The sequence below is a fragment of the Musca vetustissima genome, unplaced genomic scaffold, assembly GCF_032173495.1.
Source record: "Musca vetustissima isolate MV318-11 ecotype Yass unplaced genomic scaffold, APGP_CSIRO_Mvet_v1 utg19638, whole genome shotgun sequence".
Taxonomy (NCBI): domain Eukaryota; kingdom Metazoa; phylum Arthropoda; class Insecta; order Diptera; family Muscidae; genus Musca; species Musca vetustissima.
The window spans coordinates 8,693-74,359 of NW_026881834.1; the positions used below are offsets into that span (position 1 = coordinate 8,693).

Below are 65,667 nucleotides of genomic sequence, written 5' to 3' on the forward strand. Positions count from 1 at the left end.
TTGATTTTTTAATTATGTATCCAGAACCAAATTTCAAATAAAAATTAGATCGATGTGCACAACATATACAACGTTGTGGCTCGGGGTGTTTTTCAACGCCTTGATAAATCATAAAGCAAAATGCATATATTTGTGTGTTTTCATAAGAGAATCTTACTAAAGTATTATTATTTATTTTATGATAAATATCAAAACATATACGTGTGTATATAGATTGCATGTTAAAAATATGTGTATGTAGCACCGAACTAAATGTTAAAACTGTGAAATGTTTTTTTTTATCTGACGTATGAATTTACACTTCTTGTGCGTTGCGAACATAGAATACTTTCAGAGTTTTTGCTACGTTAATATAGTGTAAGGCATTCAAAAAAAATTTAATCGTCTGTGGTAACAGATGAAATATACAAATAAAAGATCAGCTAAAATTGTAAAAATTAGCACATACAATTTTTAATTTTAAAGACCGTGGCCTAGAACCTTTAAATAAGTTTTCTTTTTTGTTTTTTGCATATTCCTATTCTATGTAGTCTCTCATTTGACAAAAAATGAAAAAAGAAAGTACCAACTAAAGGCTTTAAAGAAGTTCGCATTTGAATTTGCGATTTATATGTTTGTTCGTCTTGCGGCCCTTTTTGCCCCTATGCTCTTTGTCTTTACGAATTTCACGGACCAGGGTATAAAATGCATCGTCAACGCCCATACGTGTTTTAGCCGATGTTTCTACAAATGGAATACCGTATTGTTTGGCGACCTTCAATAAAGAAATTGTTCATATATATACTGTTTGCTGAAATTAAGTCCTTACCTCTCGAGCTTGGTTCATATTTACGGCCCAGGCCTGTAGATCGCATTTATTGCCGACCAAAACCATTGGAACTTCCTCTGCATCTTTCACCCGTTTGATTTGTTCTCGATATGTGCCGATGTCCTCAAAGGATTTCGCGCTATTTACAGCAAATACAAGTAGAAAACCTTCTCCTGTGCGCATATACTGATCCCGCATCGCAGAATACTCCTCTTGACCGGCAGTGTCCAATATATCTAGAAGGCATGTCTCACCATCTATTGAAAACACCATCAAAACATTAGGTGTCGCAATTGCATTTTGAAATGTGAACTTACCTATCACTACCTGCTTTCGGTAAGAGTCCTCAATTGTTGGATCGTACTCGTCGACAAAGTGATTTTGTATCAACTGGATGGTTAGGGCTGATTTACCAACACCTCCGGCACCCACCACAACTAGCTTATATTCCGTCATTTCTTTTTATGCTCTTTTTCTTTCAACGACGCTTTGCGACCCAAACAGATGATGCTCCCCTTTGCGATGAAATGACCACTTTTGATCTTTCTTGGTTGTTTGCTGCCTTCCTCTTATTTGTACGTCGTACGCTCGCTCCTCTCGACGTATAGGTGTGTGCGTGTGAGAAATTCTATCTGAAGAGCGATGAGCACAAAGAAAGCCCAAGCAAAAACACAAAATTAAGTAAAATCATAAATATGCAGACTTTAATTAAGAAATATACACATATTTGATCACATTTAATCTAAGTAAGAGCAATAGCTCAAATCAGCTACATGCATATGTACATTCAAACATGTATACATATGTATGGACGACTTTTTCAAAACACTCTGTGTTTAATAAGAAATAACTTGTTTTCGCTTTGTCGAAAACTAATTCAACTTGCTTCGGTTCTTAATGCCTGCAGCGCGGGGCGACAAGCAACACTACATTAAATGTTGCAATCTCCTGAAATCAGACTCTACCAATGGAGTCAAAATTCTAGGGAGCGGTAGGCTCTCAAGTTGCTGTTACATTAGACATTTTGAGGATAACATGAGTCACTTTTTACACAATCGCCCTAAAGAAGTTTCATATTAAACTAAATATTATTTAACCTCTGCCGAAGGAGAGAAAAAAATTGTCACATTCGTTTGTTTTCATTTCCTCTAGGTACCTTTGTTGTGCAGAATTCAATGCTTAATCACTGTGCTAGTTTAAATGCTTTTCAAAACATGATGTGTCGAAGCAAACGCAGCTAACGAAGATACCAAGATCACTAATTTTTTTCTTCTTTTTAAACAATAAAAAAAGAATGTCAAATTTGTCTATCTTCAGTCCCTGTAGTTTTTATTGATACGCATCAGGGATGCAAAAAATTAGTATCTGTGTTGGGACATGGTTGTCTGTAGTCGTACTTGTAACATTTGACGGCGATGGACTAAGGCGGTATTCTTATGGCTGATCACAGGCAATGATTCGTCGACCAACATTAGGTGCATTCAGGATACGTAAAGGGTGTTTAGACCGTGCAGTCTAAATCGACTAGATTTGTAAATAGAGGAAATAAATACTAATTTTTCATACTATAACTTATAACGCGATAATATGAATCATCTCATTTGATAAATACTGAAGATTTCGTCAAGCTGTCCTACATTGTATTAAAAACGGTTGCCACTATCAATTTCACAAATGAGACTATCCATCATGACATGATACGATAATAAGGTGATGTATAACAACAATCTTTGTTTTTATCTCGACCATCTGTCAAATTTTTCCTTATAATATTTCACATGGTTGGCAACATTGCACATCGAATTCAAGTAGAAATTACGCACTTTGACAGTTAATCGAGACATCAGCTGCTCTAAATGGACTACCTATTTATTGTTCCATGTTACAGAGTAGTCCATTATGTAAGTTTTTTTGTATTTTTGTGGAAATAAATATTAAACAAAACAACAACAATGATCGGAGGATCCAATCCGCTATAGAAATTTTTTCCTTGAGAATGCAATTCTCTTACGTGATTGGGCCGACTTTTCCTAAAGCTATCCATCTTTAAGTATTCGCTAATTGAAGACAGTATTATATGTGAAAAGCTAGAGTAACTTCGGGTAATGTGGACAATAATTTCATATTTTTGATATTGTGGGCGTAATAAAGGTAGAAAATAAAAACAAATGGTTTCCACAACACAGTAGATTTGTTGGCTAAATATATTCCAGGTCAAACATTATATATATTTGTCTATAAAAATTTTATTGCATTATATTAAAAAAAAAAAACAAATTACTCGATATTGGATATTTTCATTTAAAAATAATTATCATTATATTTAAAAAAACCAAATTACTCGATATTGGATATTTTCATTTAGAAATAATTATCGGCTTAAAACTTAATAAAAATCACCGGTTGTAATTACAGCTAAATGTATATTTTTGCTAAAAGAAACAAGAAAACCACATAACTTCTTTATATTCGAGAAAAAACAAAGTGTTCGACTATTTTGCCAAAACGTTCGACTATTGTGCTAAAAAATGTTAAAATCACACTTTTACAATCAGAGCTTAACTACATTTTCAACATTGCAATTATTTATTTAAAACCCAGTTGGATGTTTTCACTAATTAGGAAAACATTTATCAAGACGGCATTGACATATTTCAAACATTTTCTGAGATATGGGGGTGGTCCACATTACCCGACGTTACTCTATTACGACGATTATGCAATCCGGACAATATATTTTTAGTTGATTTTGAAAGATAACGGTAGTTTTTCTTTTTGTTGTCCCATTTTCGCGTGGAGAGTAATTTTTCGGATAATGCTGTTATGTTTGGATATTGAGATGGCAAATTCAAATAAAACAAAGCTTGTTTTCTATCTCCACCGAAAATTTTATATCCGTCACGTACATGTTACATTTTTCTTCAATAAGTTTGTTTAGAGCCGGACTTACAGGCAAAAATTTCGTGACGATTGGTCCATAACTGCATAATGATATACTAAAGGTCTTGGGGCCACTCAAAGATATATATAATATAAAAAGATATATATAATATAAAAATTATTATATTTAAAACATTCTGTTTTGAATTTAATTTTTTTAGTACATATTTGTAATGGTGCGTTACGAGTGTAACAAGTGCGTGACGGGGCTCAAAATTAAAAAAAGTATATTTTAAAAGTTTTTTTCTCAAAAAATTAAATGTCAATATAATCCCCTTATATCTGTAAAAAATCCACAATTTTATCTCCCGACAATTCGCAGAAATTTCATATCGAAACTGATATTTAATTTTCAAATGGAAATTTTTGTAGCGCGTGCGTATGCTACATTTTGCTTAATATCTCTGAAGTTTACAAACATATTCATAAAAAATTACAGGTAGTGCAAAGAGCATAAGACAATTTAATAAAAATTGCAAAAGAAATTCTGGAAAATTTTCTTGACTAAACAAACTATTATATTTCGCACGCTGTAACAGTGCGTGACATGGAATTCATGACATATTAATTTCATTGCTGTAATACACGGTATAAATATAAATATAAACACGTACAGTCGAAATTGTTTATAGTGATATATCGGTTATAACGACTGTATGAAATGTCACGAGTTATGTCCCTTGATCATAGTAGTTATAAACGATTTCGACTGTAAATACATATGCATGTATGTTAAACTAAATTCTATGAAAAAATTACGTTAGCATTTTGAAGATTAGTCAGATTGGATTTTTCTCCTGGAACTTTTATTTTATCTAGAGCTTGTTTGTGCATAATTGAGCGGAAGTGAGCATCAAGATTCGTTCTTCTGCCAAACGCTTTTCCACATACTTCGCACCTATAATATTAAAAGCAGTAAATGATGAAATGGGTCAATTCATTGTACTCGAATTTTAATTTAGATACCTGAAATGTCTTTCACCTGTATGAGTGAGCATGTGATTCTTAAGAATGTACGTACTAGTAAAGGATTTTCCACACTGTGAACATGTAAACGGTCTCTCATTTGTATGGCTCCTTTGGTGTTTGATTCTTGTACTGTAGTCGGTAAATCTTCTATCACAGAATTGACAAGCAAAGGGCCTTTCACCAGTGTGCTTTCTCATGTGTCTTCTTAACTCCGAGTTGGTAAAAAATTTGTCAGGACACAATCTGCAAAATTGTTCTTAGTATTAATTGTAAAAAATAAATAGAAAAACGAAAATATTACTCGCAGGCGCATTGTCTGTCACCAGCATGCCTTCGCAAATGTAGCTTAAAATAGTAGCTACAGGTGAAATGGTTCCCACATTGGTCACAAATAAAACGATTATTAGTGTCAGATTTTTCTCTTTTACGTCGTGTATTTACTTTGGGATCGTCCTCCTTTTCTTTCTCTTGCGAAGATTTAGCACTTACAGTTCTATTTCGTTTTCGGTACTTTTTATTCTGTTTCGGAGAAATGGGTTCTGGAGACTCCGCGATATTACTATCCTTCTCATTGTGTTGTAAAGTGTCAGAGAGATGCTTTTCATCTTCATACTGTATGTTGGATGTTTTGAAATCTGCAGTGATTTCACTCTCTGACCACAGGTCATCTAGACTGCCAATTTCTTTTCCATCTAAATTTTCTTTTTCATTTGGTTTTAATTCCAAAGCGTCTCGTTGGTTCAAATTACAGAAGTCACCTGCTTTCTTATACTCAAGTTCGTCTTGACTTTCAATATTTATTTCATTTTCACCTGCGATTTCTGTTTCGGATTTTACAAAATATTCCTCTTCTTTGATACAAACTTGAAAGAACTCTGTCGTTTCATCGAATTGGTTTGGTTCTTTTAGGTCCTTATATTTGTCAGCAAGTAAGGATTGCACCTTTATGATATTTTCCCGAAATTGATGGGCTTGTCGTAATGATTGATGACATGTTGAACACATTACCTTTGGTAAGCCACTGTTTTTCAACTACACAAACAAGGACAAATAACTATGTTTCCACAGACACTTTTGAATTTATTTGCACCTACCCAAATTCCCGTTATATCCTCTATTTGAGTCAAAAGTTCTCTGTGTCGACGATCAAAGAGTTTTAAAGCGTTGCCATTACTTTGTTCCCTTGCACATGTTCGGCAAATATAACCCATTGTCTAAAAAGTAATAAAGACTTTATTTTTTCCAAATTCAGATTTTTGTGTTTACAAACACAAGCGAGATACATATTTACAAGATGGTTATTGATTATCGGATTACTTCATTCATATCATGGTACAATATATACAAGGTAGATAAATACAACAAACATCGGTTGTTATATATTTATATGTCAAAAATATTTTGCCAAAACAAACAGATTGGCAAGATTTTTTTACACAAATTCTTGTAGAAACTGTTAATAAAAGTATTGTCAAAAAAGCTATTAGAAATTCGGAGATTTTCATTTATAATTTTGTTTTTTAATTTTTTCGTTCAACATTACAACAACATTTTTGACATTTATTTGTCCAACAGCTGGCCCGATGCGGCTACCTTATTAAATATACCTTGTGCAGATACTTCATCAAGAACTGTTATCACCAAGATCTATTAATAAGGTCACCAACATGGCCTATACATAAGGTCACCAAGATAGCAATCGAAATCGGAAAACATCTGTTTTTTTTCTCAAGTTTAATGTCAAAAATTTCGACTTTGTTTACGTTATCATAATGGAAGTCAATTCACAATAATGCATTTTGACAGCAAACTTAAGAGGTATCGATAATCAGCTGGTCTCCCTTGGTGACCTTATTTATAGGCAATGGTTATCAGATTATCTGTCAAAATACATATGGGTAATTTTAAGGCCTATTTATAAGGTCATCCATGGAGACCAGCTGCATATCAGCTGCTTCTCAAGTTTTCCGATTTCGATTACTTCGATTACCTTTGTATGCTCAGTAAGGCAGCCGTATAGGCGAATTTCTACAACAGATAACTGTTGTAATACAATGATATTTAAAAGTATTTTGAAAAAAAACAAACAAATTCATAAGATATTTTTACACATACTCGTTCAGAAAATCTTAATAATTGCATTGCTGAACATGCTCTTAAAAATTGAGAGATTTTATACATAATTCTGTTTTAAATAACAAAAAAATTTTTTTTAAAGCTGGTATAATGCGGCAAACTTATTAAAATAAATTGAATTTAGTATTGAGTGATATCAAATTTGAAATTGGTATGTGTAGAAACCACAGGTTTTTATAAAGACCATTTGGTCTGTCTAGAGACCACAGGTCTTTACCAATTTGTCCGTATAGAGGCCACAGATCTTTATGAGGACCAATTTGTCCGTAGAGAGGCCACAGATCTTTATAGAGATCAATTGGTTCATGTAAAAACTACAGGCCTTTATATGTGGGGACCATTATAAAACAAATAACGTTTTTTGCAGCTTTTGAATATGTTATTAAGTAACAAATCACATTTGTATATGAGCGATGGCTCCGATACCGCATGATTCGGTATTAGGTCCGCTTCTTTTCATCTTATTTCTTAACGATATTTTTCCGGAACTGCAGTTTTTGTGTGAACCGTATGCATTTGCTGATCCAGCCCAGTTGCTTTTAAAATGGGAATCTTGTTTTGGAACAGTGGTTCAATCTAAGGTTGGCTTTTGGACACATGGATGTCAATTCTCTCAGCATTACCCATCCCAGACGTTTGTTTGTTAAAGACCAATGCCTATATAAGGTCGGACAAAAAGCACAGGTAAGTATAAAGTTTGCTGTCGAATCATATTTACAAAATTATGTTAGACGTCAAAACGAAAATATTAATATTTTTTTAACATTCAATTTAATTTTAATTTAGAGTTTAAATAAGATTTCAAGTAAATTATCCTACAAATTATAGATTGTGTTGCGTTTTTTATTTAAAGGCGAAACAATTAGTTTTCTCCTCCACAAAAAAATGACGTTAAAGTTAAGTTTTCTCTATGAATTCGCTTACTGGCCGACCTTATATAGGCCTTGATTAACGACTTTTTTCCATTATAATAATACGAGTATTGTTTCCTAGGTTCTTTGATAAGAAACGTCATGTGTCATGTTTTTAGTTAATGAGTCGGTTTCTTATTCTTCTACTACATACTTTGAATTAAATTGTCTAAACATTTTTAAATAACAACTTTCTGCAACAGTCTATTTGTTATAGATTCTTTATGCATCTACATAATTAGAGGTACTATGTCAACAATACTATTAAAGCAAAAATTACCGCGTTTTCTTTTTCAATCTTTTTAAAATGAATTAAAAAATACTATGGATACATTGGAATTTATAATAATCTCTTCAGATGCATAAATAACGTTTTTCCCTAGACTTTCTTTTAAAAATATCGTCTTTATAATTTCCTTTATTCGATGAGATTTGCTCGGAGGCATACACAAATTATGATTTGTAACTGGGAGATTCTTTATTAATTATATTTATTGTTTTATAGCAATTTCGCCACAGTTCACTATTTTGATCGAATGTGATGAAATTGTTGGTAGTTCATAACTTAATTTGTCTAAACATAGCATTTTTATGCGATATAACCAGTTTGAATACGTCCAAAGCTGTTTTTTGTGTTATATATTCAACTCCTCTCCTTGCTGGAATTCTTGTTCGTTTTTTATTTTCAACACCTACTTCAGCAACGAGCAGACTGTCGATAGTTTTTAACGGACCTTTTGACGAAAGGTATTCTATATGGAATGCGGTCATTTCCATTGAATAACATCGATCGAAACAACTCGATATCGACTGTCATAATTTGCAAGGCGAACAAACAAAACGAAAAATTTCTCACAAAGGCTGATTATGTAAGAGCCATAAATAAAGATAGTTTTAATGAATAATTTTAAATATAACTTTATTTGTTAATAAATAAAACTAGAAATTCTTACAGATGTATTTTTATAGCCAAGGGGAATATTTGATATCATCTGTAACCACTCTATAATATAAGATTAAAATACGAGTGCACAAGTAAATTAGAACGCTACAACTCCATTTGTTTATTTATTGATTGCGGTGTTATAAATACTGTTTTACAGTAATAAAATATATTGATTTAATAAAAATACAAATGTAAGCTTTAGCATGACCTACTGATTTAGTGTCTACGCGAAGAGGAATAATAAGATTTAGAACGAGATCGTGAAGAGTCTCGGTCACTTCGAGAAGAATTGTGACTGCGGGAGTGGGAAGAAGAGTAATTTCGGGAGCTTGTCTTGCGTCTGTTGCTGTATTCGTCTTCATCATTGGAGTCGGACTCGTGACGACGCCGACTAGAAGATTTGCGATTTTTTTCATATAATGAATAATATGACTTCTCCCTATGGTTATGGCGATATCTCCGTTTTTTAGAAGTTGAATACCTTGAATGCGAATGTCGGCTGTTTTTCGAATCATCAGAAGAAGTCGTCGTTGATGCTTCTGAACTTGAAGAGGACGATGTAGAAGAACGTGACGATGATCGAGACCGGGACCGAGAAACTGAACGAGAACATTTTTTATCGGAATATTTATACTTTCGTTTTGCATATTTCTCGCTCTGGTCGCTTTCTTGGTCTTGACTGGCTGCCCTACTTTGCCTACAACTACCTTCCAATACCGTTGTATTTACATTGTTCGCAACACTACTTAGGCAAGTCTGTTTTGACACTGATGTATTAATGTTGTACAGAGCTAAGTTCTGGTTGACAGTAGCATAGGAGGTTGCACTGTTGCATATACTCGGTTTTGATTGTGCCTCTGAGACACATGTGACCGTGGCCGACATCGTTAAATATTTGTTATCTCTGTTGTCGCTAAATCGTGATGTACGTTCTTTTAGTGCTCCTCTATCCCTGTGTCGTTTACCTAGGAATAAAAGTTTTAAGTAGGTATTAACATTTTCATGGACTACACAATTGCTATTAGTATTGTGATTATTTTTATATCCATTCATATCATATACTTTTCGAAAACATTTGCGGATTTGCAACGAATCGAGTGTTTCAAAGTATAAGTGTGAACATTATGTGTTTCATAAAATAGAAATATATGTACTCATATTAGTAACAGACGCACCGTTTATGTTTTGTAACTTTGTTTCTGTTGCCTCACCAGATTCATCAATAATATTACCAATACTTTTACTGCTACTACCGGCTACAGATTCGCATGTTACCATTTCATTTTTTTCCAAAACGACATTTTTGTCAATTTTCTTAGGAATCTCTTCGGCTTCAATAGTACGAGTTGTATATTGTTTTAGTTTTTCAGCCTCTCTAGCAGCGGCAGCAGATACACGATCCTCTATTTCGTTTGCCACTTTTTGAAAAGCCCGTTTCTTTTGACGAAGTGATGCCTAAATAATGAAGCAAAGTTTAAGAATGTATTATAAATATTTTTCAAGTAAAGTATTACCTTGATGTCTTCTTCTGAATCATTGTCATCCGAAGTAAGGGTTCTCTTGGAGTCGGACGCGTTGTCATCATCGTCACTACTATCTTCACTCGAGCTATGACCGTACACTGCTAATCCTATAAGTTGTTTTTTTATTTTGAAGTAATTAGCTTTTACTCAAGTAGTGTAGATGTTTTGGCATATATACATCTATAGGCCACTTATTAACATAACTTGTATTTAAAAGTCTGACCAATAGGATTTGGAAATGATAATTAGGTAATCATAAATTAGTCTAATTTTTTGGACTAGAATTAATGATGAATATTAATAGAATTGCATACTTGAATTATGTTGGGTGTGAAAGTATAAATTATATACTATTAGGTCTTTATATAAAATATTGTTGTTTGAGAGCAAACAGTATATAACTAGCCTAACGTTGTAATTTGCACTTACAACATATACGGAAAAATTTTCGTATCTTTAAACTCCCACACTCATTTTTCTGAAATATATTCTAAGGAACTAATTACACTAATTACTTAATTATATCATTTGAAGTGTTTATTTTAGATACAATTCAGTGATTCGACTTACCTAATTTGCCAGTTATAGTAGATAAAGCGCTATTGTGGACCACTAGTGCCGACGATGCTTTTGGATATGTGTAAAATGTATATATAATTTTAAACAATATATTTTAACACATTTAGAAACAAGATATTTGACATGCTACAACGACTTATTGCGATATAACTTACACACTTTGTAAAACATTTTCTATGCTGTGGGACAAAATTATATGTGATCATAAATTGAAATAATATAAAATACCTTTCAACTTGGAGCTTTTCAAGGTTTCGTTCGCTAACTTTGAAATTTCTTCGTTTGTAACTTCTAACAATAGCTCAGTAAGTGTGTGACGTACGAGGACCATCTATTAAAGAGCAGTTTCAGAAGTATTGATGTGATTATATAAAATTAACGTTCATAAATGGACAACAACTAGAAACGACTCCGAAGTCCATAACTTACCATTCTTTCTAATTTTTGTTCGTAACTTTCTGCACTTACTTCTATTACGTCCGCGCTTTCCTTTGAACTTTCTTTGTGAGGCCCTTTTTCTAGAATATTTCCATCTAAAGCTCTATCGTCTTGCCCATCATATTCACCTTCCTGTGTACATATATATTAAGATAATTACTGGCTAATTACTTATTACAGGCTACAACACACCGATTGTTTTCTCACTACAAAATCTGTCTCTAATTCCCTTAACGTTGCCGGTTTTGCCAAAGCAACCGCTCCACTAAGAACTTGTTCAGTTTCTGTCGTTTGATGTTTCCCCTGTTGTTTCTGTTTTTCTCTTTCCATTTTCTCCAGACCTTCCCTAAGATATTTATGGAAATCAGTTAATTATATGATACACTTACATTTTATAAAAAACGTCGAACTAGAACCTTATCCACGCTGGTAGTCCTTTTCTTTTCGCCGCTTCCATTACATTGGATGTGCTGGCCGAATCACTTGGTACATCTGGTATTGCCCGCACTTCATTCGTATGAGGAACATTAATTTTCAACAACGAAGGTACCTGCACCGATGGGTTAATTGGTCGTCTAGAGGTTGCATTTCTAGGAGTAAGTGGATTATTCCACTTGCCCCACTGGTTTTGAGATATGACTCCATAGTCAATTCCAACTAAAAAATATTAAATTTTTGAGTGCTTGCAGCATCTTGATCAACTATAAGTCCCCTCTAGCAGGAGAAGAATGTACACCCATGGACATTTACCTGATTCTGTTGCATTCGTTTTATCCGCGTACCATTGTGAGGAAGAAGGATCAGCTATTGTCCCTTGTTGCATAATTGTATCGCCAACAGTCCTGCATTGTGGATCCTTTTCTAAATGTTCCTCGTCGTCCATATCCATATCAGCCTCCCCCTTCTCTTCCTCATATCGTGCTGTAGCTATGGAAAAGTCATTTGCTTCAACGCCTGCCGATGGTGCACTATCTCGCATTTTTATCCATTGCTGTGCCAAGCTAGCCCAGTCGATATTCTGGCCAGAAGCCATGGCGTTCGTTACGGCAGTCTGGTTTATGAATTGATAGGGACCGTTCATTATGCCCCGATTACTTCTTTTACGGAACGGATATTAGCTTAGAATTCCCTATTAAAAATCTCAATCTCTCTCGCATGTACATTGAAAACATGACGTTTGTCATTTGTTTACAAGCCATCGAGACGTTGCCACATCGTTGTACGTCATAGGTGACATTTGTTGCAATAATAGGTATGTTCGTTTACATTCCCAAGATAGAAAATTGTAAAAAGTAAACGAACAGCATCCAGTAAAAAGATTGTATCGACACGGGTGAGTAAACAACAACAAAATTTGGAAAAAACAAAGAGCTTAATTTTTTTGCACACTTTTTTGTTTTTATTTGCATTGCCTATTTAATAAATACTTGCGTTTTCTTCCTCCATTTTAATATTTTAGTGTACAAAGTCAAAATAAACTTTACAAAGTAATCAATTTTCTTGGGAGAGTAAATTGTCCTTGTAAGGACAATTTACTCTCATGGTGTCTTGAGAGTTATTTTCCCTTTGTCCGCTTTTCCACAGGAAGATTTTTATTTGGCAATTTTTTTGTTTTCTCTTTTGAAATTTTCGCTTGCTTTTCCATTAACAAATTTTTCTTTGCCAAATTTGCGAATCAAAATACAAAAGAAAGAAAAACGTCAAAAGTGTTTGCATTTTAAAAAATTTTTAAATATTTTATTTTTTTTTATATATTTTATTATATAAATTGCAAAAATTAAAAATTAAATTTCACTTGCACAAATTAAAGCAACAGGTTTGTAAACAAAAGCCGGCTGTGTGTCAGTAAAGCGAATAGGTTCAAAAGGAAATGTCAACAAAATTGTTTTCAACGAACAGAGCAAAGCATAATTTGCGTGTACGGCAAACTCAGTATTTCCCAAATAAAAATTTGCCTGTGGAAAAGCAGACTTTCATTGGTAAATTGAGAGTAATTAGAGTTGCGCTATTTTTAATTTTGTAACCAGCGTTCTTTTTGTTCACAAAAGGTACGAATTTACATGAACGTACCAAAACAAGAAGTAAATATTTTTATTCGTGAATACATTTACGCTTAAATTAAAATATATATACAGTCGAATTCGGTTAAGTGAAAACGCCTAATTTCAGAAAAAAAGTTCTCTTAAGCAGAATTTCCAATTAAAAGAACTTCGGATAAGCGAAACTCGTTGCGCTTAAACGAAGTTTTCAATCAATATCTGAAAAATCGTGAAATTTATAAATCATATTGTAAAATGAATTGAGTAAGAACTTGTTTTTTCGTATGCATTTGAATGGATGGTTGAAAAATGTGAAACATAATTTTAGAATTGCAAATAAAAATTTTAATAAACTTCGGCGCCCTTACAAAAATTATATCTTTTCTCTTAAGGGAAACCCCCCCCCCCCCCCATATTCTCGATTTTTTATATTTAAGATTTTAAATGGGATGGTAAATGAATACCAATGCTTGTGATTTGTAACTTTGCACATATATATTTGAAGATTTAAAAAGGAAGAAAAATAATTTACAAAAAATTTTTGTTGTTGTTTTTTGTGATCAAAGAAAAGTCCTTATTTTTGATGGCGGGCATGATAACTCCTCACTGGAACATCGGAATCCGAAAATTCCAACGGTGTTAGAAAGAGTACATGTCTGGCTCTCGTGTGAACTAGGATTATTATTAGTTTTTGAGTTATCGTGCTCGCCATGTATTATATATATATATATATATAATACATCATAATGAATGAATACTTTAACATCACCTACTGCTGTCAATATTAATAAGATATTTAACTATGTACGTCATCTTAAAATTACTATTTAATAAAAATTATTAAGAATTATCAACCAATTTAGCTGATGGCCATTGTTGCCAATGCTAGATACTTTTATTATTAGCATTGCATTTACTACAATGTTAATACTATAATAAATAAAAACTGCCCGATATTTCTCGATAATTATGATTTATTATGTAAAATGTGAGGTACTTTTTCGTACTTTTTGTTCCTACCGTTGGCAATGTTTTTCAACCGTACTCTCAATTTACCAATCTGAGATAGAGAAAGAGAGATAGAAAAATAGCCCCATGACACATGATACATAGTGTAAAGCACTAATGCACAAAATAGTACACATGATACATGGTGTAAAGTATGCCCATAAATTTGCAAATACTCAGTAACACAACTGTCAAATTTGCTCTCATTTTACTGGAATAACATTGAGTAAACAAATTATTGAGTAAACGAACGAACTAAACGTACAGACATTAATGTGCATATACGCATTTTATCATTATTTTGATAATGTCAGATATGCATAGAAATTTTGTTGTTATAAATTATAGGAATATTTAGGGGAGAGGGGGCATTTGAGAACATTTTTTGCTTTCGAACCTCATACAATTTTTTCTTGTTTTTTATATAAATTTCAATTACAGATGTAACCTTTATAGTACGTTTTGATTGTACCGGATGTATTTAATCCAGTAGATCTAAATTGTCAACTCCATTACATACATGTCACATAAATCCTCATAGAGGAGTTTAAACCGACAAAATGTTGTAATGTAAATTCCGTTTTATACTGAATATACAAATGACATGCTAGAAGTTCGATATAAATATTTTGTTACTGTTTTAATGGACAAAGTCATTCCCCCAGGGGGTAGCTTTGAACAAGGAATGTCGTTTTTGTACGGCATGGTTTTTTTAAATTTTTTAGTATGTATAGTACGCATAGTTTTCGTTCAATTCAAGAAATGTTTACATTGTAAAATAGATATCAATTTAAAATTTAGCCTTTACAACATAAATTGCAATTTATGAATCTATCGCTCCCAGGTCTTCCCTCCAATTAAGCCATTGCCATATGTAGAGGTACCTCATACAAAAACATATCGAACTTGACACGAGTAATACGATACAATGAAATCAGCTGAGTTCACTTGTATAATTGTACAATGTATAACGTTATAAGCCATTAGACTACAGTTTTTATTATTTTCGTCAAATAATTCTACCTTTATTATTGTGTCGTGGAAAATGATGTGGTTGTAACAAAATCACAATTTTCTAGGTTTTTGGGAATTTATATGAGTTGTGAAATCTTTAAGCGATTCCTTTTCATCAATGTCAGATTTCCAACTGAAGAGAGGAAACAAATTGGTTTAACAGCATAGCATGGTAGAATAATATAAAGGGCTAAGCAGAATGTTCGCTTTAAGCCATCCGTGGCGTTATATGTTATTGAAAATATAACAACCACAAGGAAACGATAACATGTACGCTGGAAGTTGATCTGCGTTGCGCTTCGGGGCTAAATATATTTTAACTTTTTGTGTGCGATATAAAAAAACGCTCAACGCGAACATTCTGCTTAGCCCTTATGGTGTTTTTACACGATATGTATTTTACATATGTGCTGTCACTTATTTCATCCATATGTAATTCCTTATGTGTGTCAAAATTAGCAGTGTACACAAAACATTTATTTTTGTGTTCAAATCGGCATATGTATTTTACATATGACATAACCTATAAACAAAAAAACACTTTTATTTTTTCTTAAATCAACATCATTTTTTATTAAACACCTACAAACGAAATAATAACTTGTAATTGTTGCCTTTTCATCCTTTTCTTTGAATTGCAATTGAAATATTTTCTTCCAACAATGTGTTTCATTCAAACAGCTGATTTCCTTATGTTTCACATACGAAAATAGAGCGCGTCCTATTCGGAAAAAAATACATATGTAATTGCATATCGTTTTGACACATTGAAATTTCCGTATGTTTCACATGACGAGTTCGATTTCCGTATGTAAAAAAGTGACAGCACATATGTAAAATACATATCGTGTAGAAACACCATTAACAAGAACATAAATTTTGCAAATATTTTCTGTTAGAATAAAACGGCATATACATTAGGACTTTTTACCGGGTTAACATACTTTATGAGGATTTATTTAAAATATATGCAAAGGAATTGACAATGAAACCAACTGGGTTAACGAAATCCGGTTAAATGCAAACGTACTATAAAATGAAACATAAATGCGCTTATGTTCTTAGTTTGCTTAGAATATTCAACTTTTGGGATTAGTATTGTTATGATCTAAATACCGATCAGCTGATGTTTGTTAGTATACATACAAAATAATAAATTTACTGTGTAATTTTTTGTTTCCTATTTTAACATGAAACAAAAACCCGCTTTGCATCTCCGTAGTATCATGATTTCGATCATGATTTAAAATAATCCCTGCCTCACAATCATTTAATTTTGTATGGTAAATCTAGCTTGATTATTCATGATAAAATGTTATATGTAAATCCGCTTTTATTGTCATGCTATTAGTTTAGGAAAAACTCTGCTGTACCACATTACCCAAACTTATTCTATGGTGTTTTCGTGCGTTGTTTACAATAAATGTATGCACTCTGTGTTAGTTTGGATAAGATCAAATGGTCTTACTATTAATCGGAGTAAACCAAAGCTTTGCTTTTTAATAGCCCGGGCAATATAGCTATCATTTCTGTTTGTGTGAAGGCGATAGTGAAATGAGGTGTTTAGGAGTAGTTTTTGACAGTAGCTTAGACTAAAAGTCGCATGTTGATAAGCTGCTGTAGAATAACAGACTTAAATTTTGCTGTAAACTATTGTATGGTAATTTCTGGCACTTTTTCTGCCAAATTTCCGTCGTATAGTAAAATCTCTTGTTAGTTATGTGTATTACTTGTGTTGAACACGTTTCGAATTTTGTTAAACAACCGGGATCGTCTCGGAATCAATGGAAAATTCATTTATTTAATTTTGATATGTATTGCTATTTACTGGTAATACATAAAGATATGCATATGTTTAATGCCTGGGAAGCCATAACAGTTATTATAGATGTGATATTTTTCTACACTTCTTTTCTAATTATTGTTTCTCTTTGAAAATTGTTAAATGTTGAAAGTTTCGAATATAATTTTACTTTTTTATTTAATTTCATTTATTTCGCTTTTTTGCAGCAAAGCCAAGAATGTCATTGATAGTTACACAATACAATAATTATTAAAATTCCTCTTATGCCTAGCTTAAACTTAAATAATAATAAAAACATAAAAAATAATTTAAAGCAATTGGAAATATACATGATTCATTACTCTTCTTTTGAGAATGAATTGTGGAATAGGCAGTTATTGTTCACATCTCTGAATTTTAATGGCTTTTGAATTTTAAAATAAACCAATGACACACATAAAGCGTTATCATTCTTGTGCTTTTAGGAAAGCTAATTAATTAGTTGGTACAAATACAGTGCTGTAGTTAAAAATTCTCGATTTACATTGAATTTCGAGCAATTCTAGGTATTGTGTCACTGTAATTATGTATGGTAAATTCAGATCAATTTAGCAATTATACCGCCGCAATTTTCTGTAGATCTTTTTTTGCAGCAAAGCCAAGAATGTCATTGATAGTTACACAATACAATAATTATTAAAATTCCTCTTATGCCTAGCTTAAACTTAAATAATAATAAAAACATAAAAAAATAATTTAAAGCAATTGGAAATATACATGATTCATTACTCTTCTTTTGAGAGTAAAAGAGATAGTCATAGATTTGGTTTTTTGCTTATTCATAACATAACACCCTCATATAACATTTTTATATAATTTTTTACATAATTTAATTATGTATCACAGTGTATTTTACTTAAAATAATGAAATATATTATTTTACAGTAGTTCTCCAATAATCTTTTATCATGTCCGAAGCTTTCTCGGCAATCATGATGACAATTGCATTGGTGTGGCCGGCTGGAATTGTCGGCATTATCGACGCATCTACCACTCGCAAATTATCGATACCATGGACTCTTAACTCTGGATCTACTACGGCATCTGGATCGTTATGTGGTCCCATTTTACATGTACCCGACTGGTGTTGCAGACTGGATCCGTAAAGTCGCAAACAACATTTCCAATAATCTCTACTTGCAAAAGGGTAATTTTCGCAACCCGGAAATTTCTTTGTATTGATCTGTGTACCGATGTGTTTCATAGATTTTGTCTGACCTATTTGTAATATCTAAAATTGAGAAATGCCATTAAGAACTTCATTGTTGTAAACATACATTCTACTTCTATAAAATTTAAATGCACATTGATGGTAAATACTAGGGTCTTTCCAATAATAGAATAATTAATAAAAATTTTTAATTGCATCGGAATAAAAAAGTTGTTTACGTTGGTATTCTTCATTACAAAGTTTTCAATAATAGGATGTTTATCTACTCACTATTTCTATTCCTTCAATCATTGCCGTTATGTCATCGGGGTCCTGCATAAAATTGGGTTCCATAATTGGCCATTGAAACGGATTAGTGCTTCGTAATGAAATACGCCCTCTGCTCTTAGGTCTTAATAGAACGGGAACCATGCCGAAGGTTTCCTAGAGAAAGAATTATTGCATGTCAATGGATAAATACACTTTCATCTGTCTTTTTACCTTTTGTCGAAAATCTTCAAAGACGCTGCGATAAAATGTATCCGTAATTCCAATTAAATTTCTCATCGTTCCCATGTAGTCACCTACCAGTGAACCGGCACCAAGCACGATTTCCATATCTGAATAATCTGAATCGAAATTAGAACTAGGCGTTCTTACAAATGCCAGAGCTTCGGCTCCCCCAGGAATCGTGTACGGGCCTTGACCATGTAATATGTACTTTAAGATGTCGGCGGAATTTATAACTTTTTGATCATTAATTGTGGTTTCGTTTATGGAAAAGACTATGCCATTCAAAGTGACATGGTCCTGCAGATTGAAACCAACTTGTAAGTCCTTTATAACTGTTATGTTCAGTCTTTGTAGATTTTCCTTAGGGCCTATGCCTGACAACATTAGCAACTGGGGTGATGCAATTGCACCGGCTGACAATATTACTTCTTTTTTAGCACGAACAATGTGACGCTTACGATTTTTCATGAATACTACGCCAATCGCCTTTGGTCTGGAGCGGATGTTTTTAGATTTGTTCACTAAAATTTTGGTCACCCAGGACTTCATAGATATTGATAAATTCTTTCGATGTGATACAGGCTTTATGAATGCTTTGCTTGTGCTACACCGCCGGCCGTTTTGAATATTTGCCTGCGCTCTCCCAAACCCCATTAGACTTTCTCCATTGGGATCGGTAATATTATAACCCACTTCATTGCTGGACCTAAGAAAAGCCTTCAGCAGTGTCGATTTAGCAATATTCGCATATGCCACGTTTAATGGTCCATTGGTGCCATGGAATTTAGAATCTCTTAAATGATCTATATCAATATGCTCCGACTTCTTGAAATATGGTAATACATCGTCATAACTCCATCCGCTATTGCCCAAAGATGACCAATGATCGTAATCCTTGCGATGTCCCCGTGAGTACAACATAAAATTAATGAGACTGGTTCCACCCACACCCTTACCTTTTGGCCAATTGCAAACTCCGCCTTCTAGACCTCGACATGCGTTTGGTGTCGGATCGCTTTTGTAGCCCCAATTGTACCGCGTCATTTGAGTCAATGCAGCTGTAAGTGGAACATCGCTGAGGAAAGTTTCCTGATCGCCAGCTTCCAAAAGCAGAACTGTGGCGTTGTGTAGCTCTGAAAGTCGATTAGCCACAACACATCCTCCTGATCCAGCGCCAACAATAATAAAATCATATTCGTCTAAGAATTCGGGCGTATCTGGTAATTTTGTATTCAATAAAGTCGTTTCAAAATCTCGCGCCAAATCCACAATATTCTGACAACTAGAACTCGACAAAAGCGCTCCTACTATAATAATCAGTTGTGTAGAAATCTGAAAATAGAAAAAAGTTGCTTACTGTATGATGCCTTTCTATTATCTAGCAGAAAAGTTTGCAAACCTATTAGCAAGACTGTTCTAAAATGCACAACACGTATCAGTCATTCAAATGTGCTCTATGCACATACATAGGTATACCTATTTTGCTTTATTTGTGGTTATATTTTTATTACGACATTAGGAGTAGTCGTTTACTCAATAATATGTACAAATGTCATCTGTATGTTGTTCGGTTAAAGAGATTATTTTTTTAAACTTCTTACAAAGAAAATTTATCCAGAAACGATTTCACAGCAAGATTTTCAGCTAATATTTAATCAATTGTTACGATTTGTAAACAATCAAAACTATTTGTTCTCTGAAATATTATTTATATGTATGAAATAATATTATTTATATGTATGGAAACATATGCACCTATTTTTAGTCGAACTGTGAACTGGTTTTTATTTAGTAATCTTGTATTTTTATAAAATGAATTCTTTTGTTTGATACAATGTTTTTCATTGAAACATGATTCTTTTATTTTTCATTTAAACATTTTACATTAAGATAAAATATTCATATAAGAAAGATTTCACGTATGCGTATGTACGCTTTTAAGAAACAACTTTCTTATGTCCGATAATTCCATATACGAAAAAAACATATAAGAAAGAAATCTCCGGTTTTTTTAGAGTTTCTTAATCCGATATATATTGTACATTCCATCATGTTTAAGGGTACAAAGCCATAAACCAAATTAATACTACTTAGCAATATTAAAAAAATTGAAACAAAAAACTTTTAAATATCTCAATATAAGAAAAAAAGTGGATTCAAATCACTTTCAAAATAAACGACTCATTTATGTTCTTTCATTCCCTGTTTTTCTAACAGTATTAATTTCTACGGCGTATTTAGAGATAAAAGCGAATTTTTTACACGAAAAAAATAATATAAACAAGTCATATAACTTTTGGACTGCGAATGTACCTAGATGTCCCCAATAATAGTTTGTATTACCAGAAATCCACATTCATATTCAAAATTAAGGTTCTAAACAAATAAATGTTAGAAAAAACCCAAAAGAGGAAATATTGGTTCATCTATAATATCAAATGGATTTCTTGAGTAGTACAAACTATGTTTTATAATAAAAAATTTATCAGTCACGACACATAGAATATTTAGAATTTATTTTTTCTGTAATATTTTGTATTGTTTATTTATTAAAGTGCCATCAAATAATAAAATGAACTCAAATCAATATACATACTTTAATTATATAAACAATTCTCAACTTTTGTTGAATGAAGAGAAATATATGAAGGGTAAAATTTACCCCACCGCCAAAGTTAAAGGTTGAAGAAGATGAAAACCATCTTTGTTGGCGAAATGTTTTACAAAAAATCTCATTCGATTTTGCTGGAGAAATGTAATCTAAAAATTACATACAATATCTACAAAGAAAAAAATTACGCCATATCTCCGAATAGAATAGTGTATGAAATGAAAAAACCTTCTTGACTAGTTACTCTCAACAAACTTCTACACATCAAATATTCACAAATACGCCACAATGTAAATGCTTTCCCCTACTCAACAATTTCTACATACAATTTTGAAAGTGTTAATTTTATTTGTTTGAATCTCCCACAACAATGTAAATTGACCTTGAAATCGGCCGCTAAACCACTTAAATCAAGTTTTGTTGCTACAAAAATAAACAGGTTCGCACAAGTAAATACACTTTTATTTGTATCCTTAATAGAAGAATTAATTAATGACAGCATGGTAAAATAATATGTATAAGGTAACAGCAAGTGTTACATCTACTTTTTTTAGTAGGTTAGCTTATTTATAAATTTCCTACAACAGTTAATGGGATATGAATAGCTTAATTTCGTCATTTGTATATACTTGGTGCTAGTTGTTTTCCACGTTTTTTAATTTAATGTCTGCTATAATGCCAATGCTGCTATATACCCTCACATTCTATACCTAAATTTTTATGGTGGTGATGAAGACTGCTAAAAATGTGTCAAATTCCATCATTAATTTCAAGTTCATGCTACGACAATGTAAAACCAGAGTAAACAACATATATTAGTTAATCGTGATATACCAAAAATTAGTCATTGAATTGTTTTGTGTTGCTTGAGGCTGTGTCTAGTGTGAAGCGTTACAAATTTGATTCCAATACAAATTTCTGCATTCAAAGCCAACAGAGAAATACTTTAACCAAAATAAGCCAACATGCAATATTTTCCTCCGTCGTATAAATGAAGTCGAGTGGATTAATTTCAAGTCCTACGAATGAAGGCCGAAGGATTCAGGTGTGAAAGGAAAGTATTATATTAAAACTCGATCTCTCTCTATCCATTGTAAATAATAGTAGTTTGTAACAATTCAAAAAAAAACAAGTCGGGTACCACAGTCGGTGAAGCAATAATCGTAGTGTTTTACTTATCGGAATTTTAATTTTTTCTCGAACACTGACTTTGAAGCATATGCCAACGTGCAATGAATTACTTACGACATTATTTCTATATTGTATTAATTATACAGGGTTATAATTACGACGATTCTTAAAGAAGGTCCAATAAATTAATTCCTTACACCGTTCATACCTTATCACTGTAAACCATTTTTCGAGTTACTTGTTCTGATATTGGTCGATTGTTAATTTTTTTAAAGTAAAACTACGTACAGAAATGCGGAACGCATGCGTGCGTTTACTAAGACACCCGTTCAACTATTAAGCAATGATGAGAATTTTACTCCATGAAGAAGGCGATTGACATCACCATGATGCTTGGCACGACAAGGTTTCAGCTATCGCATCGTACATACATACGCGCAGCCCTTACACTTCCTATGTATTTGTGTTGTTCGATCTATTGGGGTTCGACAACGTTCGCTAAAATATGGGCTAAATTCCATCAAAAATTTCAAGTTCATGCTACAACAATAGTTAAGCCAGAGTAAACAACATAATAATTAACTGGACTATGGGAGATTATAATGATATTCATCTTTTTTATTTTGTGCAAATGTATAATAATGTTTATGGCGAAGAAAACGTTAACGATTAGCATATCGGTGTGTTGGAAAGTTGAGTGAGTGGTTTTTATACAGGGTCCTACATTATTTTAAACAATATTAAATAGGTTTGGTAGTTTTTAAAATATATATTCCACTCTTGGTGAAGTAATTTTTATTTATTTTCTGAGTAGTGTACCATTTCCATTAGTCGATTTTTAAAATATTTTCATTGAACCTAATAAAATTAACATGCCATACAGTCGAATTCTGTTAAGCGAAAACGAGTACTTAATGGGGAATTTTGAATTATTAGGATAAGTGAAACTCAATAAAACGGTGTGTGCTTATCCGAATTCGATTGAATGTTGTTATTAAAGCACAAACAAATGTAATTTGCCAGACATCCGACCGCCTCAAATATTTTTCTTGAACATATTTTTATCTAAGTCATTTCATATAATTAACATGAACATGTGAATTTTATTGCCTCGGTTGTAGCTTCCGGATCAATTGATATGAAACGGTACCAACATAAGATACTCATACACGAATGACTGTTTGCGTATGTATAATGTATATTTTTGTTGATTCATTATTGCTAATGAGATGTATAACGACCCCACTGTTCGTCAGGGTCAACGATTAATGCAACATGATATGATCTACGTGTTCTAGTACAACTTTCCGTTTCAACTGTGACTGTAAACATATTGATCCACATTAAATTTCTATGAACTAACTGCATATATATCACAAGTAAAATTACAGTGCGGTGGTTGAGATTGCCAGAATTACGTAATACACAGCTGGAAAACGAATGATTAATAACCATCATAATTCGTAATGATTGTCTACAAATCATTGTCGAATCATATACCTATTCATTTCATTTTGGGTCAATGTGCTATATTTCAAATCATTATCTCATTTATGTCTACAGTGGAACACATTTTTAATCAGTATAACATTCAGTAATCCGCACATCATCTCTCTGTTTTAGATTTGCCGCTATTTTACTACTTTGGAGAGTATTTTTTACTACAATGTGAATATTGTAATTGAAGCTAGTGAAGATATGTGGCGATATTCGAAACTGTAAAGTTCCCTACCTCACTTCTGCTTTTTTAGCGCTTTGTCACGATTTTTTTATTTTTTTTTTAATGGAATAAAAAATACATTTTATATGTACATTTTTATTTATATTTAAAATAATATAATATATTTCCTTCCATATAAAGCTGTATGATACCCTACACCGCTTTGCATATATAGTAGTGTTCAACTGAAGTTGACTATGTGAAAATATGTAGTAATCTCTTTATTTAGTTTATATTATATTATAATAGCTTATATTTTTCGCAAAGTTTAAGAATTCTTGATTGTTATAGTACGTTTACATTTAACCGGATTTCGTTAACCGAGTGGGTTTCAATTGTCAATTCCTTTGCATATATGTCAAATAAATCCTCACAAAGTGTGTTAACCCGGTAAAAAGTTCTAAATATTAAGATTTAATTTTAATAAATATTTAATAAAAAGATTTGTAATATACGGTCACAAACAAGCAAATAGAAATGACTAGAGAAGAAGTCGGGTTGGGGTTAATAATATCAATACGAGAGATGTCTGAAGAATATAGTGTCCCCAGAAGTTCAATATCAAATACAGTATTTTTCGGTTAATTGCACATCAAAATTTGCACAAATTTTTATTCAATTAACCGAGGAACCAATTATCCGAACCCGCTTAATTGAATAGTTTGTTCAATTACAGTAATCACGTATAATTGGAACTACTACAAATTACGCTTTCTCGCAGTTTTTCCTTAGCAATAAACATATATTTTGAATTAGTAGAGATGCCACCTAGTATTTTTCAGAAATTATGTCAAATATGTATGTAAAAAATGCCAGATTATTTTTCAATTATTATTTTGCAATTAACCGCGGAAAGGTAAAAGGAAATTTATTTTTGATGACATGAATTGTGAACCAATTAAGCGGGAAAATCAATTAACAGGGTTTAATTATCCGAGAAAATTTACATGTGTTTTCCTATGAAATATTTTTTGTCCCATCATGTTGTTCAATTAAGCGTGGAAACCAATTAACCGTTGTGTCAATTAACCGAAAAATACTGTATATTGAAGAAGTATAAAGCCACAATCTTAGTATCGTTGACCCATATAGGAGGAAGTCCACCAAACAAAAGCTTATTTGTCTATGCAGATGGTCAATAACAATAATTTATTACATGTTACCAACTAGCAAAAGTCCTACAAAAAACAATAGCTGCCACATGTATACGTACACGTCATATTTAAATCTGATTACGAGAAAACCGTCCTGCAACAAATGTGATTATTTCACCTTGTCACCAACTGAAGCGGTAAAAATTATTAAGTTGGGAAATTATAATTCAACACTGAATAATATCGTTACCATTTGAAAATTTGCTGACATAAGAGGTACTTGTAAATTGTCACCGTTTCTTTTGATGATAAGGTTAAATAAGCACATTTTTGCAGAACGGTTTTCACGTTATCAGGTCTGTTAATTTGAATGACTACATTACTACTATTATATTAATGTATCGATTTGTGTGCATTGAATACCTTTTAATAATTTTACAATCAATTTTTTGTTGTTCTTTTAAATTTAAGTTTTTACATAAAATGTTTCATTTATCTTTCCAATTCGATTTATATGAATTTTCAAGAACGTACCTGTCGTGTAATTATTTTTATTTATTTGTTTTAAGGCCCGTATATAAGCCCGAAATATCAACAGTTACTCTCACGTACAGGATTTTATACGCTTTTATAGTAATCCTTTTAAAAGACTAGAGAAGAAAATCGACATCAGCCAGTTAGCTTTTATTTGTACATATTTTTTCTGATAATTTTTCATTGAATAATTTTATAATTCAATTAAGAATTGATCTCTATTAGGTCAGAAATTAGTTGTGTCTGCTTACTTTTCCAAAAAGTACGTTCTATTTGAGAGAGTACATGATATAAGTCCGCTTTTAATTAAAAACTCTGGTTAATTGGAAATTATCCTCTCTAATTGAAAATCCGTTTAAATAATAAAAAATCGGTTAAATGAAAACGAAATTATTTCTTACGTTTCTTTGAAAAACAGTAAGTCTGATTTTTCACAAGCAAATTTTTATTTGGCAAATACTGAGTTTGTTGACGAGAGGGGTTCGAGGAAGAAAAACAAAAATTTGCCTGTTCAGAATTTGCCGTACACGCAAATTCTGCTTTGCTCTGTTCGTTGTAAACAATTTTGTTGACATTTCCTTTTGAACCTATTCGCTTTACTGACACACAGCCGGCTTTTGTTTACAAACCTGTTGCTTTAATTTGTGCAAGTGAAATTTAATTTTTAATTTTTGCAATTTATATAATAAATATATAAAAAATAAATAAAATATTAAATCTTTAAAATGCAAACACTTTTGACTTTTATTTTCTTTCTTTTGTATTTTGATTCGCAAATTTGGCAAAGAAAAATTTGCTAATGGAAAAGCAAGCGAAAATTTCAAAAGAGAAAACAAAAAATTTGCCAAAGAAAAATCTGCCTGTGGAAAAGCAGACTAACATTTACTCAGTAAGTTCTATGTCAGAGAATAAGCCGTTTTTATTCTTATTTGCAATTTTTTATACAACACAGTTTAAAGTTGAAATGTTTGGTGTTTGAAAAAATTTACTCCATAAAATTCGTTCAGAAAACTCCAGTAAGATTTTTGTTGTTGAACTGTCAAACTTGTCTCTCTCTCGTTACTCTCTTTTACTGGATTTTTGGGTAAACCAGAGTTGAACAGAACTAAATTAAGAGTAAGTGTGTGAGAGCGTAACTGAGAGATCATCAACAAAAATGTCTGACGCAAAGAGATACAAAGAGAAAACGTGTTTGGGAATCACCGCTATCGTACTATTTTGTGCATTAGTGGGGTAAACATACAACATTTAGTACAGTGTTGAACAGAACTAAATTAAGAGTAAGTGCGTGAGAGCGTAACTGAGAGATCATTAACAAAAATCACTGACGCAAAGAGAGACAAAGAGAAAACGTGTTTGGCCATCACCGCTATCGTACTATTTTGTGCATTAGTGATTTAGTAACATTTGCTAGCAATTGTTATCAAATATATGGTCTGTTCCCCTACTGCAAGAATCTACTCGATTTTACTATTTTCTTCGATATCACAAAGGAAAAATTCGTTATCGTAGTAAAAACTAGTAGATTCTTGCAGTACGGGAACAGACCAATAAAATATATTCCATAAAATGTTATGTATGTCGATTAAATTTTGAAAGATGAATACTGTCAAACGCAAATTTATGAAAAAATTGGAAACATATGACTGCATGAAACTACCAACATAAAAATTCTAATACATTTATTAATTGAAACTTTTGTTTTAATTTCTTAGCTATGATTTTAGTGATATTAGTTACTTTACTTTTACCGATGTTTTTTTCCTGAATGAATAAATATTTTTTTCTGTTTGAAAACGTTGCACGTCGAATTCAGGTGGCAACTATGTATTTTGACAAACATCATTGCGCTAAATCATGATGCAATAATAAAGTGATGTATCAAAACAAAAACATTTGTTTTTGTCTCGATTATCTGTCAAATATTTCCATATAATATTTAACATGGTTGGCAACATTGTACATCGAATACAAGTAGAAATTATCCTTTTTGAAGTTAATCGAGACATCAGCTGCGCTACCTATTTATTGTGTCATGCGCTTAATGAAGTACCTATTTATAGCACCATGCATGCCACAATAAATAGGTAGTCCAACTGGTATTCGATGTGCAATGTTGCCAACCATGTGAAACATTATAAGGAAAAATTTGACTGATGGCCGAGACAAAAACAAAATTTTTGTAAAATAAATGATTTTTTGTGATAAAAACACTTTTTTGAAGAGTTGCCACTCGCTAACTTTTTGAAGAGTTGCCACTCGCTAATCCATATGACACACACAGGGGGGCTCATCGTTGAGTGGAACCCTTAAAGTTTCAGCAAATTGTTGGCGTAAGAAACAAAAATAAGACCATATATGAAGGACCATGTGTGCATTTTATTGAATCAATCGGCGGCACTATTCTCGATCCCAGCTTTGGACTACTGTGAGTTTTCAAATAGGTATACGTAGTCGAGAGTAAGAGTCTAAACGCAACCATAGAGTCTAGAGTCAGCGACAGTCGTTTGCCGTGTGTTTCTTATAGGCAACGGGAAATCGCGACGGCTGACGTTCGCGTCTGAGTCTAAACGCAACCATAGAGTCTAGAGTCAGCGACAGTCGTTTGCCGTGTGTTTCTTATAGGCAACGGGAAATCGCGACGTCTGACGTTCGCGTCTAGCGGCATGACGCTAGAATAGATTTTATTCATTTTTGCTCAGCGTCATACTCAAAATTTCTCTCTTGCTCTCAATTGAGTTGCCATATTTTAGGTAAAAATCAACAGTGCTACCAAATTTCAATGAGAATTTATATCAAAACATATGGCAGTACTGTTAAAAAAACAAATATTTTCAAAGATTGTGGATGTTTTTTAATGAATTATTAATAAAATGGAAGAAAAATAATTTTTTCAATAATTTTATCCAAGTTCCTTGACATTATTGTTTATTAAATAATAAATTGATTTTGGTTTGCACAACGTAAAATTTTCTGTCAGAAAATGAAAACAAATAATTGACATTTTGTGCCGCTAACGCTAACTCTTTCGTTTGGTTTTCACGCCGGCGAAAAAGTATGACGCTGACTCGTGACTCTCTGGTTGCGTTTAGACTCTAAAGGACTAAGCAGAATGTTCGCGTTCGAAGCGCAGTGCACAACAACGTCAAGCGTTAAGGGCTAAGCAGAATGCTCGCATTAATGCCATGTACAGACGAGCGTTGTTCGCTCTCTCATTCGTTGTTCGACCCTTAATTATGAAGTAATTACTTAGTTCCCCATACAAAATTGTCTGAGCGAACACCGACTTTTGTACGTTGTTCAATTCGAATCACTCTCTGAATCACCAAGAATTTTGTCCCATCTCTAACAATTGAGAGAATTTATCGAAAATAAATTAATTTTGACAGCATGAAAAAATTTTTAAATTTTTCAAACTTTTTCAGTAAAATTGAAAATGATGAATGAAAAGTAACCAAAATTCTAGTTTTTATATATGCAGAAGAATGTAAATTTTGTTGTCTACATAATGCAATATGCATTTCTTTCCCCTTGGTTCTAATTAGCGTACAAAACGAGAAACAAAAGTGGGGAAACCCAAACAAAAATTCTCCAATTTTTTAGGGGTTGATATTATAGTCAGGAGAAAGAGAATTATTTTTTCTATTTAGATCCATATGTGATTCACGCAAATATGTTACAATTTTGGTGTAAAACAAGAAACAAAAAGTTTTAAATAAAAAAACTCTGATGACATGAATTAAGAATAGTGTTGTATGAACGGGTTAATTCATGTACGTAATTCTGAGAGCGAACTACGTTGTTCGAATGCCAGTCAGAACATGGCATAAGCCATCCCTCGCATTATATGTTATCGATAACCTTGTGGTTGATGCATTTTCAATAAAGCGGTGTACACACTATCCTTTTTGAGTGACAGTTTCGATAACTTATAGGTTGTTACAGTTTTGTTGTGTTTTTCAAACCGACATTCAAATTTATAAATTGTGCTAATAAGACGCCGTAAAAAAGAAATATATTAATAAAAATGGATGATAAAAAAATTGGATGTAAATTTTTAATAATAATAATCAAAAATAGGCTTCGAATTTTATTGGCTTCTTAATGAAATCTCGGTCTCACATTTTTTTGTGAGATTGTTGTTGACCATTATGTGGATTTTTATGAGCTATTTTTTTTTTTTGATAAATCAGCTTAAATACATTCGTTTCTCTCAAAATTGTCATTCGGATCATAAATGTGACCCGTACCTTGTTTACAATTTAACATCAACAGACGACGGACATGCATAAATCTACTCAGAAAGTGATTCTGTGCATGTTTTCAAAAAGAACCATGTATCTACCTCCTTTTTTCATTTTGTTGTTGTATAAATTAGCCTAACGGTCATTGTTGTTATTATTATTATAATTTATTCGAAATAAACAGAAAAACAAGTTAAATAAAATAAAAATAATTATTATAAACAAAACAAAAAATAATAAAATAATATTAAAAAATAAAACATATAAAACGAAACTTAAGCACGTCCTCATTTTTTATAAATAAAGCAATAGGCAGAGAGAATAGGGCAAATGTCGTAGTATTAGCAGCAGAAGTAGAAATTAAATTGAAAGAAGAAGAATAAACAAACAAACGAGACGAGTAAAAAAGTCTTAGGGCAGAGAAATGTGAAAGAATCCTCTTGCCTGTCTACTTTTGTGTTTTGGGATCACCATAAATGCCTGTGAAGAGGGCATTACTGCCCTCCTCATCAACATTGATTTTGGCAACATGTTTGGCGTCACCAAACATCAGGCTTGTTTCCGTGGAGAAGCCACTCAAGTTGGCGGTATGCTCGAACAGATTGTTGATGCCCAATTTGCGTAGAATCGGTGCCAATTCCAAATTCTCCACGTTTATGCCTCATGGGTATGAAAGAATACTGGCAAGGGGTGGCATAGAAAATCTATCTATGCGTACCTCTTCGGCTTTGGTTCTGAAGTCCAACGATTCAAGTTCATCTTGGAAATTCTCCTTCATGTAGGCATCCAAATTGATGGACTTATCGAAGTAGATACGATCGGCAGCGGTGAATTCCAAATGCATTTTCTTAGTATGGCTGTAGCACATTTGTTTCTCCAGGCGATAGCCATTGTTGACATGTTTCTTGTTCTTGGCCCACTGCAGACGTAGTCCCTGAACCAGCTCCTCAGTGTTGATATGCTATCGGTTGGTTTCTCATAGCTCTGGAGAAACTTGCACGACTCAAACCACCAAATCTTCTCCTGGTAAATATTGTCCGCTTCAGAAGTGTCAGACTGCTTTATTTTTTGAGTTCCCTTCTGTAAGACGAACGAATTGTGTTGATTTTCTTTTTCACGTCGTCCACAGTACAATTATTTTATACTTTTTCAATTTATGTAACAGTTATCCATACGATTTCATTTTAATGTCGCGTGACATGTACTCTGGACTGGTTATGTCCCAGAGACACCGTTGCATTTCATAGCAACATAGGAATTCTTTTAAAAATTCGTTTTCGGAGTCCATGTCATTGTAGAAATTTATTGTCTGACTGTCGTTTTTTATGTTCACATTATCGAACCAACAAACATCCAACATCTGAATGTCACGCAACCATAAATTTTTTTGTGGTTGCCTGATGACTGAGAGAAACTACACTGGCAGGCAAACCGATATTTCAGCAAGAGTGTCATTCAAAAATGATAGTGGGTACATCGCTTAACACATAACCCGATTCGATTAGTCGAAATCGATTTACTTATCCCTAATCATAGTTTGCCTAAACCTCATTCGTAAACAACACGGTTTCCATTTCATTTAGTTATCCATCCCACCTCATTCGTAAACTTTCGGTTATACCATTTTTAGTTCATCTTTATCGGCCATTTTGTCTTCTCCTCCCATTCGTTAGCTGGTGGAACGTTTTTATTTTGTTGGCGAAGGCTGGCGTACGATGCGTACGACGTCGCTTGAGTCTTGGCAGAACGACGATTAACAAGCGAATTTTGTGAAGGCTGGAAATAAAGGAAATAAACGAGCGCGCCTGTACTGAAAATTTGAGCATAAGTTTCTTATTACATACAAACATTTGTAGACGGATATATGGACGTGCCGTAAGTAGAATCTGTGGCAAAATGTTTAATATAAACTGAAAAATTAAAAAAATAAGTTTGTGCACTGTTTGTTGATGGCGTCAGTCTTGTGTTTGTGTCGGCATTTTAATAATTATGAAATTGTTTAGGTAAACGAAGCGCGCCTGTACTAAAATTTAAGCATAAGTTTCTTATTACTTTCAAACGTTTGTACACGGATATATCGGATATATGGACGTGCCGTAAGTGTGAATCTGTGGCAAAATCATTTAATATAAACTGCACAATTAAAAAAAAAAAGTTTTTGCGTTGTTTGTTGATGGCGTCGGTGTTGTGTTTGTGTATCCTTCAGTTGTCGGCATTTTAATAATTATTAATCATGAAATTATTTAGGTCGAGAAATAGTGATAGTCTAGAGCTGTCTGAGTACTTCAACAATGACGACAGTGAGGGGTATCGCTTGGCAGAGTTTCTACAGAAGAGGCGAGGCTGTGTACAGCGTCAGAATCTGCTGTTCGTAAACAATGAGCCATTTCGTTTGAGCGTAGATGTACAGACAGAGAAAGCCGCAGATGAAACAATCAGAAAGCAAGTTGAAACTGCAGTTCAGGAGGAAAATGAAGCAAAACACAATCAAATTGAGGATGTCAATGGGCCGAGCGTCAAGGAAGATATCATTGCTAATGCAAACACATCGATTCCAGCACCTAGTCCCAAAAGAGCTAATTCAAGTAGTGTCCCTCAATCGCCAGCAGCAAACAATTTAAACAATTCGCCTTTCTTTAAACAAGCCTCACCATTAAGGTCATCACCAGCACTTCGTCCTAGGGTTTCGTCTGCTATTCGTAAGAGTGGCGGCTACTCGCCGAGTGATCACCTTCGACGGTGCAGTCTCAAGCGATTGTCGAAGTTTGGACGACGAACGTTGCTGCAAGAATTTGAGAACACAGTTTCCGACTCCGCCTTTGTAAGTAAAGGTACTTATTTACATTGTGGACTATGATATTTTAATTAGTTGTACTTTCAGGCACCTGATGTGTGTAGCACTCCCTTATCGCAGGAATCTGTTCAAAGCAAGATAACTTCTAAAAATGATGAAAATGTTGTACCTAATGGAGAAGAGAATAAGAGCATAACTAAACCAAATGGAAGCGACACAGATAAGCTATTCACTACCATGCAGTGTAAAGATACCGAGTTGAAACAAATGTTGGGAAATATTCCCGATACTACACTGAGGAACACGGGGCATGGTGAGAGAAGCGGAAACGACACCTTAGTTGAAAAGTCACCAACTAAACAAAATTCACACGTTGCTTTCAAAAGGGTGTACACTTTAGAAAGGGGTGAAAAACCTGGGCAAGTGGTATTAACGCCAGAGAAGGGTCCATTAGTGAAACATCGTAACCTTAATCTTTCCAACGTTTCAAAACGCAGCAGCATACACAGCATGAGAAAAGATAGTTCAAAATCAGAAATGACTAACCGATGTTTGTTGTCCAAGACATCTGTGATGCCTAACCAATCAATGTTTACAAGCCCAAGAGTCAAACTGCCGGATGTTCGACTCTCTGGCAGCCTAATGGAAATAAGTTCAAATGACAGTCACCATGTGTCACACAATAAAAACGTACATGCTCCAAACTATATATCTGGTAAAGATGACATAAGTGCTATGAATATTACACTACTTACGCCACGAGAGAGTAGCTTGCGAAATAATACTATAGCAGTGACTGAGGATGCCACAAACAATCAGTCACACGTAACACTACGAGTAGAAAATCCCTCGATTTTACAATCTTCTCAAAATAACAATAGTATACATCCACAAAAATGTATTCGTTCACCCTTTGTAGTTCCTTCATCCGAACAATGTCATGTATCATTCACAACCTCAATGAAAAAATGCCATACTTTAGCTCATGACGACCTTACCGATGAGGAAGTTCCTAATACCCAACAGATAAACATTTCTTTTGCAAATATATCCAATAGTCAGGGAGTGATTGTTCCAGAGACACAAGACATAACAGAAGTACAGAATTGCTTTACACTTCAATCGGGATCGAATATGGTGGTAATACCCGTTAATCAAACATTTAACAACACACGCCCACAACGTCCGGCTAACACACCCGCAGAGGATGCAGGACTGCGACAAAACTCGGAAAAACTGCCTAATCCTGAAGAACAATTCGATGATGATACAGACAATATTAAACTGACAGATATCATGACGGATGACGAGGAACCCACTGTCAAGTCAAATATGACCCCTTCAATGGAGAATACTAGTCAGGCTCCATTAAACCTTGCTGCAGGCAATCATACTCGCTCTAAACGACTACGGAAAAAATCTCTTCCTAGGCGACGTCTTCGAATGGAACAATCGCAGATTGCAAGTACTGAAACAGAAACAGAATTGGCTCCTTTGCCACTTCATAATAAAATGGGGCACCGTAAGCGCAGCTCAAAGAAAAAGCAGATACCTTTGAATAAAGCACCTGGTACTCCCTTAAATGGAGAAAGGTTTGCCCTCGAATTAGCACGAATGAGCAACTATGAAATTCTTGACTTACGCAAACGTAATTCCATGGGTAGAGTTTTTCCTATGAATGGAAGAAAATCTTCTCGTGCTAAAGAGGAAGCAATTAAGAAACAGCTACAACTCGATGATGAAATAGAAATTGAATTAAAAAGAAGGAATAGGGAGATATCTAGAAGAACATCTGACGAACATATTGATCCTCTTAATCCAGAAAAAGGTTCAAATATGTCGTGCCAGAATATCGGTAACAATGAAAATAATACGGTCGAGCAATGCTTACCAGCCCCAGATGAATTCCGTGATGTGACTTCACAAAGAGAACTTGAAGATTGTAATGGCACTTTAATCGATGAATTATCAAGCGAGCGCGTATCCTTCGTAAGTTAAATTGTGAATAGCAAAATAAAATATTAAAATAATTTTCTATCTAATTGCAGATGGCAAAAGTAAACCAAAAACAAGTACGTAAAGTCGCCATGGTAAGTATGTTCTAAGTGTTTAGTCGCATTATAGTAAATATCCTTGCTGTTAGCTAGTCGTATTATGGCGCATAATATATTTATATATTCTGAGGCTCTGCAGAACATAACTCTCTGACTGCAGAACATAACATCCGTATGTAGCACAGTCGTATTATCTGGGTTAATTCGCAAGCGCTGACAGTATATATAAATTAATAAACGTTCAGCCCATTTTTTTTTGGTTCAAGCAAACTAAAAATCACAGGATCTTATAGAAATAAATACATTTCATCATTATGTTTTAGCCAGAAGTATTGCAACACTATTTGGAGATACCGAACAGATTAAGTCAGAAGAAGAAAAATACATCTTTAAGAAGGTCGAAACCTAGACCTCTTTATACGCGTGGATATTCCGATTCGGAAGAAAAAACACTGGATAGTTCCGCAGAAAAAAATCAAATGGATAACAACGAAACGGTCAAACAATGTACATTGCCTTGTGTGCCGTCTCCTCCCAAATCGGATTTGAATTGTTTGTCATCATTCAAAGTGGTATCACCACCGCCACCTGAAGAACATGGTGGACGCAGAGAGATCGAATCCCCAGTTTTAAACCTGCCACCACCTCCACAGTTTGAATCTGATTCGGGCATCGATACCGTCGATAGAAATTCTCCAATGCAAAGTTCTCAAGTCGGACCGGCGACTGAATCCAATCATAAAGAAGAAGCTATATTCAAAAAACCAATTGCTGAACCTCCGAAGAAGACAAGAGGGATGAAAAAGAAAAATAAATCTACGCTAGAAGTAGCTTTGTCTTGCAATGAACGTAATGCGGCGGATAGTATTACTGAATCTACAGATACATCTAGCGGACAATGTTCTGGTTCTTTAAGCAACTGTAAGTCATTAGTGAAAATTGTAATAATAATGAATATGTTGTAATAGTATACTTTTGCAGCCAACCTTCGTAGATCGAAGCGTGGGCATGTCCCACTTAAAACTCCACAACCACTGTTTCAGTTATTATTTCAAAAAGTTCTTGGAACTCACGAGAAAGCCCGTGAAAAACGGAATCTGCACATCAGTACAAAATCTTCAGCGAGTGATAGGAAGGATGTGAAGAAGAAAAAGAGAAAAAATGTTGAAAATAATGTTTCCGAAATCGACCACGAAGAAAAAACAAAAACAACCTCAAAATACCGGAAAGTAAAAAGTTCTAATTCTAAAGGCTCTAAAGTTATTCCCGTCGAGAAAACAGGGACTGATTCAAGTAGTACTTCCTTTGAGTGCGGACGATTAAAATTAACTAACCCACCCCCTATTGACCATTTCAATAACATTTTCGATAACTTGCGAAATACTAGCACAGATATGATATCATCCGACAGTGCAAACCAGAATCAAGATAAACCCATTAAAGAAAAGAAATTGCGTGTGCGTGTAGCTCGTATTAAGCCATCGAGATACAATCCTACAAATACTGCTCCTTCAACCAAAAGTATGCGGATCGAATATAACACTGCGAGCGATGTTCATGGCTTTTCTGGCGATAACGGCTCTGTCTCGTCCAGTGGCGATACAAATAACTCAAACTTGGCATTAATTTCATGGCTAAAAAACATAACAGAAACGGAAACAATACCACGAAATGATGATATATTCAAAGAAATGCGAATCTGTAAGTATTGCAATGTTTAGTTGATATGAAAGTTTAGGTTTAGTTGATATGAAAGATTAATTGTAATTACTTTGAAAGCTAGCGCATCCAGCCTAGGTTTCACCGAGTTGCAGGGTGTCGAATATGCCTTTTACGATACAGAGGACAAAGCAAGTTTAGGCTATCTCCGTTTTAAACCCAGGCAAATAAAGCCTCGGAAAAGAGCAAAAAAGTACCATTTGGTAAGTTCCTATTCATTGGACCCACAACAACAAATGACAATAAATTTCATTTTGTTTAGCATTTTGTCACATTGGATGGCAATTTTCGAATTACAGCAAACGATAAGGAAAGGATTGTGGGCCCTGGTGATATGGTCGCCATAGAAAAGTGTAAGTTCATAATATTTTTAAAACTTTAGCTGTCTTTATTATATTTCTTTATTTTTAGCTGTCTACTATGAAATCGAAAATTTATCCGATGACACCGGCATACTTATGGTAATTAAAAAATGACTTATTTATAGGAACTCATTATTATTAGCAATTTGTGTAATATTTTTGGATTAATAACACACAAAGTTAATATTTATTAAGCATGTATATTTTTTAAGACATTCAACAAATATATTAGTTAAATCTGTTCGATATTAAAAGTACGTTAAAGATTGTCTTTGTGAATCTAGTTAAGTAATTGCTTTAATAAAGTGCATATAAAGCGAACCATTTTGTTTAATGTGAGAGAATTCCCGAAGTGAAAAAATATCAGTAAATGAAATAGGAGATGACATGAAATAGGTTTATGGAAAATCAAAACATAATTTGGGCTGTTCAGTATAAACTTTGATTAACACCACTTTTTGAAAATGTTTTCTTATTTTTTATATTTTATTACTATTTTGTTTTTATATTTTTATTCCTAATAACCTATTTTATATTTTAATCTCTATTTTATATTTTAATCAACTATATTTATATTTATTTATTTATAATATATTTTATAAATAAATTTATAAAATATATATGAAGGCGCCGGGTAACAAAGACCATATGCGCACAATATTATACAGTATTTACATTGTTAATTGTAAAAAGACTAGATTACATAATATAAAGTTCATGGGAAAGTTATGGGATAAATAGGGGTTATGCGTAAGTATTATATGAAGCTAATAGGTTCTGATTTAAACATCACGAATATTATGTATTTGCAGAGACGAGCGAATTTGGTTTATGAGGTATTTTGAAGAGCAGTCAAGGATTTTGTCAATACTTAAATTAATTGCAGAGATTAATTGCAGATGAAATTCCACTAAAATATGCGGGATAGACAGTGTATCACCACAAAATGAGCAAGAAGGAGGCATTGTATTTTCATAAAAATGACGTGTGTTAAAAATGCTCTTTCCAACCCGAAGTCGAGCAAGAAATATGCAATCTTTCCTACTTAGACTAATATCGTATTGTTTTCTAGGGATTTTTGGATTAACACTTCTAAGAAAAGTAGAAGAGGACTGCCATTTGTTTTTGGTTTTTTCATTTTGTAATGATTTGTAGACACTCATTAGGCTAAACCAAAAGCATGGCATGTCAAATATATTGGTAAGATGAAAAGCTTCTTTTGCTATTTTATCAGCGAAGTCATTGCCTTTTATATCAGAATGTGAAGGTATCCATAAGATATTGACTTCACAATTGTGTGGAATAAAAATAATGTTGTTGAAAACTCCTCCTTTGTTTTTAGATAGGGCTTTCACTACACCCAGATTATCAACACATATTAAGGTTTTTATTCCGTTTACGGCGTGACCGATGACTACCTTAACCGCAGAAAGTTCGGCTGTGAAAATTCCTGTACGGTTTGGCAATCTGGTCTGACATATTATAGAGAAATTGTCAGTTGATATTTGCTCAATTACAGAAAAAGCTGTGAGGTTTCCATTAAAGGAGCCATCAGTAAATAGGATCTTATCCGGATTGAAATGGGATATTTTCTGCAGCAATAGTTTTTGGTAACAGATTTTGCTAGTATAGTCTTTTTTATAAAAACACAAACTTGTATCAAACCAAATCGATTTTCGGTGTGATATTTGATTGGTTGGTTTGGGCGGCAAAGGAATTTGGAATTTTGAGAAGAGTTCTAGGATATGATCAATAGCCGATAAGTATGATATATTGTTTCTATTAGCATGACTCCAAAGTATGTTGTGAAGTCCATGAAAATGTAATTTTAGAGACTTACTACCTAGGCTCAAAGAAAACTTATGTAAAGTATTTTGGAAATCCTGATATTTTGCTTCAACATATAGAGCTTCAAGAGGTGTAGAACGAAGGAGACCTGTGGCTGTTCTGAAGCAATTGTTCATAGCAGTATTTAATTTTGAAATATTGGTTTTGGAAGTGAATCCATAAATTGTTATACCTTGGGAAATTTTACCATATACTAAGGATTTACAAATGTTAACTGCTGTGTCAATGTGGGGTCCTTTGGTCTTTGAACCTATAAGTCTTAGAAGATTGTTAATTTTGCTTGCAGAACTTTTATGTGCTCGTTCCATGTCAGGTTCTTGGTGAAAGTAAGACCCAAAATTTTCATTCTATGAGAAACATTGATCGTGTATTCCTGTAAGCTAATGGTGGAACTTTCACACCTTCTTTTGCGACATACATGCAATATATCGATTGTGTTTAAAGGGATGACCGCTCCCACTCTTTTAGCCCAACTCTGAATTTTGTTATTAAAAATATTTAAATTACTTACAACCTTATGCTGGTCGCCAGATGTTATTGCAAATATGTTAACCGCAAATACTCCAACATAGTCTATTTCTTTTAGGATTTCTAAAATTTTGCACAATGAATTTGCATAAATGTTGGAAAGTATAACGGAGAGTGGTGACCCCTGCGGTATACCATTATCTATAGGTAGAATGTTGGAAAAATAGCCGTCAACCCTAACTAATATTCGTCTATAGGTTAGAAAAGAACGCAACAAAATCAAAAATTGATCCTGTACTCCCCAACTCTGAAGCTCGGACAATATACTGGTGTATACAACTCGATCAAATGTTTTTTCTAAATCTTCAGATATAAGGACACTGTGTTTTCTACGGCCCAAGTTTTCTCGTAATGTCGATTCGAGTTGATGACACAGTGTGTGTACACCGTGGTGTGGGAGAAATGCATGCTGTATATTGGACAAATGAGGCACGCAGTATTTCAAAAGGCGACGGGATATTATTTTCTCAAAGATTTTGGAGAGAATTGGGAGTAACGATATTGGTCTATATCCTTCCAATGTACAAGGATTTTTACCTGGTTTTGGCAATTTTCCAGTCATGCGGACATATTCCATTAAATAATATATTGTTGTACAATCTGCATAATCGTATTTTTATTAATATCGGTGCGTTGCGTACCATGGAGTATGTTAACTTGTCCAAGGAAGGTGTGGACCCCTGCAATGTATTTAGCGTGTCATCAATCTCACTAACTTCTATAGATTTTGTAAGGGCTTGATTGTTTCCATCAACTTGGTTTATGTTGGAAATTGAAAAGGAATATTTGGCTGAACAGACAGATGTGTCGAAAACTGAATCTGAGCTAATAGAGCTCCATAATGTAGAGAAAGCATTTGCAATGCTTTTTGGATGAGTAATAATATTATTATCCAATTGTATACTTGAAAACCTATTGAACTTTGGATTTCTTAAGTTATTCACTTTACCCTATAGATGACGAACATCCATAGATGGGTTCATTGAATTAAGGAAACGCTCCCATGTTAATCTTTTTGGTATTTTACATTCCCGTTTTACTAAGGCACTTATTTTCCTGTAATAAATGCAGTTCCCTATATTCCTATGTCTTTTAAAAGTCCTCCAAGCTCGTTGCCTTTCTCGCTTTAACCTTGCCAGATCACTGTTAAACCATACTGGTCTTTTTCTTTCTTTCGTTCTGCGAGTGATTGGAATGGATTCATTTGCAGATTTTCTAAATAGCCGCTTAATTTGTGATGCCTCTTTGTTAACATTTTCCGATTCAATAAAGTTGGAGTTGTAAATAAGTTATTTAGATCGAAAGAGGCTCCAGTTGCCTTTAGTATCTATAAATCTTGGAATAAAGTTCTTGATTGGGATAGGAATGTCATTTGATATGAGGATCGGAAAATGATCTCCAACTTCTGGTAAAGGTAGTGTTTTCCTGGTCAACGAAGAATCTAAATCAGAGTGGCACATGGAGATATCTATGGCTGTTAACGTATGTCGGGTACTCAATAAGGTAGGGGAGCCGTCGTTGAGAACAACAAGTCCATTTCTATCTGCAAAATTCTCCCATATAAGCCCTCCTGGAGAGGTGTCAGAAGATCCCCATAATGTATTTTGAGTATTTAAATCGCCTAGTAGGAGTGTTGGTCGGGTTGATGGAATGTTTATTCGATTGATAATTTCTCGTGTTAATGAAATATCGTGCTCCTTATATATGTTTATAATGTGGTTAGGTAAACCATAGTCTAATGATAAAGACTGAAATAGAAGATTTCCAGAAGATTTGGAAATATTATTTACATTAAGATTATTTTTGACTAGAATTGCTATTCCTGATTTTGAATAGTTTAGTCTTTATTATGGTGAAAGATTACGTAACCTGGTAGATGTAAAAGGTGCTTATTTTGTTCGGTGATATGAGTCTCTTGCAATACAATGACACTAGGATTGTGCAAGGTTGTTAACATTTCGAGGGCAAATTTGTGACAAATGAACCCTTGGATATTCCACTGTAGGATAGTGATGTTAGAATCTAGAACCATTAAATAAAAGTTACAGAAAATATAAGTATGAGTAAATTTAATTAATATTATGAAGACATGGAGTCATCTTCCATGTCATCGATTGCATTTCTTCTTGATGTTGTCTTTGTTGGTGCTATATTTATTAATGATGAGTTTTTATGTGAAGCTTCATAAGGCGTTTGAGTAACAACTTGATTGTCATTTGCTTTCAAGGTGGATATTTGTGTGTGAAGTTTATTTAATAATTTCTCTTTTTCTGCATTTACATTATATGTGTTGTTAGGTTCGGGGTTAGAATTATTAGAAGGAGATTGAATATATGGTTTATGTTGTGCTGGTGTAGGTGACTTTGTGGAAGTAACAACTGGTGCTGAACTTTTGTTGGAGGTGGTGTTGGATTGTAACGATGAAGATTTTGGGGTTTCCTCGGAGGAACTTTTTCTTGAACATCTTTATTATTCTTTAATACTTGTGAAAAAGGTGTTCTTTTAGAGTTTGGTTTGATAAGATGGTATTCGGGAGGATGTATTAAATTAAAAGTAAGCACAGCTCCACCTTTGGCAACCAATTCACTTCCTTCCCATTTCATAAATTTCCGTATAGCAATAACATCGAATTCGGCTAAATCTTTGAGTATCTCTTCATCCGGAATTGTTTTGATTTTGTCACAGAATATGAGACCTTGCGAATGATTCAATGTAGGATGAGGAACTTTTTTCGCACTTATAAACTTTTTGAAGGCTCTGACATTATTGGCTTTGATAAGTAGGTCCCCACTACGAAGTTCAGAAACTTCAGAATATTCACCACAGATATTTTTAATGCCTCTACCAATCTGGAATACGTTGTATGCGGCTAATGGTTTAACTTCACACTTAGTGTTTGTTGAAACAGCGGAGGCAATTACAAATCTAGGCACTTCATCATAATTTGGTTTCTTTGTCGAAAGAGACACAAAATCTGCTGCGTCTAGTCGCGTTCTCTTACTCTTCTGGTTGTCACGATCCGGATCGAGTACAGCGTACCGATTATATTTTGGGGGGTACACCCCATTCATAATGATCTTATTTCACACACTCAATAAAATGAAAATGATTTTAATTGAATAATCCAAAAGGAATATGGGCGTAAAAGTAAATATACAAAAACGTGCTCAGTAGTAAAACACCTGTTTCAGATCAAACGATGTTTGCTCATCAACAGTTAGATGAGAACTGATTTATATTTATTTTAATCAACTAAGTTGCTACATTGCTATACAATTCCGCTTGGCAATTGGATTAAACTAGGCTTAAATCTTTCGTATTGCCTTTTTACAGTCCGTGGCAATATCCGATTGAGCATGCTTCGTAGCCAAAAGGATTTGTAATTGCATTTTATTTGGGGTGTTGTACAGAATAACTGATATTTGCAAATTATTGAAACAACAAGTAAATATAATTTGTGGCTAATACCATTTTTGTAAAATTTTTAAAATTCGGTTAAATTTTCGCCGAGTTGTTTGTATTTGAATTCAACGATGTTTCGACGTACACTCGCTGTTCTGTTCTGGACGCCAATTCCCTTAAAATGAAAAACCACACAAAAATCGGTGTTATAAAAATAAAAAAAAACAAAAATATTTCTTCATAATTGCTACTGTGTATGTATGTAAAGTTCCCAGGTAAAAATGTTGACCTAGGGGTCTGATATTAGATATCTTACCGAATTCTCTAACGTTTTTTTCGAGTTATCTTCACATATTCAAAATTTGAATGTGTGTATTTTGTTTACTCCATATTTTTATTTATTTACCTTTTCTGCGATTACTTGCCGAATAATCTGCACATTCTCTAACAAAAAACATGGGAACCACATAGAGATAAATAAATAAATAGTTATGGAAAAATGAAATGGAAGCCATCATCAGCAATGTCCAAATGTCAAGAGGAAAATATGTTCAAGATTTATATATAAATATATTGAAAAAACGTTTATTTATATTTGCAAAAATAAATATATTATGTAAATGTAATATGTATTTTTCAGAGTTTCGATTCAACCATTCGATAAATGTCAGAATTTCGTAAAAATCACCAAATTTTTTTACCGAATTTCGGATCAAACTCCCGATTTGTATTTAAACTTCTAAAACAGTGTCCGAAAATACTCCCTACTTTCTGTCATTTTCAAATGTTTCTGTAGAGTTTTGTCGGAAATTGAGCAGAAAATCGAAAATTCATATAGAAACTCGAATTTTATTTCCGATTTTTACCAACAAATATTAAGAGAATAAAATGTCAGAATCGTATTTTTACCAACTCTAAACCAAGCTCGAAGATTATACCCAACGTTCCATTCCATTTAGTGTCTTCCCCACGGAGGCTCATAATCCAATAATCGCATGGAATGTCCGATTTGATACAAAATACGCACAATCGTAAAATTTGTTTCGAACATATCCAGCTCGAAAATGGTACCCATCCGTCTACTTTTGCTGAAAATTGAAATCTTCACTCCGGGAAAACATGACCAGGTAAAGTTACCAGTCTAAGTATTACGAGCTGTTGACCTCTACTTAAAATCAATTCTATTGATTAAAGAGGTCGGATATGAAATACTGAAATGTGTGATGCAAATACAGCGAACAATCTTCGAACTTGATTTAAGTTTGAAAGAAATATTACGAAGTGCGTATTATGTATCAAATAGGAGGAGGTACTAGATGGAATGAACCGATGGCAAAAAGACGGCGATTTGCAGAGATTGGGTCAAATAGAATAAATAGAAGGAATGCGCCGATAAGTTAAATTTCCACAATATACAGGCTTGATAAAACTATTAGGTTGATTGTTAGGATAAGCCTGACTTCATTCCTGCACACTACTATTGTATTGAATAACACTAAGTAGTATATGTACTTATTTTTTTCTTTATGTACTTAATTGATTGCTTATTAAAATGAAACAAATAAAGCGTTTTAAAAACTTTTAATACTAAAAATGTTTTTTTTATTTATGGTCGTCTAAAAAATAAATTAGTGAGGTTTGTCAATTTTAGTTTCTTAGTTTCTTATAAGCTGCAACGTATTGAATTGTAAAACAGTAATTAAAAAAACTTACAAACATTTTGTTCATTTTGGTAAAATTCACAAAAATGACAGGCGCCCAGATTAAGATAGCAAATTGCCCAATTTTGATCTGGCAACACCTTACCAAAAAATGTTTATTTGGCAACTCCCTAGCAGTACCCTACTCGTTAAAAAAAATTAAGCGCCTAAAAGTATTCTACAAATTTTGTATTTTTTGCGGGCTACTTTCTATTTTATTTGGCACTACTACTTTCTGTTTATTTGGCAACTCCCTAGCAGTACCCTACTCGTTAAAAAAAATTAAGCACCTAAAAGTATTCTACAAATTTTGTATTTTTTTGCGGGCTACTTTCTATTTTATTCTGGCCGCCTGGTATTTTTTGTGAAACTTGCCCGAAACCATCACATAAAAACTGCCGCACAGTTGAGCGCATGAATACTTTTACCGTATACGAATCCGTAAATAAATACAAACAATATTTTAGTAAATTAGTTTTTTTCATTTTTATTAAATATTCTTTGTATAAATATATACATACATTAAAAAAATATATATAACATATTAATTTTAATATTTCTTGTAGACTTTTATGATTGAGAGAACAGGATAATTCTAAAAGATATAATAATTTCAACTATTTGTAGATCATTTTCGATCGTCATCATACGGAAATCTGAGCATAAACAATTCACAACAACCTGGAATGAAATATGTGATAAATTAAAAAGTAGTTTTTCTTAATTTTAAATAAACATTTGAATAATATCGACCGAACAATTTTTAAACTGTGGAGTTTTATAGATTTTTTTATAAAAAATGTTTACTTTTTATTGTTATTTAAACTTTATAACAATACAAATGTGAAATATCAATTATCCGCTGTATAAATGCTTTGTAATTAAAAGAAAATAAATTAAAGTTTGAAAATATGGCAACCTACAATATGGCATGTAAAACAGCTGTTCATTGTTTCGATGCAATTTGGTGCAACAACTACAATAGATAACAAATAAAAGTACATTTTTTATGATGGCAAAACACAACGAAAGAAAGAAGAAATCTGCGATTGAATTAATTAATTCACAGTTTATTATTTCACTACTTAATTGTGTGCCTTTTTATTTAATTTCGATATTTTATCTCCCAAAATTCTTCAAGTGGCCAGTTATGATTTCCTCCCACTCCTTTATTTCTTCCTTCAAATCATGCACACGATAATTTAAATGTCTGTATTTCGACCAAAATGTCTGTATTCGCCTCCATAATGCAGCAAACTCGACGTAAATATTCTTTATTGCCTTTATACATTCCTTGACAATATTTGGTTCAGCATGCATCGTTATCAATAGGATTTCCAATGGCATTTTATTTGTTGTTTTCCAGTTAAAAATGTTCTTACTATCATTTATAATATTCTAAATCATCATAGAATAAGTATTGTATAAATATTTTTCATAACAATTTTTATTACTTATGTTTTTGTAGTCAGCTCCCTTTGAATTTATTAGCAGAATACACAATTTTTTCCCAAAGCGGATTTTTTCGCTTTCGAACTTCATTCGGAATAAGGCGAAATCGAGAATGCGAAAAAATTCACAGGAAAATGTTGTTCAGAATAAGTCGAAGGGAAAAAGCGAGTAAATTCACGTGGAATTGACATCAAGAATAAGGCCGATAACTGATGTTTTTCTAATGTATGAAATATTACATTGGGTGGGTACCAATAGGAGTGGACCGATGTGTCCCATCGGAATCAATTAAAGTTAAATATTAAATACTAAGATTTGAAAAAATTACCGTTAGAAAGTACACAAATTAAAGGCTCATGCCACAGTATACAACTTGTTTGGCCAACACATTCATCTGATCTTTACCCTATAAACAAATCTTTGGAGTATAATAGATAGCTAAATCAAAAGAGTTTCAAAAACAGACATAGCCTCTTCGCAAAGGTTCAAGATGCAAGGAATAGTACATCCAAGGATCAAATTGAGCACTTGTTTGATTGAATTTCTCGTAATGAAAAATAACGCTACAGTAATGAAAAGTAATGGTTATTCTGTCGATTACAAGTAAAAAAAATATTTATGGAAAAGCTTTACTAATCGTGAAAATGTATTAAACTAAAGACAATATTTTATATTCATTAAGGTCACAAAGATATATAACTGCATTACTCTTAAGGTATTGCCTATACATGCATATACAAAAGTATTTACTTCAGATGTATGCCTAGACATAAGAACGTGGGCTTTGTATTTGGTTTTTCAGATACTTGCAGTGGTTACCGGTCTCGTTATTAAAAGAGAATATATTTATATTTGAAAATAGATTTTCGTCACAAACTACAATCGCATCAAGTGGATAAGATGGTCGGGGATCTTTCGCTTTCCATAAAATTGCATGATCTCTTTCATAAAATGGTGAACTCTTAAAAATCTATACATTAAAATTTTATAAATCTCGAAAATGTTTTAACAATTTTTTTTATTTACCACTAATCTGCTTGTCATATTTGTAAATACATAGTTCTATAAAAATACTCGGAGTTCGAACATATTCGATATGACTTGTACTTTTTCGTACTAAACCTTCTTGGCTCTGAAACTTCTATTTCTTTGAAATAAATCCAAACTAAATCTTACCATTTTCCCTATGTCTTCCAACAATTATACTATCTCTTCCATAGATTCGTTAAATATTTGTACGCAATCACCCTGTCAACCCATCGAGTTTCACAATATGAAAGTAGTCGTTTGACAGATTTATTTGCTTTTGGATTTTTTAAAGAATGATCAAATGTCAAAATTTGTAGAAAATATTCTTCGAATCTAGATTTAATCTTAATTTAAAAATGTGAAAAGAACAATGAATGTATAACCCAGACATGAACTTTGATTTAACAATGTTATGTACTCCATGTTAGATGCGCCGTTATATCCTTGACCTCTCAAAAATGTTGGATCCAAACCCAAACTGATTACTTTGTTTAAAATGACAGTCGAAAATTCTTTTCCTGTTAATCCTTGTAATTCGCCTAGCGAAGGAAATATTCTTTGACTTTTGTAGATACCTTCAAATCTTATACATATATAGTTTCATCCGCTAAAACCGATAAGAATACATCACTTTTCACTTCTTCAACAATAGACTTCTGGATGTTCTCCAATTAGTTCTATTAACTCATTCTGTATTCTAGGACACCTAACGACTGTATTCAGGAGGCTTTACTTCCCCGTAACATGTTCTATAGGTCTTAAACATCTTTCATTCTAGATATAAAGTCCAGAGTACTCATCATCGCATCTTTCTTTATTGATAAAAAATTGGTATCTGGGGAGGATTGTGAAAATCGACTACTAGAGTTTTTTTGCAATTAGAGAGCAGGACTTCTATGAGAGAGGGATTATTAAGTTAACTTTAAAATGACAACAAAACGGTGCATATTTGGCCCAAATTGGACATTCCGAAGCATGCAAAATAAAGTCCTATAGTTCATATAAAAATAATTTTCCCCAACCTAATATTTACTTGACATGGCGGCGATATACTAATTTTAATAACAAACATTTCTAATAAATAATGATATTGAGTCAAATATTGTACACGTATACATGGAATTTTACAGCTTATTTAAAATATAATTGAAACTTGATAATGACATCTGTTCGCAGTTTTCTTATTTTTAAGACATATTACATTAAACAGTTGAAATGCTATGGCCAATAAAATATCCGAACTTACTCTCTATTGAAGGTAGTATAGTTTAAATTAGTAGAACAGCAGAAATCATTGAAATATGTATTCGTTTATCAATCAATTAAAAAACTATAAAATAAAATTCCTTCGACATAAATTGGTTTGAAGATGAATGAAGGCAATGGGGCGGTGAACTATCTATTAATGCAGACACACCAATGTCCATTATTATCAGCATAGTCAGTCATGTCGTGGTAGGGCACTGTGGTAATGACTGTTGACGTCTTAAGCAAATATGGAATCGCAACTAATAATACGGATGTCGCTGGCTATGATTTGAGAGTCAGTTAAAGTAGGCACACACAATTACAATACGGGTATGAATACATGTCCTTCGTGGCGAGGTGCCTCATTGCCACAACGCGAGCATTAAAATGCAATTTACAACAAGAAAGGAAATGGTAAAACGATGCAGGAGGAAAGAACGGGTGTGTATGTGAGGTCCCAACAAAAAGCAACAGTTCGCTGGTACTGGAAATCTTCGTGGAATTGAATTACTGAGTACGCCATGCGCAGTAAATGCCTATTCAAAAAATAATATGATTGCCAGCAGTGGCGTGATAGAAATGCATACAAATACATTTCTCACCTATTTTTCTGAGTCTGGTAACCTTTTTTGATTGCTGGTATGTAGCAAGGAAACTCAACATTCCGCACAGAAAACAAATAAGTGACGAATATAATTTAATGTTGGCCCATCAATCACCAGCCGTATTGGCGCCTAAAACTCTCGCCCGCGGACATTTCCATGAGGCCAACCCCATCACACATCGAAGAGCTAAGTGCATTGCTTGAACTTGACTGGAAGTTCCAGCTGTTTCAATGTCCAACGAATGAACGAACGAATTCTTCCGGAAACTCTTTCGTATTCAGTTCCTATTTGACATTCGCGGCAGACGGTACGTAAATAATACCGCTTCTCTCAAAGAAGATAGCTAATGGCATTTTTTCATAGCTCGGAGCTTAACCACTTATTAAATATTTCGCAAAGCAATTCAACACTGTCGGTTTCAATAATTTTGTAGGAGAGGGCAGTACTTTGAACCTACTGATTGTTAGTGAAATAAATTGCAACGGTAGTTTTTAAACTAAATAGTAGTAGTTTCTAATCTATATTGGTTTTTAAACTAAAATAGTGTTAAAAGTGCTTATATAAATAACAAAATACATCATGCTGTATAAATAAAAAATGCAATATAATTGTGAATGTATGAATATACCTTATGAAGATCGACTGCAGAGATCATTATAACAAACCCAAGCCAAAATATACCATCGGATTATACAACAAGGACATTTTACACTCCAAATCGCATGTAAGTTTAATTAACGAATTTTTTGTAATTAAAGAAAAGTCCTTATTTTTGATGGCGGGCATGATAACTCCTCACTGGAACATCGGAATCCGAAAATTCCAACAGTGTTAGGAAGAGCACATATCTGGCTCTCGTATGAACTAGGATTATCGTTATCAATAATTTCTTTATAAAATGCGGGAGAGGTTACAAATCACACACTTCACACACATTGTCAACGTTGTAGTATTCCAATCCTTTTGGAATACTACAACGTTGACAGTCAGTCCCAGTCCACACTAAAGTAAGTTCATGGACTTGTGTGTTCTTAGACCTATTTCCTCACTTGAGCTTTTTTATACCCATATCTCGTCTAGCTGAGTCGATCTAGACATCTGTGTCCGTTCGTCCGTCTTTCAGTCAAGAAATTTTGAATGTAGAATGGGTTCTTGCCAAAGATTTAGCGGATGAAATGGACCACAGAGACCACAATTATGACCACGAAATTTTACACAGAGAGAAGGGTCTGACCATAGAATAAGCATGACGGTTTTGATGAAGATCGGTCAATATTTAGCGGGTCCCAGATTTTTGTGTGAAAAATGTCAACATTTTAATTCTAAGTTTTATATATTTACTCCTGAAGGACTAAGACCCGAGAAGTTGATAGTGTATCCGAGGGCAGTTGTTGACCTTTAAATTGATACCAATTAAATTATTGTTTGTACTCGGATAAGGGAGTTATACGTAAATACTTAAGGTGGTCTACGTATTCTGATATTGGTTAATATTACCATTACCACACTAGAGGACGGAAATGTAGCGCTGATGGCTTGAGGTTTCATTTATTGCTTGAGGTTTCGGCAATGGTCCAAACGACGCATATAATTCTCGATGATGATATTTCGGGGATAAAATGGACGGACAACTTTATACTAGTCTGGTTTTCTAGTCGCTATATTATCAGCAGTCGTCACAATTACCAGCTTTAGGCGTAACAATTATCTGTAAAATAACAAAATTAGAGAAAATTTTTACTCCGGAAACCATTATTCGGAAAAGATGCGGCAGCGGAGCTGTTGACCTCTTATCGGCCAAGAGAGAGCAAATACCGCGTAATTTTACCCTGGCTCATATTATATATCTGCAGGAACTTAGAGTTCAGTGGAAGTCAGAGATGGTCCGTCAGAAACAGTGACGTAAATGACCTACATATCCGACGTATAATACATATGTCAGAAACGTCGGAAACCTACTCAAAACCATTTGGTTTTTGACAAAATAGCTGTTTCCTTTAATAAATTATCAAATTACGCATGCTTTACTCAAATCCATATCAAATTTCAAAATTTTCATCTCCAAAAAGTTTGGAATTGTTTATCAGTTCCAGTAAGGAATAGTCAGATATATATAAAAATGATATATATCCTACAAAATACCTATATATGGTAATGATATTCAAATAAATAACGTTTACTACATTTATTACATTCTATACAGGTATATGACGTTTTCGACGTCCTGGTGGAAGTTGTGTAGGGTATCAAATGGTCGGCCCCGTCCGACAATACTTCTCCGCTCACTGGTTTTGATTACTGTAGTAGAGAACTTGATCTAAGAATGACTAATTTTATGTAATTTGTTTCACGAAATTACTTTAGACAAGACAACTGACGCTGCACATTCCAAATGAAAGTACATCTTGGAAAGTTAGTGAAATGTGTGTTGGATAATTGGCATTTTAAATGATTTCGATTTGGCATGATCACGTTACATCGAAGTCTTATAAAATCCCTTAAATTTCATTAACAATCTCGAGAAATGTGTCTTTTCTAAGAAAACCAGCCAACAATTATGTCAAAAGTTTACATATAACGCAAAAATAACACCAGTATCGGTGTAATTTCGGCAATATACCTAAAGGTACTAACTATATATATATATATATATATATTTGGTGGAAGCTGTGTCTACTTTAATGTAAAAAATGTGTAAAAACAGGTTGAGGCGAACCAGTTTTTTATGTTCTCTATCGATTTGTGACTAAGCTACTCATTTCACGGTCTTCATGTCAAAGTAAAACTAGAAGCCAACAAAATGGGGACTACGCCACTTATGTATCATTTTTCAAAATTTTTTTAACTGCATCTACCTTTAAATGATGTTGACATTTTGAAGCCCGATTTTGAGTGTTTTTTTTTTAATTTTACTTCTAGCTTTAATACGCAAACATGAATTTCTAAAAATCGATTGTAAGATTATTGTAGTCGCGAATTTGCGTAATTTGATATGTATTTTGTGTATGTAGTATGCACAGCTTCAGAGTAATACTCATCCGATGGTGAAAATTTTGTGCGATCAAATTTCGGGCCAAATTTTTAGATCTATCAACTGAATGATATGGGTACCCGCGATCAATAAGGTTTTTTACGTTTCGGATGATATAAAATCTTCTTCGTGAAAATCCATTTACTAGAACGGCGGGAACTGGATTTCCAAAAACACGAAATTTGGCAAAAAGTGTTTTTGAAAATATCGCGGATTTATTTGCGTTTTCTGTGGATCATTTCCGCTTCAATAAATGACCTCATACGGATTTTGATCTTTTTCAAAAAGAGAACTTTAAAAACTTCAGCCGAAAGAGAGATGTACCCAATTTATCTCAAAAATAGTGTGAGCTGACTCATCCATGGTTCTTAATGGACCACATTGAAATCGGTATAGATCGATGTATTTTTTTAGGGTGCACACCGAAATCGGATGCGCGTTAATGGCATATGGAGTTTTCGGAAATTATTCGCGTTTTACGATTTTTTGGGTACTTCAATGCAACGTGTGGCACATCTTAGCCGTCAAATTAAATTTCGCAAAATATTTATGGATTGGAAGTTAACTTCAGTACTTCCTGAAACCGCATGCGCATCAAATGATTTTGAGAATTACGCGAATTTAGACGTATATTTCATAATATTATTTTATTTTAAGATTTATTCCTATTTATAGAACCCTAATATTTATTTACCGCAAGGCGTACACTTATACACAAAAAGTGATTATTATATATGCAAATTTTTCGGCGAAATTCGGATAAAATAGCAGAATAAATATGATGACATTATTTTTTCGAACCAAAAACAAATATTTTTTCTTTAATATAATGAAAATATTGATGTAATCTGCAATATTTTTTTATTTTTCTCATATTTCGCGAAGATGTGCAACTTTATCGCGATTTTTATAATGTATTCATATTCTTATTTTACGGACGAAGATATATATTAACGTTTTTGGCCAATGTAATAAACGGCGTGATTTTAAGATTTTTTTCTTATGCCCAAAATTAAAACCTCGATAACTTTTGCGCATCAAACATAAATTTGATTGCGAACGTTTTCGGAGTCAGAACATTTTTCTCTATATGTGTACCAAAAATCATTGGTGTGCCACAAAAACAAAAAAACTGATTTTTTGAAAATGGAATATTAAAAAATTGGCAATATTGCCCATATACAGTGAGTGTAATAAGTATTTTGCCTCAATACAAATTTGACAAAATTCTAATATATACGCCTAAAGCCAGCATACTAAAGATGTAAAATGAATTATGTATGATGGGATATGTTTGTGGACATATTTAGATCTTATTTCTGCATCACTGCGAAAGACCTATTGGTCACGAAGATATCGGCCAAAATCTATACCAACCCAAAAATGATTATCACAAAAAAGTATTTTGCTTTTTATTATCATTTTTGAAAAAGTCATTATATAAAAACACGCTTTGTCTTTTTATAGTTACCATTGCGGGTAAACACATACTAAAAGCGATTTGGCGACGATTCCAAAAAACCACTGCATTTTTTCGCGAATATTTTCTCACATTTACGTTTAAAACATTCTCCAGCAATTTTTCATTTAATATATGGTAATTTCTCGTCCTAATCTCAAAATGAGAGTATTAGATATGGTCGTCGCGGCTTCAAAACATCCCAAATAGCTTTAGAATAATAAAAAGGAGGTTTTGCAAAATATATCGCGAGGACAGGACCCTAAAAACTATTAAAACCAAAATCCGACAAACAAATTATTAAAATAAATATCGCGAAACCCCATTTTTCAGACTTTGAAAACTTTATGGTCCATTAATATTGATCTAGGAACCAATATATGCCATGAAAATAGCAATAAGAAGGTCAGATTCTAAGATATGAACGGTTTTGTGGCAATAGAAATACATAAAATTTCGAAAATAAATAGATCGACCAGTTTATTCACTGATGCATTTTATTCGCAACTGATGGTGTTAAACGGATGTAAAATATTGACTGCGTATTCGTTACCAGCTACCACAGCTTTTTAAAACGCAATAGTATAGTAGCAAGAATGATGTTTTCTCCCAACTTCATGTACTGTTTGCAGTTTCTGTTGTTTTAGAACTGTTCATTTCTTTGAATTTGACCACCTTATTGCTATTTTTATCGCATATATTGGTTCCTAGATCAATATTAATGAACCATAAAGTTTTCAAAGTCAGAAAAATGGGTATTCGCGATATTTTTTTTAAATAATTTGTTTGTCGGATTTTGGTTTTAATAGTTTTTAAGGTCCTGTTCTCGCGATTTATTTTGCAAAACCTCCTTTTTGTTATTCTAAACTTATTTGGGATGTTTTGAAGCCGCGACGACTATATCTAATACTCCCATTTTGAGATTAGGACGAGAAATTACCATATATTAAATGAAAAATTGCTGGAGAATGTATTGAACGTAAAATTGAGAAAATATTCGCGAAAAAATGCAGTGGTTTATTGGAATCGTCGCCAAATCGCTTTTAGTATGTGTTTACCCGCAATGGTAACTATAAAAAGACAAAGCGTGTTTTTATATAATGACTTTTTCAAAAATGATAATAAAAAGCAAAATACTTTTTTGTGATAATCATTTTTGGGTTGGTATAGATTTTGGCCGATATCTTCGTGACCAATAGGTCTTTCGCAGTGATTCTTGCAGAAATAAGATCTAAATATGTCCACAAACATATGCCATCATACATAATTCATTTTACATCTTTATTATGCTGGATTTAGGCGTATATATTAGAATTTTGTCAAATTTGTATTGAGGCAAAATACTTATTACACTCACTGTATATATTTGGGTGAACAATTATTCAGTAGATGATCTAATGTAGATTATGTTGAAAAATGAATCTGTTAGGTATCTTAAAAGATCAACATTTGATAAAAACACATCGAGCGTTTTTTTCGTATATGTTTAGTGTTTATAAAGTCAACCACTGACTTCTGACTTCTTGCATAAAATCATAAAAATAAAGAACAATATAATGAAAGCCGTAGATGTTATTGTCTGTAGTCCTATGACATTTCAATGTAAAAAGTAGTTTGAAATAATGAAAATACTCAAACAGATGCCAAGCTACCAAACTTAACCGTTTACAAGACAAAAAAAAACTTTTCTTCTTGAGAAAGTTGCAATGGATTCACCATCCCCGAAACATAAAAACTGAAAAGCACGAACCACTTAAAACCACAATGGACTTTTGGTTCATTAAAAAGGGAATGCCGTTGAGAATGGAATATTCAATTGTTGCGGTATATTTTTATGTCGTTGTGGTTTGTTCGTTATTTTGTATGTTTATACAGTAGCGCCCAGGGCAGCGAGGCCTACCTATTTTTGGCTAAACTCGACTCTCAAGCCTACCCTATTTTTAACAAAACGAAAATAAAGTACAAAATAATATAAATATAACCATATTCATATGGTACACATAGGGAAAGCATTTGAACAATTTTTTTCCGGAGTCGTGCAGTGTGCCAAGAACCTCGCACAATCATGCACTTTATTATTCGTATGAAATGCCGAAAATATTTGCCATAAATCGACTTCGTAATGACAGTTTGTCGTTTTAGCCAATAATACCAGCTTTGAAATACGTTTTCAGGAGGAAAGTCATAATACGCTTTATTGAACACAGTTGCCATTTTTGTTAATTGGTAACGTAAGTTCCGAATTTCATTTATATATGGTCTTGTTTGTTCACGGTCACAGACCTGCCATGTCATTTCTGAAAATTAACTCTGTTAATGTGTTTCTGATTGTTCTCTTTGCCGAGACTGAAACCAACACATGAAATACATACATACCCACGTGTGCCTAAACGTGCCATCGGACGCACTAATGGCACAGAATTGTTTCACTTCACCTAGAAATGTGCAAAACACTTTTCCTTTCTCACACAGTGACAAACCATTAATTACAATGTGTGCAGGGCTTATAGGGCACGGGCAGACATATGACAATAGAAATCGCTGAACAACAATAGGAAAATAGATTTCATTTTTGTGGATATTTCAAGTGTGGAACTGTGTCTGCGCCGTAGAGGGTATGGAGATGTCCCAAACAATAAATTACGATGCAAGGAAATGGATCACTCAGAAGTTTTTCCTTTGCGATGAGAAAACATTTCACAAATTTCCACCATCTATTGTGTATTTAAATGATGGAAGAAGTGGAAGACTTTTTTGGAAAAAATATTATACAGCCTACTAAATAGTTATATGACTCAACACAGAAAATCCTAAAATTCAAGTACAGTCGAAACGGTATATAATATCACCGTTTTTAACCACATATCAGTTGTAACGACATTTTAGCGACCAATTTCGCAGTCACTTAAGGAAATCACGAAACAAATCAAAAAACAAAATTACATTTTTTGAAACTGAGAATGGTTGGGGTCCCCTTAACCGTTGTTTTAACCGATATAGAGTGTATCTATCATATTCTAAATTTCAGCCCCGGTACGTAGGGCCTATGAAGGAATAATATGCTACATTGGTAGAAGGGAGTAGGAAAACATTCAATATGGCTACACACATTTTACCATTTCCCTGCGAAAACACAGGATTCTGGAACATTGCTGTACTTGGCGACTTTTTGCTTCCTTATGGCGAAAAAACAGTTTTGGTTCACTGCCCATCTCTATTCTAAAGGAATAACAAAGCAATACTAAACCAATAAAAATTTATTAAATTTTGTCATTTGTTACATTTTGGAAAAAACGCTGAATTACAAATGGAATTCTCGAATTGCAAATTATTGGTCTGTTCCCATACTGCAAGAATCAACAAGATTTTACTATTTTCTTCGATATCATAAAGGAAAATTTGTATCGTAGTAAAAAGTAGTAGATTCTTGCAGTACGGGAACAGACCATATATGTTGTGAATTGCAAATGGAATTCTCGAATTATGTGAAATTAAATTCGAATATACGCCAAAAAGGAACGTTATTAATTCTAAACTGAATATCACGCGTGTATGTGTATGTTCAATTCGGTTTCGTTCTCTCAGACACATACTGGAGGATCATTTGCAATAGTTCCATTCCAGAATCTAATAATTTTACAAGTTTTGCAACTTTTTACTCGAAAACCGCTCCTTAACCCACAAAACTGGTAAAACACTGAATCAAATTTAAGAGAGCACAAAACCAAATGGCGTTCTCTTTGCAAACTTTTTATTTATTTTTATTTATTTACTAGCGGGCCCGGCAAACGTTGTCTTGCCTAGCAATTTTGTTGGTGTAAAATGTTCGGCATTTTAGATTTGTTTTTTTTTTACCTACACCATAATGTATAGTGTACTGCTCTTTGTAATATTTTGGTATTTATCAGAGCACGCATAAAGTAACATAGAAGTACTAAACATCTACAACTTGATGTTTATGAGCGAGTCTTGCTGCCATTATTGAAATAAAAATTCAATTAAATAAATTTAAATGCACATATAAGTTTGACTTTCGGATTTAATTACCTTTCCCAATATATTAATATTGGCCCATGGTAGCCCTCAATATTCGGTATTTTGAAGATCTTAAACACGGTCTTTAACAGCATTCTTCTAATTTAATATAATCAATACTTCTTTGGCTGTAATTTTATATTTTGGATGATCATCGAGTAGAAAATGTTCGAAGCAAAAATTTCAAGAAGCCTCCTTTGGGGATTTAGGCGCGTTTTTCAACCTAATCAGCTGTAGTTGGTTGTTTTATTTGGTAGCATGAATCCTACTAAAAATTATTAATATTAGTCCACCTTTGTGGGGTTGCACCTAACAGTACCTACAATATTCAGTATTTTGGGGAGTTTGGTCACTTATTTCAACCAAATAGGCTGTAATTTTATATTTTAGATGATCATTGAATACAAAATCTCCTTACAAAAAATTATAAATATTTTTCCAAGTTTCCGGGTAGGACCAATATAATGATATCCCCCATTAATCTTCCTACAAAAAAACTAATATATCTTCATTCCCATTGTAGTAGCTGTAATATTTCATTGCGGTATATTGGGGATTAAGACACATTTTGGCGAAAAATACTCTATTTATGTCCAAGTTTTAATAAGTTTCTAATTGAGCTTGCTGTTACACATTTTTGGTATCGGATATATGCGAGGTGTTCTGTTTATAAGTTCAAAGATATTGACAAACGATTAGACATATAACCACCATATAATGGTTGATTTTCCATCCTTGTTTTACCCAAAATTTTACTTGCATTCTATGGAAAACGTGTGCATAGAATGACCGCGTGTAAATTCAATTATAAAATTTTCAATTATTTTTTGTATTCTCACATAAAAAATTTTCAATACAATGTCAATACAATTGAAAAAATTAAATATTTTGAAAATTTTCAATAAGTGGCAAATGTAGGCTTAAAGGAATGATACGCTACTAATTTTCGCCCAAAATATTTCAAAATAACAACTACGATGTGGTGCTACCAAAATACATCGATACCAAATTGGTGGAAATGCAAATATGCTTCATAATATTCTTTTGCAATTTTTTTCGGTTTTTTCCTGAAGCTCCACGAACTTTCTCGAGTTTTAGCGAGACTAACGAACAATTCATTTTTATATACATATACATACATATGTATATAGATTTTCATAGACAATAGTTTTTTCAAGGCAATGGTAATCCAATTAATTGTAGAAAATTAACATATTTTGAGAATTATCCATAATTGACAATTTCTTAAAGATATACGCTGCCCATTTTCGTCCAAAATATATCCAAAAAGAACTCCGAAGAGATGAAACCATAAAGATTCGATATAAAATGTGTGGAAATGCTAATATCTTTCAAAATATATTTTGCAACATTTTCGCGGATTTTTCTTAAAATGTTCTTTCACTAAAATCTTTCCACTTCAATTACAGACTACTAACAGAAACTTTAAGTCAAATCGGCCCAGCCGTTTCTTTAAAATAATTTTCGCGGATTTTTCTCAAAATTTTATTTCATAAAAACCTTCCCACTGTAATTACCGACAACTGAAAACAATTTTGAATCAAATCGGTCCAGCCGTTCTCAATTGATGCGTTAGTATACATTTTTCTTGCTCCATTTTTATATATATAGATTTAATGTTTTGTAATAAAAAACCGAAAGGCCAATAAACAATTACAATATATTATTTTAAAAAATAGTACACACAATTTAATTAAGATTACGAACTTATAAATATTAACTTATCTCTAACAATCATACATTCAGTGGGACTTCTGAGGAGAACAACTACTCCTTATAACCCCTTTGTACGGGGCAAACGTTTAAATCTTAAATAAAATCAATTTTTTCCTCCATTAACAAGTTAGCGATTCACAAGAAATATAACATTACGTCAAATATGACTACTCAAAACTCTTACTCGAGAAATTTGGCCGCGTAAAATGGTAAACAGGAATGCCTACTTCTGATTGACTGTTATGCTGATTTTGAAGTATTGCCATCTAATTTGTGCATATTTAATAGATTTGCGTTCCTGAACAGCTCAAATTATTTTTTACTCAGATAGCGATTTTGAAATGTTTCCCTTTCACCAGCTTTACTATTAAAAAAAGTACTGGGACAGACCAAAGGATATATTCTTCATGTAAAGGATCCCAACGATTTAAGGTATTTCGAATGGCTAACTCCAGGTATAGGATACAAAACGTTGTTTATCATTGCCATATCAATATCTAAAGACTACTCGGCCTTAATGGCCTTAATATATTAGGTTGATGTTAACCGTGAACATTTAGGACGTGACAGATTAATGTGTTCTATATCATTTAAGCTTTTGTGAGTGTAGTTTAAAATATTTTATCAGAAAAGATGAACATATGCTTACAGTTGTAAACAAAGACATATAAAAATTCCAGCCCCTCCACATGCTTATTTGCACTGTGGCTCAATAACTTTTTGCACCGATAAGATAACCGACCAACACCTGCCAACTGCAGTCTGCACGACTTAAAACTGCCAAATGTCCAAATATTTCCTAACGCAACAACGCACACTGCCGATATGTCATGAAAAGTACGCAATTTCGCATCAACTCCCTTTCTCCGAAAACGGAAAATAGAATTTGTGATTGTTGGCGGAAGAGCAGATGGTGGCACCCTTAAACCCAATATGACTATTTTGGAGTTCCACAAAACGTATCGCATTAATGTTATGGGTTCGAACTAAACCACATATACTAATAAAGATTACGATTATGAATGTCATTATCACATAAGAATATTTTACAAATTGTATGTAAATGGCAGACCGCCTCTTGGCATGATGTGAAATAAATCAATATGGTCTTTCATTCGCACTAGAAATAAACAATCATGCATACACATGGATACCCGTGATCGACTACACCAGGGCATTGTGAAGTTGTGTCCATGCCCCTTGGGATTATGTTCAGTGTTGCCGAAAGTCGGCATTTATGCCCAAAAGTGGGCATAAATAATGTAAAATTTAGGACTTGGGCAGATTTTGGGCATATTTTTTTCTCCTATATGTTCAGATGGACCTTAAACTTTATTTTTGTCTGTAATTCTGGTCGCTGTAGAGCTTACGACTATGACCCGAACAATGTTTTAATGAAGATCATTTAATATTTGGCCGGTTGCACCAGAAATTATAGCCCAACTTTTTCCCACTATCAAATGTCGCGTAAACGTTACAAAATATTTAATGTTCCGCTTGAACCCTATAGTTTTCTGTAGTGATCGGAAAATTTTTATGGAATAAAATTGACCAAAATCTTTATTAATGTCTAATTCTAATCGCTCTATAGACCATATGCATGATCCGAATACCATGTAATATAACCGGGAAGTGGATCTGGGCATCGAAGAACATAACATTCTATGGTGGACATGTTTTATCCACGAACATATTAAATAAAATCATTTGTACTTTGAAATCATCTCAAATATCTTGACTTATGTGGCCGAATATACCAAAATGATCATATGTGGACAAACATTCACTAAAAATGTATATCCAGTCGTATTTGTGTGTGTCAGGCCCTTCCGAATATTCTGATCCGCCTACTGGTTTTATTTTAGGTCATTCAGTCGGGTTTGCCGACATATATACAACCTCAATCTACGGTTTGCTGTGGTCTATGAAATTAATCTCTAATGCCAAGGTGGAACATTTTTTATTATATTGTGACCGATAATTGCCCTAAATTTATATTAAGTATACGTATTAAGGCCTTTCATGTTTAGACTACACAGTATTTACCATTCGGTTTATATAAGGTATATGTTTTTATTAAAGAGTTGTGCCCTAGAGGCCACATATTCAGATTTAATGCAGATTTGGTAAAATATTACGATGTGCAATCAATGCATGAAATCAATATTTTAAACCATTTAAAATGTAGACCCTGAAGCGATGGGTTCCCATCTTCGAACTTAATCTATGTTTGGTAAAAGTAGGTGGAAAGTTTGGATGAGACATTCCGATATTGAATGAACAAATTTTAAAATTTTCGACATTTTTGAGGAACTTTATTTAAATTTGGAAGGAAAATTACTCTGTGCTAAGTTTAGATGAAATGGGCTACTTCTTTCGACAGATATCGTCCAGACAGACAGACGGTCATTTGTAACTGGACTTTAAATTTAATCGGTTTTGGTCCAAAGACACATGGAAACTAAACGAATATTTCGATGAGTGACTTTTTCCGCAACAAAGTACAAACTTTTAAAACAAAGACATTAAAAAATATTTAAAAATAAAAATCAATTTTGTTATTATTTTTTCCACATATTTCCATGCCGCAAAAATGTGTTTTTTTCAGCATTTGAAAAAATTCAGAACAAAAAGGACACTTGCTCTTAATACTTTTTCAACTCTTGAATTTTTGGGCATAAATTGTTGATTTTGGGCACTTTTTAGGGAAATTTTGGGCGGAAATAAAATTTTCAAACGGCAACACTGATTATGTTATCAAATTCAGTATGACAATAGATATGTGTGTATTAGCCACATTCACACATCAATGTCATGGGGAGGAATGTATATGTATGTATACCTCAGTCATTACAATGTTTTTGGGATCCAAATTTATTTATTGCCTCGACTTAAACGCACAGAAATCATTTGGTGGAATGTACAACAATTTCATACTCGACTCGGCCGACCATAATTTTTGATTACAAATTCAGCATATTACAATAAAATCTATATAGAAAAATGACAATTTTGATTTACCTGCACTTTATTACACTTTCGACTCACTTGACTTTTACTTCCTGCCTTCAGTTATTTTTACCAATGGCCTTTCCTTTTCCCAAACTTTAAGTCGTCATTCAGACATTTTTAATTTCATCTCATTCGGTTCCTACAACCGAGGAGATACCAGTGACAGACCATTTAAATGTTTATTTCATATTTCTCTGCCCATCTGTCCTGCTCGTGCACCAATGGAACGACTAATTTTGATAAATTCCTTCTTAGTGGAGCGTCGTTATTGATTTTTCGCCCTTTTAGCTATGTTTAATGCACGCATGGACTATTTGGAAGTGGCTTAGACGGACTGTTTTTATACGCTTGTTTGTTGCTTGCCTTCCCCCATAAGCCGTATGCCTATAAATGGGAAATCGTAATATGCAAAAGTGACGCTTCCAATTAACTCGTTTCGAAAATGAATTCTGTAGCTGGGAGTAATTAGTTTTATTGACAATCGAGTTTTATTGCATTTTCCATTGGGGAATCCATCACTTCGCCTTTTCATTTATGTTGTAAAACTTCCATTTTATGCAGTCAGGTGGTGAATGCCTGGTGTGATTCGAGGAGAGGCCAGCAGGAGATTAAACGGGTCGCGCCATTCTCTCCCCGTTGTTATTAGTGTATTCATCAACACCAAATCCAGCCAGGGTTAATGGGAAATGTTTGACCGTCGACCGTCGGGTATGCGGGGCTTGTTGCCATCATTGTCATAGTTTGAATGATACACAGCATTTCATGTCAATTTTAATTAAATTAAAAATGTAAAAATTCCTTGATCCGTATTTCTGTTGATTGCGACAGGATAGGAAAATAGACACGATGCCACAAACAAAAGTGTTTGTTTAGAATTGCATTCGATGGGCCAGTGTCACATTCGCATGTTCGTTGATTGCACTCTCTTTGCGAACAAGGGGCACGCGAACAAAAAGTGACCATAGGAGATTTTGGGTGGCCGTGTTTTAGCTATATCCCCAGTAAGGACGATAATGTTGTAATGGGACGACTTATGAAACATTGATCTACTAAATGTTTAGCTCAAAAAGTGATGAAATTACTATTTGGGCCTTCATTTGAGAAAAAGGCGTTAACTTCGTCTGTGTCAATTATGACGCGAACCCTCAAAATAACTAAAATCGGTTGGAAACTTATGTGCGACTTATGTCAAAGCAGATGTGCTTATTCTCTGAGAAACAGAAATACCAAATTGCAGATATTCTGTTTGGAAAATGTAGCTTGGATCTTCAGAACATTGACCTATATAGACAATTGTTCACACTTTCTGACATTCATTAATCTATTGGACATAGCTGTAGCAGCGAAGAATATAAGTGGCGATTAAGTAATAAGGCTACAATTAACTAAAATTCGAATACGAGTGACGCAGCTCTGTCAGAAACCTAATGCCACCCGAAAGTGGGGGCCGTGGTAGTCAATGTTTTCATAATTGTGGTACATATTTCGTTTGAATATAACGTGGACATTATGCGATTCTGTAACTATTTTACGGCAGAAATTACCGACGATAACCAATAACATCAACTTTTCGTTTTAATTAAAATTTCGCAAATTCAGTTATTACCGAAAGTATTCGGTAAGTTAACGTCTGAATTGAATTGAAAGTTAATTATTTGTCCATATACGTTAGTTCAGCCATGAGAAGTGTATAAACACACTCACAGGGGAAATAAAGAAATAACTTCAAATTGTATTATACAAGTTAGTTAGAACAATCTCCTATTGTAATTTCAAAAGCTGCGAATCGTAACACATAAGATATTCCGCATTCGAATTTGCTAGCGACGACATTACGCAAATAAAGATAATTTTGTGTGTATGGGTGTGTTTAATTGTTGTAGAAATTGTTAGTAATTATTCTAACATACTGCATGTTCGTGGATACACATGTATCGATTGTAGTTGGGAGGACAAACAGTAGTTGGGAGGACAAAAGTATTAGTTTTCTGTATTTTGTATTTCTAAGCTGTATAATTCCAAAAAATCCAAAAATATGACCAATAACACATACTTCGTTTCATGTTATTTTTGTTTAATATTTGTTGCCATTTCAACAGGTAAAAGATCTCGGCTATGTTGCGAGGGTATTATAAATATCTTTGGCCCAAGAGTTTGCAACGTGCAGAAATGTAGGTCATAGGCCCACGGATCATATCTCGAATTGCTGAGTCGATATAGATATACGTATCCGTCCGCCTGTCCATTAAAATTTTTAATCAAATAAACGGCTGTGGATAGCTGTAAACCAATCGTAACGAAATTTTGCGTATCCGGTTCTGGCCAAAGAAGAGGTCACAATATTTTACATGGAGGACACGCTAAAGAATGAGAACTTGAGCGGGTCAAATGGAAAAAAATTACCAGATTATAATTCCAGTGATAGTTGCGTAGGGTATCATATGGATGGTTCCGTCCGACTATACTGCTCCGCTCACGGGTTAAAAATTGGAAAATCAAATTCATCGTAATGCATACGGAAAATCAAGGTGACAATGATTACATTTTACCAGTAAAATTTTTTCAATACTCAGTACACAACTGCCAAAATTTCTCTCTGAACTTACTCTCATTTACTCATCTTTTAAGTTATCAAACAACATTCAGTAATAATTTGTACAAATTGTTACAAATTATTGGGATATCAAACAAACCTAATGTGAAATTGAAAAAAAAAGATTGATAATAACAATTTTGAATAAAATCCTGGAACAAATTAAAAATGCTAAGAATGTTCTAGGTGCTACTTTTTAGCACTAAAAGTGCTAAATTGGCACTGCATACGGCACATTTCGGAATCGATCTACATTAGTTATTTTTCAAGGTCTAAACCCTTTGAGGAATTTCCTGAAGGAAAGAATCGATAGCCTGCGGATGTGATCTAGATTCGGATATTCAATAAGCTTCGAATTAGATTTACATATGTTGAAAACTATTGATTCTTTATGGGGGAGTGACCACAAGAAGTTGATCTATAAAGCTCATTTTCAGATTCAAATAAAGTTTGACAAAGTTATTACGATGTACCAAATATAAAGTTTGGATCAAAAACGGATAATCCTTTCGCAGAATATTATAAATTTATTTTTCAGCTAAATTTTGACCATAGGAGGAGGTACTGTATTGGAGGTACTAGAAGGAGTCTTCTGATATTCCCCATCTTCGAATTAAAAAAAACTAATTTTAGTGGTTTCGCATTTTATCGATTACATTTACAACTTGTTTATTAAAAAAAGTTTTCTCTTTCTTTTCAAAATTGTCGGCATTTTGCGCTAGCATGCCCAATCGACTATTGAACATGAAGCATGTGTGTTGTTCGAAAATGTGGTCTGTCCCCCATCACTACCGTGCAACATTACAATCAAATTAATTAACAATTACATTAACACTAGAATTCGATCGACACAAACGTGGCGTTAAGTTGTCATCTGATGGCAAAGGAGCCATCTATTCATTCAATCA

At 33.4% G+C, this 65,667-nt stretch overlaps 4 protein-coding genes across 4 annotated transcripts; all 4 read right to left on the reverse strand.

The window, feature by feature from the left end:
* Positions 1-464: 464 nt before the first annotated feature.
* On the reverse strand, positions 465-1,275 carry LOC133327875 (ras-like protein 1). The gene is made up of 3 exons (XM_061536409.1): positions 1,126-1,275; positions 809-1,065; positions 465-754 (listed from the first exon to the last, which is right to left on the reverse strand). Exons 1-3 carry the CDS (start codon positions 1,262-1,264, stop codon positions 578-580), a joined length of 573 nt encoding a protein of 190 aa, XP_061392393.1. The 5' UTR covers positions 1,265-1,275; the 3' UTR covers positions 465-577.
* A 3,739-nt stretch (positions 1,276-5,014) lies between these two features.
* LOC133327872 (uncharacterized) lies at positions 5,015-5,928 on the reverse strand. The gene is made up of 2 exons (XM_061536405.1): positions 5,812-5,928; positions 5,015-5,749 (listed from the first exon to the last, which is right to left on the reverse strand). The coding sequence occupies exons 1-2, from the start codon at positions 5,926-5,928 to the stop codon at positions 5,015-5,017; spliced, it is 852 nt and encodes a 283-aa protein (XP_061392389.1).
* Positions 5,929-8,926: 2,998 nt separating this feature from the next.
* Positions 8,927-12,331, reverse strand: LOC133327877 (arginine/serine-rich protein PNISR-like). Its single transcript, XM_061536411.1, has 9 exons — positions 12,001-12,331; positions 11,667-11,907; positions 11,443-11,596; positions 11,242-11,382; positions 11,041-11,143; positions 10,804-10,860; positions 10,225-10,340; positions 9,886-10,165; positions 8,927-9,675 (listed from the first exon to the last, which is right to left on the reverse strand). Exons 1-9 carry the CDS (start codon positions 12,329-12,331, stop codon positions 8,927-8,929), a joined length of 2,172 nt encoding a protein of 723 aa, XP_061392395.1.
* A 5,697-nt stretch (positions 12,332-18,028) lies between these two features.
* On the reverse strand, positions 18,029-22,785 carry LOC133327878 (glucose dehydrogenase [FAD, quinone]). Its single transcript, XM_061536412.1, has 4 exons — positions 22,768-22,785; positions 18,806-20,149; positions 18,596-18,748; positions 18,029-18,385 (listed from the first exon to the last, which is right to left on the reverse strand). The coding sequence occupies exons 1-4, from the start codon at positions 22,783-22,785 to the stop codon at positions 18,029-18,031; spliced, it is 1,872 nt and encodes a 623-aa protein (XP_061392396.1).
* Positions 22,786-65,667: the final 42,882 nt, after the last annotated feature.

Excerpts from the sequence above, each read along its gene's own strand:
- LOC133327877 (XM_061536411.1), bottom strand. The coding sequence starts at position 12,331 with ATGAACGGTCCCTATCAATTCATAAACCAGACTGCCGTAACGAACGCC. Across the intron at positions 10,861-11,040 it reads GAAAAGCTCCAAGTTGAAAG|CATCGTCGGCACTAGTGGTC; the intron begins GTATTTTATATT and ends CATATCCAAAAG. Across the intron at positions 10,341-10,803 it reads TACTATAACTGGCAAATTAG|GATTAGCAGTGTACGGTCAT; the intron begins GTAAGTCGAATC and ends AACAACTTATAG.
- LOC133327875 (XM_061536409.1), bottom strand. The coding sequence starts at position 1,264 with ATGACGGAATATAAGCTAGTTGTGGTGGGTGCCGGAGGTGTTGGTAAA. Across the intron at positions 1,066-1,125 it reads CCGAAAGCAGGTAGTGATAG|ATGGTGAGACATGCCTTCTA; the intron begins GTAAGTTCACAT and ends TGTTTTCAATAG. Across the intron at positions 755-808 it reads ATATGAACCAAGCTCGAGAG|GTCGCCAAACAATACGGTAT; the intron begins GTAAGGACTTAA and ends TCTTTATTGAAG.
- LOC133327872 (XM_061536405.1), bottom strand. The coding sequence starts at position 5,928 with ATGGGTTATATTTGCCGAACATGTGCAAGGGAACAAAGTAATGGCAAC. Across the intron at positions 5,750-5,811 it reads AGGATATAACGGGAATTTGG|TTGAAAAACAGTGGCTTACC; the intron begins GTAGGTGCAAAT and ends TTGTTTGTGTAG.
- LOC133327878 (XM_061536412.1), bottom strand. Across the intron at positions 18,749-18,805 it reads TTGAAGATTTTCGACAAAAG|GAAACCTTCGGCATGGTTCC; the intron begins GTAAAAAGACAG and ends TTCTTTCTCTAG. Across the intron at positions 18,386-18,595 it reads TGATTGAAGGAATAGAAATA|ATATTACAAATAGGTCAGAC; the intron begins GTGAGTAGATAA and ends TCTCAATTTTAG.